This window comes from Mobula birostris, chromosome 15 (genome assembly GCF_030028105.1).
Source record: "Mobula birostris isolate sMobBir1 chromosome 15, sMobBir1.hap1, whole genome shotgun sequence".
Lineage (NCBI taxonomy): Eukaryota > Metazoa > Chordata > Chondrichthyes > Myliobatiformes > Myliobatidae > Mobula > Mobula birostris.
Window position 1 is genome coordinate 44,790,248 of NC_092384.1, and position 72,089 is coordinate 44,862,336.

Consider the following 72,089-nt stretch of genomic DNA (forward strand, 5'->3'; position numbering starts at 1 on the left):
CCACTTTCTCCAGACTTAAGGGGTAGCCATGGGCACCTGCGTGGGCCCCAGCTATGCCTGCTTTGTAGGCTATGCAGAACAGTCTATGTTTGAAGCCTTCTCTGGTAATACTCCCCAACTCTTCCTCCTCTACATTGACAACTGCATTGGTGCTGCTTCATGCACCCATGCTGAGCTCATCAATTTCATCAACTTTGTCTCCAGCTTCCACCCTGCCCTTAAATTCACCTGGTCCATTTCTGACACCTCCCTCTCCTTTCTCGATCTCTCTGTCTCCATCTCTGGAGACAAACTGTCACTGACATCTTTTATAAACCTACCGAACCCCACAGATATCTTGACTATATCTCTGCCATCCTATCTCCTGTAAAAATGATATTCCCTTTTTTCAGTTTCTTCGCCTCTGTCTCGTCTGTTCCCAGATTGCAGTTTTCCTTTCCAGGACCTTTCCCCTTTTGTCCTTACCTACCACCCCACGAGCCTCCACATCCAACACATTATTCTCCACAACTTCTGCCATCTCCCAAGTGATTCTATCACTAAGCATATGTTTACCTCCCACCACCTCCACATACTGCAGGGATCACTCCCTCAGTGATACCCTTGTCCACTTGTCCTTTTCCCACTGATCTCCCTCCGAGCATTTATCTGTGCCTAAATGCTATGCCTACCCTATCACCTCCTCCTATTCATGGTCCAGTCAGGCCTCCCAGGTGAGGAAACAGTTCACCTGTGAATCTGCTGGGGTTGTCTATTGTGTCTGCTGCTCCTGATGCGACCTCCTCTACATTGGTGAGACCCATTTTAAATTGGTGGATTGCTTTTTCGAGCAACTCCGCTCCATCCGCCAAAAGTGAAACTTCCCAGTGGCCAGATATTTTAATTCCAATTCCCACTCCCATTCCAACACGTTGGTCCATGGCCTCATCCTCTGGGTAGCCTCCAACCTGATGACATGAATATCGATTTTTCTCACAACAAGCTGGAGGAACTCAGCAGGTTGGGCAGCATCCGTGGAAACAATCAGTCAGCGTTTTAGGCAGGAACCCTTCGTCAGGACTTCACCAGTCCTGATGAAGGGTTCCGGCCCGAAACATTAACTGATCGTTTCCACAGATGCTGCTCGACCTGCTGAGTTCCTCCAGCTTGTTGTGAGTGTTGCTTTGACCCCAGCATCTGCAGAATATTTTGTTTTTAATATTGATTTCTCTGTCTGGTAAAAAAAAGCTTTCCCTCCCCCTTCCCTCCTCCTCTATTCACCACTCTGGCCTTTTACCTCTTCTCACCTGCCTATCACTTTCCATTAGGACTGCATGTGCCCTTGGTTTCATGGAATCCTGGTTAACTCCTCCTGTACAGGATGCAGCGATTCAGATTAATGGGTTCACTATACATCATCAGGATAGGACTGTCGAGTCACCCAAAAGCAGAGGTAGAGGTGTATGCCTCAAGATCAACTCCTCTAGGTGCACAAATGTATCAGTGTTGTCCCCATTCTGCTCACCAGACTTGGAATATCTCGCAATTAAGTGCCGTCCATTAAGTGGTGTACATTCCACCTCAAATCAATGTCAAACAGGCTGTAGATGATCAGAGCAATGTGATCAACATGCACGAAACAGCACACCCTGATGTCTTCGCCATCATTTTGGAGGATTTTAATCAGGGTAGCCTGAAGAATTCACTAAATAATTATACCATCAACGAATCACTTGTAGTACCAGAGGAAACAACACACTGGACCACTGTTATACCACCATCAAGAATGCCTGAAATGCTATTCCACACCCACACTTCGAAAGTCTGATCACCTGGCTGTAATTCTACACCCTGACTATAGGCAGAGACTGAAGACTACAACACTAGTAGTGAGGACCAAGAAAGTACAGACAAGGGAAGCACAGGAGTGCTTATAGAACGGCTTTGAATCGGTGGTCTGGACCGTATTCAGGGATTCATCTTTGAATCTGCATGAGTGTGCTGCAGTTGTTACTGACTTCATTAAAACCTGTGTGGATGAGTGTGTGCCTACAAAGACTTGCTGAACATTCCCAAACCAAAAGCTGTGGATGAACCAGGAGGTACGTTATCTGCTGAATGCTAGATTTGTGGCATTCAAGTCTGGCAACCCAGGTCAGTACCAGAAAACCAGGTATGACTTGTGGAGGGCTATTTCAAAAGCGAGGAGATAATTTCGAATGAGGTTGGAGGCGACATTGGGTGCACAGCAACTCTGGCAAGGTTTGCAAGACATTACTTCCTGCAAAGAAAAACCCAGTAGTAGGAATGGCAGCAATGCTCCACTACCAGATGAACTCAACGCCTTCTATGCCCACCTTGAAAGGTAGAATATAACTGCAGCTGTGAAAATCCCTGTTGCACCCAGTGACCCTGTGATCTCTGTCTCGGAGGCCAATGTTAGTCTGTCTTTAAAGAGGGTGAACCCCCATAAGGTGGAAGGCCCTGACAGAGTATCTGGTAAGGCTCTGAAAACCTGTGCCAACCAATTGACGGGAATATTCAAGGACATTTTCAACATCTCACTGCTATGGGCGGAAGCTCCCACTTGCTTCAAAAAGGCAACAATTATACTAGTGCCTGAGAAGAATAATGTGAGCTGCCTTAATGACTATTGCCTGGTAGCACTCACATCTACAGTGATGAAATGCTTTGAAAGTTTGTTCATGACTAGACTGAACTCCTGTATAACAAGGACCTGGACCCTCTGCAATTTGCCTGTCACCGCAATAGGCAGATGCAATCTAAATGCTCTTCACATGCCTTAGATCACCTGGCCATTACAAACACCTATTTCAAACACCACTGTTTGTTGACTATAGATCAGCATTTAACACTATCATTCTCACAATCCTGATAATTAAGATACAGATCCTGGGGCCCTGCACCTCCCTCTGCAACTGGATCCTCAACTTTCTAAGCAGAAGACCACTGTGCAGATTGGTGATAATATCTCATCCTCGCTAACCATCAACACTGGTGCACCTCATGAGTGTGTGCTTAGCCCTTTGCACTACTCTCTTTATAGCCATGACTGTGTTGCTAAGTAAATTTGCTGATGATACACCCATTGTTGGTAGAAGTTCAGATGGCGACGAGAGGGTATACAAGGGCAAGATATGCCACCTAGTAAAGTGGTGTCTCCCTTGCACTCAATGTCAGTAAGATGAAAGTGCTGATTGTGAACTTCAGAAAGGGTAAGATGAGGGAACATAAACCAATCCTCTTTAGAGAGAACAGAAGTGGAGTGAGCGAGCATTTGCAAGATCCTGGGTGTCAAGTTCTCTGAAGATCTAACCTGGTCCCAACATATTGATGCAGCTAGAAAGAAGACAAGACAGTGGCTATATTTCATTAGGAGTTTGAAGATATTTGATTTGTCACCTAAAACACTTGAAAACTTCTATAGAGTACCATGGAGAGCATTCTGACAGGCTGAATCTCTGGTATGATGTGGGGGGGGGGGGTGGTCTACTGTACAGGACTGAAAGAAGCCTTGGAAAGTTGTAAAATTAGTCAGTTCTGCCTTGGCTACTAGCCTTCGTAGTATCCAAGACATTTTTAAGGAGCAGTGCCACTGTTAATAAGGACTCCCATCCCCCTGGGCATGCCCTCTTCCCCTCTTTTCATTGTTATCATCAGAACAGAGGTACAGAGCCTTAAAGTCACACACTCAGTGACTCACGAACATTTTCTTCCCCACTAATATATGATTCCTAAATGGACATTGAACCCATGAACACTACCTTACTGATATATATATATATATAGACACACACACACACACACACACACACACACACACACACACACACAGAGAAGGGGTGATTGATAAGTTCGTGGCCTAAATTAGAAGGAGTCAATTTTAGAAAACCTAGCACATTTATTTTTCAACATAGTCCCCTCCTACATTTACACACTTAGACCAGCAGTCGTGGAGCATACGGATCTTGGACCTCCAGAAAGTGTCCACAGCAGGTGTGATTGATAAGTTCGTGGCCTTATACAGCTGTATATGAGTTATACGGCTCTCGTTACATGCACATGCAGTTCAACTCTTTGAGTGATTATGCAGAAAGTTTGAAGTTAATAACTCATCTCCTTCTACCTTAAGCCACGAGCCTATCAATCACACCTGCTGGGGGCACTTTCTGGAGGTCCAAGATCTGTATGCTCCACGACTTGTGGACTAAGTGTATAAATGTAGGAGGGGACTATGTTGAAAAATAAATGTGCTAGTTTTTCTAAAACTGACTCCTTCTATTGTAGGCCACGAACTTATCAATCACCCTTCGTACATACACACACTTACTGATTGATTGATTGATTTTTTTCTTTCTATATTATCATGTATTTCATTGTTCTGCTGCTACTAAGTTAACAAATTTCATAGCTCTGAGTGAGATTCTGATTCTGAAGTCTTGCCCATAAACTGCAGTAGTCTGGCGTATGTGAGCCCGTGCCACAAGGGGAACACAATTTGTTTGGCCAGGCCCTTTTCTGTTTAAGTGCTACAATTTTGTTCACACTCACATTCATTCCTAAATGCAACTCAATTACGTCTCTGTCTGCTGTTTCCATTGATACAGCAATTTCAGCTACTCTCTAAAACATGAGTTGTGCTTCAGTTGGGAGCCATTTTTGAATGTTTTGTTATAAGATTCCACAAACTAAACAATCTCACAGTGCATCATTAAACCCATCACTGAACTAGCAATACTCCGACAATCTCTTCAATTCAGCCATGTAAGCTAAAATGAACCACCCTTCCTTTTGATTCTGCTTATGAAAAGCTAAAGCATTCTGGCAAGCAAGAATGTTTCTGGTTCCATGTGCTCCTGTATTACTTTCATGATGTCAGTAAAGCTTATATTGGCTAGTTTGGTTGGAGCAGTCAGACTTCTATGCAAGCTGAATGCCTTTTTAACAGCTATTTCATTTGTGTCAAAATGCTGCTCAACTCACTTAGTATACAATATCCAGTTATCTCTTGTGCAATTGAATGCATCTATCTTTCCGATGTAGAACTAGATCTGTTTATTTTATTATTATAATTATTTGGTATTGACTGTTTATCAACCTGTGAATTTTGTCTGTTTTCTGCCTTTCTAAAAATTCGATTGTCTTTTCTTTTCTGAAGAAAACACATACAGTGCTTTTTTAAAACTAGGATGTCTCGCAGCACTTTGTTAAAAAACTTGAACATCTCTTTTCCCTTTGTGAAGAAAAAACATACTGCACACCAGCAGTTGGGTACTTGTCTCAGGTTTGTTTTAAAACTTTCAAATCACTACTGCTATGTTTTGTAACTCCAAAATATCAAACTAATCTGAAGAAAAATACAGAGCCTGGAGGAGTGTGGCTACTTCGTTTTTACTTTAATGAGGCTTGCACTTATGACATGGTGGCATAATGACTTATGTCATTCATGTACCTTTACATATCATCTGCAATGAAGTCCTTAAATGCTCAATCAAACAATATATTTACAATATTACTGAAATATTAAATCCTTAATATCAGCGATCTGTGGTGGTGGGGAGGAGAATGTAAGAGATCTGCTTTCTGGTTAGACTGTCCTTCAAATGCAAACACAGTCATAAAAGACAGAGAGGAAAGAAACATTCACATACTGCCAGAAATTCCTACATACAGGGACACCTTCGTCATCTGGAGATGATCAGAGACCAGAGAGCATCAGGACATCACCTTACATTGTGTGGAACTATTACATCTGCATTTGAATAATTGGATGCTCACAGAATTCAGTCCTCTCAACATCTTCCTGACCTGTCCTCTGCTCCTCCCCTATCCCACCCTCATTTGTAACAGAGCATATTGTAATGTTTGCACTGCAGCGGATGTGCTATTTAGTAACACGGTGCACTCTGAGTGTAGTCACAGACAGAAATTGGCTGGCTGAGCAGATTGAAGATGAAAAGATTTGTTTTCACCCAGTGGACAGTGAATCATTGGAATTCTCAGCCCATATAGATGCAGAGACTCGGCCACTGAATGTGTAAGACAGAGATTGATAGATTTTTGATATTAAGGAAATCAAGTTCTTATGCTGTTGTGAATAAATAGAATGATATGGAGTATAACAGAGAAGAATGTTAATACTTATCTCTTTATAGAAGACAATTAAAACAGCACTTTCCAAACGACCAAAAGAATACAAAACAGAAAATATTGTTGTCACAAGGAGAACAATCAAAATTTTATTCTCACTGCTTCTGGAGAATAAGAACCAAATTCTTTCCTTCCACAGGGATCACTCCCTATGTGACTCCCTTGTCCATTCGGCCCTCCCCACTGATCTCCCTCCTGGCCCTTATCCTTGCAAACAGAACAAGTGCTTCACCTGCCCCTACACTTCCTCCCTCCCTACCATTCATGTCCCCAAACAGTCCCTCCAGGTGAGGCGACACTTCATCTGTGAGTCTGTTGGGGTCATATACTGTGTTCAGTGCTCCCGGTGTGGCCTCCTGTATATTGATGAGACCCGATGTAGATTGGGAGACTGCTTCGCTGAACATCTACATCTGCCAGAACAAGCGGGATCTCCCAATGGGCAACCACTGTAATTCCACTTCCCATTCTCATTCTGATATGTCCACCCATGGCCTCCTCTACTGTCAGGATAAGGCCACACGTGGGTTGGAGGAAAAACATCTTATATTCCATTTGGGTAGCCTCCAACTGGATGGCATGAACATTGATTTCTCAAACTTCCAGTAATGCCTCCACCCCAGCCACCCCTTCACCATTTCCCATCCCCTTTCCCTCTCTCATGTTATCTCCCTGTCTGCCCATTGCTTCTCCCTGGTACTCCTCCTCCCGCCCCCCTTTCTTCTTCCATGGTCTTCTGTCTCTTTCACCAATCAACCTCCTAGCTTTTCCTTCATCCCTCCCCCTCCAAGTTTCACCTGTCGCCTGGTGTTTCTCTTTCCCGTCCCCCCATCTTTCAAATCTACTCCTCAGCATTTTTTCTCCAGTCCTGCCGACCGTACTTTTTTCCATAGAGTGAGTGGGCCAGTGAAGGAGTGGAGCTTTGAGGCTTTGACTCGAGAGGCGGAGGACAAGCTTGCTCACAGTTAGTCTTTACAATGTCTTCTGAGACAGTGATGTGCCTCTCATGTGAGATGTGGCAGTCTTGGGGGAACGCCCCCTCTCCCGCAGAGTCACATCTGCCAGAAGTGCATGCGACTGGGCGATCTGGAAGACCGTGTAAGGAATCTGGAGCAGGACCTGGATAACCTTCGACTCATAAGGGAGAATGAGGCAGTCATAGATGAGAGCTACAGGGAGGTAGTCACACCGAGGCTGTCGGAAGGAGGTCGTTGGGTGACAGTCAGAGGGGGGAAAGCGAAGGTGAGCAGACAGGTAGTGCAGAGCACCCCTGTAGCCATTCCCCTGAATAATAAGTTTACCGTCCTGGATACTGTTGGCGGGGACGACCGACCAGGTGTGAGCCACGGTGGCAGGTCCTCCGTCACTGAGTCTGACCCCGTGGTGCAGAAGGGTGGGACGGAGAAGAGGAGAGCTGTTGTCATTGGAGACTCTATAGTCAGGGGAGCAGACAGGAGATTTTGTGGACGTGAGAAGGACACCCGCATGGTTTGTTGACTCCCGGGTGCCGGGGTCTGGGATGTCTCTGACCAGGTGCACGACATCCTGGTACGAGAGGGAAAGCAACCAGAAGTTGTGATACATGTTGGGACCAATGACATAGGCAGGAAGAGGGATGAGGTCCTGAAGTGTGAGTTTGTGGAACTAGGCAGAAGGCTGAAGAACAGGACCTCAAGGGTGGCGTACTCAGGATTGCTGCCAGTGCTACGTGACAGTGATAGTAAGAATTGGAGGAAATGGCAGTTGAATGTGTGGCTGAGGAGTTGGTTCAGGGAGCAGGGTTTTAGATTTTTGGATCATTGGGATCTCTTCTGGGGAAGGTGGGACCTGTACAGATTGAATGGGTTGCACCTGAACTCGAGGGGGAGCAATATCCTTGCAGGTAGGTTTGCTAGCATGGTTCGGGACGGTTTAAACTAATTTGCGAGGGGGATGGGACCCACAGCGATAGAGCAGTGAAAGAAGTGCATGGAGTAAAGCCAGATCTAACATATAGAGAGGCTTTGAGGAAAGAGAAGCAGAATAAACGGTGTAAAGACAGTAAGGTAGAAGGGCTGAAATGTGTGTACCTCAATGCAAGAAGCATCAGGAACAAAGGTGATGAACTGAGAGCTTGGATACATACATGGAATTATGATGTAGTGGCCATTACAGAGACTTGGCTGGCACCAGGGCAGGAATGGATTCTCAATATTCCTGGATTTCAGTGCTTTAAAAGGGATAGAGAGGGCGGAAAAAGGGGAGGAGGGGTGGCATTACTGGTCAGGGATGCTATTACAGCTACAGAGAGGGTGGGTAATGTAGCAGGATCCCCTTTTGAGTCAGTATGGGTGGAAGTCAGGAACAGGAAGGGAGCAGTTACTCTGTTGGGGGTATTCTATAGGCCCCCTGGTAGCAGCAGAGATACAGAGGAGCAGATTGGGAGGCAGATTTTGGAAAGGTGCAAAAATAACAGGGTTGTTATCATGGGTGACTTTAACTTCCCTAATATTGATCGGCACCTGATTAGTTCCAAGGGTTTAGATGGGGCAGAGGTTGTTAAATGTGTCCAGGACGGATTCCTGTCACAGTATGTGGACAGGCCGACTTGGGGGAATGCCACACTAGATCTAGTAATAGGTAATGAACTGGGTCAGGTCACAGATCTCACAGTGGGTGAGCATCTGGGGGACAGTGACCACCGCTCCCTAGCCTTTAGCATTATCATGGAAAAGAGAATCAGAGAGGACAGGAAAATTTTTAATTGGGGAAGGGCAAATTATGAGGCTATAAGGCTAGAACTTGCGGGTGTGAATTGGGATGATGTTTTTGCAGGGAAATGTACTATGGACATGTGGTCGATGTTTAGAGACCTCTTGCAAGATGTTAGGGATAAATTTGTCCCAGTGAGGAAGATAAAGAATGGTGGGGTGAAGGAACCATGGGTGACAAGTGAGGTGGAAAATCTAGTCAGGTGTAAGAAGGCAGCATACGTGAGGTTTAGGAAGCAAGGATCAGATGGGTCTATTGAGAAATATAGGGAAGCAAGAAAGGAGCTTAAGAAGGGGCTGAGAAGAGCAAGAAGGGGGCATGAGAAGGCCTTGGCGAGTAGGGTAAAGGAAAACCCCAAGGCATTCTTCAATTATGTGAAGAAAAAAAGGATAACAGGAGTGATGGTAGGACCGATTACAGATAAAGGTGGGAAGATGTGCCTGGAGGCTGTGGAATTGAGCGAGGTCCTCAATAAATACTTCTCTTCGGTATTCACCAATGAGAGGGAACTTGATGACGGTGAGGACAATATGAGTGAGGTTGATGTTCTGGGGCATGTTGATATTAAGGGAGAGGAGGTGTTGGAGTTGTTGAAAATACATAAGGACGGATAAGTCCACGGGGCCTGACGGAATATTCCCCAGGCTGCTCCACGAGGCGAGGGAAGAGATTGCTGAGCCTCTGGCTAGGATCTTTATGTCCTCATTGTCCACGGGAATGGTACCGCAGGATTGGAGGGAGGCGAATGTTGTCCCCTTGTTCAAAAAAGGTAGTAGGGATAGTCCGGGTAATTATAGACCAGTGAGCCTTACGTCTGTGGTGGGAAAGCTGTTGGAAAAGATTCTTAGAGATAGGATCTCTGGACATTTAGAGAATCATGGTCTGATCATGGAGAGCCGACATGGCTTTGTGAAGGGCAGATCATGTCTAACAAGCCTGATAGAGCCCTTTGAGGAGGTGACCAGGCATATAGATGAGGGTAGTGCAGTGGATGTGACCTATATGGATTTTAGTAAGGCATTTGACAAGGTTCCACACGGCAGGCTTACTCAGAAAGTCAGAAGGCATGGGATCCAGGGAAGTTTGGCCAGGTGGATTCAGAATTGGCTTCCCTGCAGAAGGCAGAGGGTCGTGGTGGAAGGACTGCATTCGGATTGGAGGACTGTGACTAGTGGTGTCCCACAAGGTTCTGTTCTGGGACCTCCACTTTTCGTGATTTTTATTAACGACCTGGATGTGGGGGTAGAAGTAGGGGTTGGCAAGTTTGCAGACGACACAAAGGTTGGTGGTGTTGTAGATAGTGTAGAGGATTGTCAAAGATTGCAGAGAGACATTGATAGGATGCAGAAGTGGGCTGAGAAGTGGCAGATGGAGTTCAACCCGGAGAAGTGTGAGGTGGTACACTTTGAAAGGACAAACTCCAAGGCAGATTACAAAGTAAATAGCAGGATACTTGGTAGTGTGGAGGAGCAGAGGAATCTGGGGGTACATGTCCACAGATCCCTGAAAGTTGCCTCACAGGTGGATAGGGTAGTTAAGAAAGCTTATGGGGTGTTAGCTTTCATAAGTGGAGGGGTAGAGTTTAAGAGTCGCGATGTAATGATGCAGCTCTATGAAACTCTGATTAGGCCACACTTGGAGTACTGTGTCCAGTTCTGGTCGCCTCACTATAGGAAGGATGTGGAAACATTGGAAAGGGTACAGAGGAGATTTACCAGGATGCTGCCTGGTTTAGAGAGTATGGATTATGATCAGAGATTAAGGGAGCTAGGGCTTTACTCTTTGGAGAGAAGAAGGATGAGAGGAGACATGATAGAGGTATACAAGATATTAAGAGGAATAGATAGAGTGGATAGCCAGCACCTCTTCCCCAGGGCACCACTGCTCAATACAAGAGGACATGGCTTTAAGGTAAGGTGTGGGTAGTTCAAGGGGGATATTAGAGGAAAGTTTTTTACTCAGAGAGTGGTTGGTGCATGGAATGCACTGCCTGAGTCAGTGGTGAAGGCAGATACACCGGTGAAGTTTAAGAGACTACTAGACAGGTATGTGAAGGAATTTAAGGTGGGGGCTAAAATGGGAGGCAGGGTTTGAAAGTCGGCACAACATTGTGGGCTGAAGGGCCTGTACTGTGCTGTACTTTTCCATGTTCTATGATGCTGTCTGGCCTGCTGAGTTCCTCCAGCATTTTGTGTGAGTTGCTTGGGTTTCCAGCATGCGCAGATTTTCTCTTATTTGTCTTTCCTCTCTAAACAGGTTATTATGAGCAAAGATTACTCAGATCATCTGACAAGCATTGAGAGCATAAACATTTCCTTACAGCTTAAGTTAGAGCAAAGATCACCTCTGAATGGGAAATAGCTGTGTAAATTTCTCTTTAAATTTCTTCCCCTTCAGCATTCTCTACACAATATACTTCCCATGATTTAATTCACCCAGGGTGGCTACTTTCTGATTTTTTTATAACTTGCTTTCAAAAGTAAAGTAATTACAACAGGACCTCAGAGAGGATTATGCACATGCTCCTGTTTACATCAACAGTGCTGAGATTTGAGAGGGTTGAGAGCTTCAGGTTCCTCGGAGTGAATATCACCAATAGCCTGCCCTGGTCTAACCATACTGATACCACCGCCAAGAAAGCTCACCAGTGCCTCTAATTCCCCAGGAGGCTAAATAGATTTGCCATGTTCCCTTTGATCCTCACCAAATTTTATTGATACGCCACAGAGACTATCCTATTCTAGTGCATCATGGCTTGATATGGAAGTTCTAATCCTGTGATTGCAGAGAGTTGTGGCTCAGCCCAGCCTTCCCTCCATGGACTCTGTCTACATTTCTTGCTGCCTCACTAAAGCAGCCAACATAATTAAAGATCCCAGTCACTATATACATTCTGTCTTCTCTCCCTCCCATTGAAGTGAAGATACAAAAGCCTGATGGCATATACCACCAAGTTCGAGGACAGCTTCTATCCTGCTCCTGCTGTCAGAAGACTTCTGAATGCAAGATAGACTCTTGACCTCACAATCTGCCTGTCATGACCTTCCACCTTACTGTCTACCTGCACTGCACTTCCTCTGTGCTGTAACATATTAATCTGCACTCTGTTAATGTTTTACTTTGTGCCCCCTCAATGCACTGTTGCAATGCATTGATATGTAACGACAGCATGGATGACAGGTGTTTTATTTTACTTTGGTATATATGACAATAATAAACTAATTTATCAACTTACCAATTTACCGACTTCTGGACCAAAAACCCCCTTTATCTGCAAAATATATTCTCTATTTGCACAAGGTTCCAATCCTCCCTTAGGAAAATAAACACTAAAATCTGTTAGGCCAAAGTCAACATGGTTTCCTAAAGAGGAAATCTTGCCTGACAAGCCTATTGAAATTCTTTGAGGAATAAACAAGACAGGATAGACAAAGCAGAGTCAGTCGATGTTAATCACTTTGATTTTCAGAAGGCCTTTGTCAAGGTGCTGCACATGAGGCTACTAAACAAGATAAGAGCCCTCTGTATTGTAGGAAAGAAAAGATCATGGAGAGAAGATTGACGGATTGGCAGGAAGCAAAGAGTAGGAATGAAGGCGCCTATTCTGCTTGGCTACTGGTGACTAGTGATGTTCAGCAAGGGCTTTTATTGGACATAATATGTCAATGACTTGGATGACAGAATTGACGGCCTTGTGGCCAAGTTTGCAGACAATACGATGATAGACGTAGGGGCAGGTAGTGTTGAGGAAGCAGAAAGTCTGCAGGGGACTTAGACAGATTGGGAGAATGGGCAAAGAAGTGGCAGTTGGAATATTGTGTAGGGAAGTCATGCACTTTGCTAGAAGGAATAAAGGTGTAGACTATTATCTAAATGGGGAGAATATTCAAAAATTCAAGGTGCAAAGGAACTTGGGAGTCCTTGTGCTGGATTCCTTAAAGGTTAACTTGCAGGTTGAGTTGGGGGTAAAGAAAGCAAATGGAATGTTAGCATTCATTTTGACAGGATGTAAAGCTGAAGCTTTATAAGACGTTGGTCAGACACCACTTAAAGTATTATCAGTAGCTTTTCGCCCCTTATCTAGGAAAAGATGCGCTAGCATTGGAGAGGGTCCCGGAATAACTTCAAGAATGAAAAGGTTAATGTATGAAGAGCGTTTAATAGCTCTGGGCCTGTATGCACGGGAGATTAGAAGAAGAAGTGGGGATATCATTGAAACCTTCTAATATTGAAAGATCTAGACAGGGTGGATGTGGAGAGGATGTTTCCTACAGTGGGTGAGTCAAGAACCGGGGGCACAGCCTCAGAGTGGAAGGACATCTCTTTAAAACAGAGATGAGGAGAAACTTCTTCAGCCAGATGGTGGTGAATCTGTGGCATTCATTGCCATGAATGACTGTGGAGGCTAAGTCATTGAATATATTGCAAGCAGAGGTTGATAGGTTCTTGATTAGTCAGGCCGTCAAAGGTTACAGGGAGAGGAAGGAGAATAGGGTTCAGAGGGATAATAAATCAGACATGATGGGCTGGTGGCGCAGATTCAATGGGCCTAATTTTACTCTTATGTCTTATGGTCACCATCCATCTCAATTGCTGGACCATTAAATCTTTTGCAAGGTTGCTTGGCCAAAACAAGTGACATTACTTGTTGCCAACAGTCAATGTTTCGGGCCAAGACCCTTCAGCAGGACAGTCTCGGCCTGAAACACCAACTGTACTCTTTTCCATAGATGCTTCCTGGCCTGCTTAGTTCCTCCAGCATTTTGTGTGTATTGCTTGGATTACCAGCATCTGTAGATTTTCTGTTGTTTGTTAGTTGTTGCCAAGCAACTTTAGGGCCTAATCTTAAAATCAGTATCTTGTTCTTTGGCATGGGAAACCCCAGTATGGGCAAACTGCTGATTTGAGATAAGGATACAGCCAGAAGAAATGGTATTTAGTGACATCAGTAGAAGCAGAGATGACCCTTCTCACTTCCTCTCTAAAATTACCATTTGCCCTCAGTGAACCTGTTCTCGCTTCACCTCATTAATAACTTCTTGCTTCCCTGCAGGTTTCCATGTGTTATCCCAGTGCTAGTGTCCCTACAGGTCAGAACTACAGAGAATCTAAAATAGCAGGATGCGTAGGACCCCTATTTTACTGCCCACTGGACATTTTTAAATGAGGCCTTGTAGCATATTAGTTGAGGACTCTTTACCATGGTGACTGTCCTGCCCACTGATCTGTTGAGGAGCTCAAAAGTCAAAGCCTAGAGTATCCCACAACTAACTACATCTGACCTTGTGAAAATACAATACGTCAGTAACCTCTTTTGTTGGCATAACTTGCACAATCTGTTTTATGCTACAAGAGTGTATTTCAATGCTAATAAAAAAAGTTTGCCCTGATGCAGTATTGGTGTCCAAGCATACTATTGATAGAGCCAAGAGATACCCTGAACCCTTTGAATTCTGCTTCAGAACAGTTGGGTTAAGCTATGACAAAAGTCTGCATAAATGTCCCAAGATCTGAAAACATTTTCGTTGTTTGCATTGACAATGTCTGGACTTCCTTTGGGAAAAATCAGGCCTGGAATGTCCATAAGAATCTAGTCCAGCTAGTCCTCAAAGATATCACCTATTACAGGAAGCATTTCTAATCAAACACTTCTGTAGGTCAAGGACGTAATAATCTCTCTCCTATATTGTATCATGGAATTCATTTCAAATGGATTTCACCGGTTTTAAAGGGCTTGAGACATCCTTTGAGCAGAAAAATAACTCAATGTAAATAAAAGTTATTTCTTTTCAGTGGGCAGGTTAAGAAAAAACTGTTTTGGCACAAGTTATTGACTATATGTTTGAGTTTAAGACAGGTGATTTCCGTCTCAGTGGAACAAACCAAATCAAAGCCTGTGAGAATGATGTAAATGATCATTATCAAAAGCAAACTCTAACATAAGTTGAAAAAAAATTGTTGAATGATAGGAAAAACAATCTGCCTAATATTGCTGCTCGACAAGCAATTTATACTAGGAAAGGTGGTGTTAAGAATGTAAATATGTCACTAGCTCAAGCACTTAGCTATAGCAGAGTTTCAGGACCAAGATAAAGAAATTCATAGCAACAAAACAGACCCATAGACAAGTATTCAACACAAATACCAAAGGCATCACACAAATGATTAAAATCATGGCAGTCAATGTGTTTTAGTTATTTTAATTAAAAAAAAACAAATAAAACATTATAAAGGGCTGACTGAGTTCCCAATGGTACTGTAGTGTATTGCAGATTTTGTTCTGAATTAAATAGAACAACTCAGTGATGGTTTCCCTAATTATATGAGACTACTTATTTCATGCAACCCCTAACATCCTGTAGATATGATAAAACTACAGTTAGAGGCAGTACTTCATGTGAAATCTGCAGTTATCAAGAGACCCCTGTTGAATGTTCCAGTGAAAAATCCTTCAAAGCTCCCCAATCCTTCAAAATATAAAGTAAACTCATATTTTGGTCCAGAAGTGTGTTTGAACTGTTTGTTTTATTATTGCTGTCATGCTCTACCCTCTTGCCTCTTACAACCTGTTTTGAATAAAACCTACATTTTGTCCTTTGTAGAATTCAGCATGTAGAAGAATGATTTTAAACCTGACTTCCAAGTGGTCACCACCAATTTCTCAAGGGCAATAAACACTGGTCTTTCCAGTGTTGTCCATATCATGAAAACTAAATGAACTTGAATATCGGAGCCTAAGCAATGAACATCAGCTTTGGTACTTTCACCCTAAATTTGGTATGTTTTTCTGTTGGACAAGGACGCTTGGCAGAAGCACTAGAGTCCTTTTTAAATGTCCAGATTGGTCTCCAATTAAATTATTGGAGCACAACTGCTCTTCTAACCTTGGATCTATTGAGGCAGGGGTGTCTGATTGCAATCCTCAAGGAAAGAAGACAAGAAGAGGTTGAGAAAGTGAAGTAGAGCGGGACTGAGCATTAAAATCACTAAAGCCCATCAAGGAAGTAATATTCCTTCCCTTCCTTGGGTTCCCATCATAGTAGGCCATTAGACTCTTCCGAAAGAAAATAAAATCCCTCTCTGTGATTGGACTGGCAAGTGGATACTCCATTCCCATCTGCTGGTTGGCTGGTACTTCCAGCTGGCTTCAGCTGGAAAACTAGGTTCAACGGATGAGGCACGGAGTTAAACTATCCTGGAATGTGGATCACCGATGCCAAGACAGTGTCATCCAGCGAGGTCCACCTGTTGAAGTTGTAGCTTAATCACAGTAAAATTTTTGGAAGCGGTAAGTGTTTAATGAAGCTTTGTTCTATTTAACTTGGATTTGTGTGATTAAGGAGAACAACAGAATGGAATCAAATCTTTAACTTGTGCCTCTGCTAATCATACTGCAACCTTTCAAGTGATTGGGCTGAGTTACACTACATCCAGTCCGCACCTCAGGCTACCTGCCTGTGCTTACCTGGACAAAATGCGAAGGGATGATTCAACTGAGCCACTAAATCCAGGAGGTAGTGATTCTCAAATGATTCAACAAGATGCCCTACAGCCTTAGGGAGGAGGCAATATCAGAGTGAAGCCTTAACTTCTGTCAAAGCTGGTGAGGCTGTATTAGAATGCCTTTCCAAAACTATTGATTGCAGTAGCTAATATTTTAAAATATTTTAATTATTATGAAATTAATTAAAACACCATGAAATAATATCATTAAAATAAACTCAGTGAAATAGTAACTTTATTTTTATAATTACCAGGCTGTGATCCTATCAAAATAAATGGGGTCTCCAATTCACCAGCAGATCAGATGAATATACAATCATGCAGTAACACTGCAGAATCGCAGAGTGAAGTTTCAGAAGTGTCCATATTTATCACTTACCAAGCTCTGGACTCCTAACAGTTTCCAAAGCCTATGTCCTCAGTCGGAGTGGATGAATACTTGCAATTCTGCCAAAGTCAGTATGATTCAGATCAATGATAGGCAATGTCCCTAAAGGAAAACGTGGGTTGTACTCACATTAGTTTCTCTGCGTTTAGGTGAGTTTGGTTTCTACACTAACCATTGTGCAACATTAACTCAAAGAGGTGTGAAAAGTTTCTTGATCTTTGGTGGTTTTGAAAACCTGAAATGAAAAGAGCTCTTAGCTGTTTCAATTTACTTCCTCAAGGCCTGAAAAAACCAAAGGCTGTCACTAAATATTATTTATTGAAGCCAATATGATGTATCTCTTTCAGATCGCCTAGTCAGTTATTTCAGCCATTGTTATCGTGGACTTGGGCAGATAGCTGCTGGCTCATGGCACATGATTTGTAAACAAAGTCTCCTGCAGCTGAGGTGCACATAGCAAGCAAGAGAAGTACAGAAACCCTTGTGTACTTAGATATATTTATGAACAAGTGACTGTCAGCTCTCTTGAAGCCTCAACTGCTTACAGCTGTGAGTAACTGACCCGAAACATGAAGTAGGTCTCAAGTCTGATCCTTGGCCTTTCTGCTATCTGACCTTAGTTGAAGCAGTGATGCAGGCAATTAAACAATGGCCTTATCAACGCTTGGTGGGGGAAAGCAGGGTTCCTGCTGCTGAACACTGTGAACATTCAGTGGGGGGATATCAAGTGCTGTACAGTTAAATAGCTCCAATGCTTAATGCTAAGCTCACCTAATGATAGATTCTTGTTGGTGGTGTTGGAAAACACTGAGTACTATAGAAGCAGAGCTATCTGTTGTCATGAGAGAAAAGGAAATAAAATGAAGAACAAGGGAGCAAAAAACAAACTCGCAAAACAGACGTCTGGTCAATGTTTCAGGTTGAGATTCTGCTTTGCTCGCTCTTCTTCTTCCCTTTCAGCTTTCGGCAGGATCAAATAGTTCCTTTGCTCCCTACTCCAGTCATCCCTCTCCAGCTGTACCTCCCCATTCTCTGGAACTTTTCCCTTCAGCTTTAAGAGGCTGTTCATACACTCCATCCCTCACTACCGTCCGGGGATAAACTGCCCTGTGCATGATCTCAGTTGAAAATATCAACCATAGAGCACACGTCTACACTGCAGCATGACCTGCTGAGCTCCCCTCTTCACAGGGCCCAGTCTGCAGCAGCTTGTTCTGCAGTTTGCCTTTTATTCTCGATTCCAGCATCTGCAAATCGGGTGTCTCTGGAGAACAAAGGGCCATTCTTGGTTCAGTGATGTCATTTTCTCAGAGCCGAAAAGAAATTCATTTATGCAATCCCCCCACCGCAGAGACTTGGGCCCAGAATCTAAGCCTGGACTTCCACACAGAGGGATGTGCACCATTGAAGTTGCCATCAGTGGGATGAGACAGTAAATCCCATCTATCATTTCAGATGATGATAAAAGTTTCCATAGCATTATTCAAAGATGACTGGCATTGTGTATGTAATATTCTATGGGAACAATTATTATGGCTTCAAGGATATCACCCCTTATGGATTGTATCATGTGACTAATTGGGTTTCAATCTTGTGTAGAGAAAGTTGCACAGTCAATGAGGAAGTCTCAAATAAACCAAACCCACTTAGCTTGATCTCCTTGTGCCTCTTATGGATAAATCTGTGAATTTTGCAATGGAATTCCTTTGAGATTAAAAATTCACTGACTACATATACTTTGCAACTTGGCCATTTCTTCTGTTGGTCCATTCAATACATAGTATTCAACCAAAATTAGTTATGCAAAAAATCTTTCTTTTTCTCATTGCTCTCTGTGAGATCTAGTTGCGCCGGCATTGATAGTCATTTTACAATGGAACTACGGAATGTTTAAGTTCTTTCTTTAGAAGAGAAATATACAAGAAGAAGCTGTATTTAATAGCAGGAGGGTCGGTAAACGAGACCACAGAATGAAGGAGTTGAAAAACTATCAGGCAACTTCAGTAAACATCCTTTTACGGTGAGTTGTGATCAGATATCTACTTCTTGATGGGATGGTGGTGCAAATTCACACTGATGAGATAAAGCAGATGTGAAGGGTGGATTGGATACTTCCACTCAAGCGCTGGTACAGGCATAACTGGCATCTTTTTCTGTTGTTTGGTTCTATGCTTCCGTCAGCAGTTGTTAAGCTTGTGCTTGGCAGGGGTTTCTCCAGCATTCTGTGTGGGTGCTCAGGATTTCCAGCAGCTACACAACCTCCTGTGTTTATGATTGTGCACTGGTTGTCTGATCTTTCACAAGGAGATTCTGAATCTTTGGAACTCTTTACCCAGTACGTTTCTCAGATACTTAGGGGATTGAATGGGAAGTGGAGCAGAGGGTGGATCATCCAAAAACAGAACAGACTTCAGATCTGGAGGTCTCTTCCTTCTCCCATTTCGTGTATTTTTATTTCATGGGTTCTTTGCTGTGTACCAGCTAGGAAGCAAAATTCTCTTTTTTTTTCTATTTGACAATCTATTACTAATTCTACTTATTTGGGGGGAAAATTTTAAAGAAAACTTTTAAAGGAAACTTACCTATCTTTTTCTTTACAAGTAGGCATCCAATTCTCTTTTGAATGCTGCCTTTGAAGTTGCTTTCATCACCTTTTGGGATTGTACATCATGATGATTGCTATGTCTAAGTGTTTTCTCATGTTTTTTATGTCTTTTTTTGCCAATTATCTAAAATTCTTTGCACATCAGAAATGACAGTAAGCAATACAAACTGTTTCACAAAATTTAGAATTTTAGATATGTTGTCAGTAATCCTGAAGGTGATTTGGAACTTCCTTACTGAGTTAAGTATAAATGAAACTGTGCTTAGTGGATACAGTCCATAAAAACATCCGTTTCCTTAGAGTAGTCAGCTCTTTCTCTATCTCAATACATTTCACATACAGGCCTTTATAACTCACCTAAGCATGAACAAAGTAACATTTTAATGGACCAGTGCCAGTGCAATGTTTTACATGGTACTGTTCTCATTTACGCTTCTTTCCTTTCTAACACTTGCAGGAGATTCTCCCCAGTTGCGCAGGACCTTCAAACACGTTATGCTCAATGAAAATTGAATCCAAAGAAAAGCTTTTAACTTTTCTCTTAAATTATGAAGAAACTGATCACCTCTTCCACAGGATAAACAGAGAACGATTTTGTCATCTCTCTCACAGCATTTACAATGGAGTGTGTCAGAACCTATGCTGTGATCAAAGATTGTTACAGAAGTATGCACGCGCCAGTGTTTATTGTATATTGTTCTTTCAAGGTAGGAGTAACAATGACTCTCCTTCGACTTGAAGGCTACTGTTATTGGTTATAAAATTATCCTGGTTTTATGGTTTAATCTCAGCTCCCTGCAATTCCATATGAAATGATAGTTGCTGACAGTGAAATTGACTTAAGTCTTTCAAACACCATGGTGGGTGAACTGCCAAGACAACGGTCTGAGCAGGGAGTCACATCAAAATCCTGCCTGGGCTAGTACTTGGATGATCAAGTATTTCCATAGGGGTCAAGGACTGGGCAGATGGTGACCCTGTCATAATTCCAGCACAAAATATCTAATATTCAACCCACCCCTGAGTCAGGAGATAGAATATAGAGACTTGTGCAGAATGGTCTGATAAATCCAATCACAGGGAAGAGATTGAGGAGACCTTTATATGAATGAATGAGAGATCTGCTTCAAGTTTGGACAAAATTAGAGGAGAAAGCCTAAATCTCTTGGCTAGTGAAAATTATGCTCAACTTCCTCAACTCCTCCCTCTGGCAGTATCAATGCAATGTTAAAGAGAAGGGTAGCAATTTTTCAGCACCAAAGGTAATGAAATACTGGAGGTCTATTTCATTTAGTCAATTTAGTATTGTCTTCCCTAGATGATAGCAAAGAGGCTGATAGTGAAGTAAGATTATAACCAAACCTTAGATTTTTTTGCTATCAAATTGCATTCAAAATATTGCTATTTAGTAGAACATTGTGCAATTGTCAAAAGTGTATCATATATAATCAACAATAGTCATTATGGGCCTCACCCTTAATAAATGAGATAGATACAGTCTTCTCACTAAACTACTTAAAAGGCTTGACGCTATCTGAGAATTTGTTCACTTTACTGAAGACATGTACATGCAACGTAGACAATAATGGTGTCAAAATAGATTCCAAGGGCGTGATCAAACAAATGATCCACTTTCTCACATCAGTGTAACATTACTATGGACTCCCTTAGCAGTTCACTGAAAGAAGTTGTCTCAAACATCATGTTGCTCTCAAGTGAAGCAATTGTAAATATTACAAAACTCATTTTACTGATGACATCATGATTATCAGTGAATCATATTCAAGGATAAAGAAAATGTATACCCTGGTTTAGAGCAACACACATAAAAGTTGCTGGTGAACGCAGCAGGCCAGGCAGCATCTCAAGGAAGAGATATCTCTTCCTAGAGATGCTGCCTGGCCTGCTGCATTCACCAGCAACTTTTATGTGTGTTGCTTGAAATTCCAGCATCTGCAGATTTCCTCGTGTTTGCGTTTTTAAAAACCCTGGTTTAAATATTCTTTGAGCATCTTTATCACGAATACCAGAATATCCACGTGGTCAGTAAAAATGAGATATAATGTATTTTATCAGATCCTACCAGAAGCTATTTGATACTGGTTGGATGGGTCAATTAAGACCAACATGAAGGAGATTCCCCACGTTCAAGATAATACTACGGACAGTGTACTATGCTGCAGAAACTGTTGGCTGGGTCTTCCCAAAACTCACTGACAGTTATGAAGAAACTGTATTGCCCCAAGGACAGTATCACATATTCATCCTTCAAGCAAACAAGTGAATTGTGGACAACTGAAGAATTTGAAGGTTCTTAAAGAAACTGAGAACCAGGATAGTAAGTCACTGGAAATCTCATCAATCCTTTATAGAACCTTTCTGAAATATGACCTAAACCCTGTGAGATAGAAAACAACCTTTAGCTTTGCCAACCAACGTAGGTCTTGCAGTTCATGTCACCTTTGCAGCTAGATTCTCACACTGACATGATGCTTGAACGTCAAGTATGTCAGTTTGGTGAAGGAATAACAAAAAAATGGATGGTTTAAACAAAGACGTTTCCAAATATGACCGGCCGTCAAATAAGCTGGAAGGGATGGAGACCTCCCAAGAAATAACGATGTCTGATGTCACCACTAGATATAAAGATGACCATCAATTCTTTGAGAAGTCATGGTCCAAGAAATGTTAGAGAAATAAATACCTCATAGTTCAAATATTATGACTTCAAGGAAATAGAGCTAAATTTCTTGGGCCATTCGACAGAGGCAAAGGGGGAAGGACTGGAGCATAATAATAAATACTTAAAGTATCTCATAATTAACAGATGGTGGTCCTTTGCACAGCCAACCTCCATTTTCACAACAAAACTGATGCTGTCCATTACTTAACATCTTTCAGACATAAGTGGTGTATCCTATCTCACGTCCGATTCTCTTGATATTGCTAAATCTGCACTAAGCATGATGTAATAATGCATGTGATTATGATGGACAACAGATGATTTTAACAATGGAAATATAAGTACCTGAACATCAACAGCTGCATCACTTCTCCTATCATTGTGGTGCTATTCTTGGTGGGAAGTATTAAATGATTGTGAGAATTAAGATAAATCTTTCCCTAATCAGGAGTCCTGATGGAGGATCTTGGTTTGAAATTTCAACTGTTCATTCCCATCCATAGATGCTGCGTGACTTGCTGAGTTCCACCAGCATTTTGCATTTTTTACTCTGCATTTCCAGCATCTGCAGGATCTCTTGTGTTTAAGTCTTTTTTTTTGCCGCTTAGGAGCACACTTTCCAATTCCACTTTCAGCCACACCCTCGAGGTTGCCTGCTCTGAAACATGCATCTCCTCAGGGATGTGTTCGGTAACGTGAAAGTTGTCCTCACAGATGAAATGCACTGATATCCAGAAAAAAAAACACTTAGTTAGTATGAGATCCCAAGAATGTGCCTAAATCGCCTCCAGAATTTAAAACAAACAACACGGGTACCGTGAGCAAAGTCTTTCACAGAAGTTGCAACAGTACTTGCTGGTATGGTTTTCTGTGAAGGCCTCAGCACCCTGCATTATTGCTAATTTCACTAGGAACCCCTAATTAAAATTATACAATCATGTGAATATTTCTCTAGGTCATTAACATATTAAGCTCTATAATCCGCCTCTGCCAAAAAATTAGTGACATGCAGCTAAAGGACTGCAGTGAAGGTAGTTGGTGGGTTAAAGGTGGCTCTCTGGTGCATGTCAGGTTTACCACATTTAACTGTCCACCCACTCCTAAACCATGCACCCTTACTACTTAAAATTCAGTCTTGTGCCTTGGCACACATACAGATTGAAGTCTTTATTTGTCAAGGTTTATATTTGTGCATTAAGTACAGTAAATTAACCACTAATGATAACCGAGGAATAAAGCCAAGAATATTTAAAGAATAGAGGCTAAAAAAGTGCTAGAGCAGATGCAATGAGAGCCAATCTAAGTTAATCAAAGGTCTGTACACTAAATAACATTGTTTGTTTGTGAAAGCGTTTTCCAAAAGTTAGCCAGATATTGATTGCATTTTTGAACAGAAACCATCTAATGAATATAGATAAATAGAGGTATAGAGATGTACAGCACTGAAGTGGGCCCTTCAGCAGACTGTGTGCGGGCTAACCTTCCCACATTGGAACTGTACCCTTCTATACATTGCATATTCAAATGTTCATCTAAATGCTCCTTAAATGTAACAATTGTATCTGATTTCATCACCTCCTCTGTTAGTGTGTTCCAGATATCATCTACCTTACATGAAAAACTTACATGTCAGATCATCTTTAAAACTCCTTCCACTGGCCTTAAACCTATAATCTCTTGTTTTATATCCTTACCATAGGGAAATCTAAATTTACCTTATCTATGCTCATTGGCACAGTAGTGTAGCGGTTAACAGAATACTTTACAGCAGAGGGGACCTGGGTTCAATTCCTGCCACTGCCTGTAAGGAGATTGTACGCTCTCCCTGTGACCGCGTGGGTTTCTTCCGGGTCCTCCAGTTTCCTCTGACAGTCCAAAGGCATACCAGTTGGTAAATGGTCATTGTAAAAACTGTCCCGTGATTCGGTGAGGATTAAATCTGGCGATTGCTGGACAGTGTGGCTTGGAGGGCCAGAAGGATCTATTCTGTGCAGTATCTCAATAAGTAAATAAAAAAATAAATAACCATATTCTTACAAGTATGTGCTTCTATCATGTCTCCCCCAGCCTTCACTCCACAGCCCATCCAATCATTAAAGTCCTCCATTTCAGAGAAAGAAAGAATGAATTTTCTATTCAGAATCACTAATGTAACCATGTCCTTCCTGTAGTGTGGAAACCAAAACTGCACACAATACTCCAAGTGTAATCTTCTCAGTGTTTTGCAAAATTGCAACATATTCTACCAACTCTTATATTCTATGCTCCAGCCATTTGCTTTCTTTAGCCCCCAGTGGACCTGTATTTCCACTTACAGACAGCTATGAAATTGGGCCACGAGGTCTCTCTGTTCATCAGCACTCCTTGATGCCCTGCCATTTACTGTATTCAATATGTCCTTCCCCTATTTGACTTCCCAAAATGCATCACCTCACACTTGTCAAGACTGAGAAATGCAAGCATTTACTTACTCAATTCTGTTAAATATGTGGAAAGAATATTTTTTCCAAAGCACTGTCCCTAAATATTTGGCCGAAGGAATTAATTTTTTTGTTGTCAGGTTATGCTTCACGGAGAAGCTAAAGCTATGGAGACAAATCCATGCATGTACATTAGATGTCACTCTTCTTGCAACTCGTTTACTGACGTCACAAGAAAGGCCAAGGAACAATCTTGACAATAATTTTTATCTGTCATAACATTTTTTAAAATCAAGTTTCAGGCAGAAAAGATTCCAAAAACTTCCTCACTATTCTGAATCACAGTTGTACTGTCTGGGTAAAGATTAAAATAAAACACAGGAAATAATATTAAAGTAAAAGATAATTATTGAGGGTTTCTTGTGAAAATTTGTCTTGAATTAAATTTGAAAAACCTTGGAACAGATCTCTAGCAACTCCAAGAATCTCAGAAGTATCCAGCACCTCACACAATATTTGTTTTGTAGTAAGTGTAGAGATAAATATTTCTTCAGAATCAGAATCAAAATCAGATTTATTATCACTGGCATATGTCGTGAAGTTTGTTGACTTTGCAGCAGCAGTAGAATGCAATAGAGAAAAAAATAGTGAATGACAGTAAGTATATATATTTAAATAGTTAAATTACATAAGTACTGCAAAAATAGAAATAAAAAGTAGTGAAGTGGTGTTCATGGGTTCAATGTCCAGTCAGAAATCGGATAGCAGAGGGGAAGAAGCTGTTCCAGAATTGTTCTGTGTATGCCTTCATGTTTCAATATCTCCTCCCTGATGGTAACAATGAGAACAAGGCATGACCTGGGTGACGGGGATCCTTAATGATGGACACTGTCTTTTTGATGCATCTCTCCTTGAAGATGTCCTGCATACTACAGAGGCTAGTACTCATGATGGAGCTGACTAGGTTTACAACTCTCTACAGCTTACTTTGATCTTGTGCCGCAGCCACCACCCCTCCCCCCATACCAGATAATGATGCAGCCAGCCAGAATGCTTTCCACAGTATATCTGTAGAAATTTTCAAGTGTTTTTGGTGATATACCAAATCTCCTCAAACTCCTAATGAAATATAGCCACTGTGATACCTTCCATGTAGCTTCATCAATATGTTGGGTCCAAGTTAGATCATCAGAGGTGTTGACACCCAAGAACTTGAAAATACTTACTCTTTCCACTTCTGACCCTTCTGTGAGGATGGGTGTATGTTCCCTCGTTTTACCCTTTCAGAAGTCCACCATCAATTCTTTGGTCTTACTGATGTTGAGTGCAAGGTTGTTGTTGCTGCAACACCACTCAACTAGCTGGTATATCTCGCTCCTGTACACCGTCTCAACACCATCTGAAATTTCTGCCAACAATGGCTGTATCATCAGCAAATTTATAGATGCCATTTGAGCTGTGCCTGGCCACACAGTCATTGGGTAATGCAGGGATCCGCATAGTTATAGTTTTATTCTCCCTTTCAAAGCGCGTGTAAAAGACGTTGAGCTCATCTGGAATTGAAGCTTCACTGCCTTTCATGATTCTAAACTCTAAACAATTTCCGGTGTTTAATTATTCTCCTTCAACATGAGAATGAGACACACATTTTGTTCATTTCATGCTCAGCTCAGTATATCTAATACTTGGTAATATCAATGTTAAATCCTGAAGAACAGGCTGGTACAGCAGTTGCATTCCACCAGGAGGTGAGACTGCCACTGAGTAGACCTGAGGTAATTGTTCAGAGGTTGGAGCAAAGAAGGGGAGTATTACAATTCTGGAAATTTTCTCAACCTTTGTTGTTCAACCTTTGTTGGAGACTAGGATAGAGATTGCTTTAGTGGCAGAACTGAAAATGGAAATGAATATAGACCTAATATAAGGGATCAACTGAGTATTAATTCAGAAATATTGGGGGACGCTAGAAAGAGCAGATAACCCACTCTGTAATTCTTGTCTTCTCTCCTGCACTGACTGTTTATGCTGGTACTAGTTCCACCCAATATTCATAAATCAAGTTTTAGGCTCAGATACTTCAGTGGGGTTTGGAGCGAAAAACATAAGCTCACCGGACTCAGACAACTTAATGCTGAGCTATGCTTTAGTTACTACAGAGATATCCTCAGGTTTGATCTTTGCGCTATACTAATATAGTTAATCTCAACAAAGGCTATGGATAACCCAAGTAATTTCTACAGTAAGTACATGTTCAGCACAGCATTGTGGGCCGAAGGGCCTGTATTGTACTGTAGGTTTTCTATGTTTCTAGGTCTTTGTTTCTAAAGGCAGTATCCTCTCAGGGACACAGAGCAAAGTGCAGGAACAAAGTAACAAGTCTCATTTTAGCACAGTAACCTGAACACATTGATCCTCATTTCCTCCATGGCATCCATGTCTCCTGAAAGAGACTAAAATCCAGACAAATTTAGGAAGAATGCCGTGTAAAAGTTGCTCTTTGCCTGGTAAGGCAACCAAGCAAGCTCCAGTGTGGGCATGAATTGTCTCTGCAGTTGCTTTTTCCTACTTTGAGGATTTTTGTTCTTTGATTATAGTTGTGGATTAAGAAAGGGCCAACAACTCACCAAAGATCTGCTGTATAAACATTTAACACTTGCAATTAGTTACTATTCCAAAGTAAAGTCTTGCCATTTTCAAATATTCTGAGTATTAGATTTCAGTCAGAACTGAGAATCCCTCAGTAGACTTTGTCCACACATTTTCCAGGATATTGGACACATGGACACTATACCAAGTGGAACAGCCAATCATTCATGTAAGGAAATAATACTAGCTCCTGCTTGGTATTTGATTAGCTGTGGCTTAAAATTCTATTTAGTTTTAAAATGAACTCACATTGTTGTTCATGAATTAAGGAAGGCCGGAGGAGAAGATGGCGGTGCGACGCAGCGCGCGCAGCCTCTCCGGTGAAATGATATTGTATTTGTTAAATAGGAGGCCATGCACAATTCTGATTTGATGGAGACGGACGTAAGGAGCACAGAGGAACATCTGGAGAAATTTCTGAAATGCCTGGTTTGCTGCCGCTGCTACTGTGCAATCGAGAATCTCCGGAGGGAAGGCCCCAAATCCTCGACTTTGCCTGCTGCTGGCAGCCGGGGCTGGGGTCAAAGCGCTCGGCAGAGATGGTGCTCGGTGCTCGGTGTCGGAGGGCTGGTCAGAGGCTTGAAGTTTTCGGATGGACTCCGAGTCGGACTGTGGTTGGGTGCTTCCAGGATGCTGCGTCTGCAAGTTTGCGGCACTGGAAGCTCATGGCAGGAAGAGTTTTTTCTTCCTTCTACCGTCTGCGTGAGATGATGGGACTTTTGAGAGATTTTGAGACTTTTTTTTACCGTGCCCATGGTCTGCTCTTCATCAAATAATGGTATTGCTTTGCACTGTTGTAATTATATGTTATAATTATGTGGTTTTTGTCAGTTTTTCAGTGAGTTTGTCTTGTGTTTTCTATGATATCATTCTGGAGGAACATTGTATCATTTCTTAATGCATGCATTACTAAATGACAGTAAAAGAGGACTACGTGTCCTCATAATCTAATAATCTAATCTAATGAATCTTCCATGAATGTTCAATATACTTGTAAGGTCCTTCACCTACTCAATAACTTGGCAAATAAGAACCAACTACGTATTCTGCATACGTATGTTAAGAATTTCCTTCATTCAAGTGCAGCGAGTTATATTTATCAGCATTAATGACACATAGACCGGCTCCAGCAAAACTTTTAGTTGCATGGATTCATCTTTTTACCAAAATAGTACCATAGAGCATGACATTTAGTCTATGAGGAAAACTGACTGATGGCAGCCAAAACTCAGTTGTCTAAAGCATACTACATTGTAATAATGCATTAGTTTCTACATGACACGATATTTTAAGGTATTAAGAACCTGCCAACCTCAAAGCAACACTGACCACACTAATATGTACCATGCATTCAAAAGTTCTAGTACCCCGAATAATTGTCATGTGATTGGAAACATGCACGTCGTCCTCCCATTCTCCAATGGGGTACTTGCTAAAGTTCCTATCAATCAATAAAGGATCTTTCCAGTTCTTGACCCATTCCCCACTCTTCCCCAGAGGCATTGAAATTAAACTCATCTGAACATAATCAATTCAAAATCTGATTGTAAAGTTGCCTCCCTATCCCAGAGCACTCAGCTTTATTTGGTCATGTTTCTGCAATATTTGCGTTAAAATAAGTGGGAATATTATTTACCTAGACTGCACTTTTCGGTAGCTTTTACACTTTAGGGTGCATTGTCATTCATCTACATCAAAGTGCTGACTTATGATTTGATCTGTATCAACAGTAAGAAAGACAAATTTTGCATTGTGTCTTGTACATGTGACAATAATAACCTAATACAATACCAATGCTTCTATAAGTGTAAATTGTATCCATGCATGACATTCAATTGAATGAACACAGCAAAAACCAGAAAGGAACACCTGATCAACTTAATTAAAATAGGTAAGGTACACCCGCCACTCATGCTCATCATTGACAACATGGCAGATTGTTGAAATCCATATCATGTTTAGATAACCAGTACCTATAATCGGGTGGCGAGGTGGAGAAATGTCTCCACAAAACAAGGTGTAAAGCACTCCTTCTCTCTGCTAGCCTGAATTTCACCCTTGGACAAGGGGTAGCAACTGGTTAACTGCCTAATCAGGGTCACATGAAGCCATGGAAGCAGGTGGTGGATGGTCATATGAGTAGCTGGAGCATATCACCAGTCCCGGTTATACGACAACTGATGCCAAGCAGACAATGTCTGAAGAGTATTGATAACGGCTGGGGTCACCGGTGTTGTAAAAGCACTGCCCAGAAAAAGACAATGGAAAACCACTTCTGTTGAAAAATTTGCCAAGAACAATCGTGGTCAAGACCATGATCTCCCACATCATACGATATGACACGTAATGATGGTAAGTATCAATAAAGTGGACATATGCTCTGGTCTGTAAATATTGCATAGATCACAGGCAAATGAGAAGCTGCAAGATCAGAGGTACTGGAAGTAGGGGTCTACAAGGGAAGGGATCATTTCCTTGTCTGCTTGCTAGGAAGAAATCAATACCCAACATCTAGTTTGTGTTTTTAAACACCTTACTACATCTACATTGGAAGTATAAACTAAAATACCCCAGCGCTAGAGTGGGGAGTTGAGGCATTGGCTCATCAAGGCTTTGGCAAGGAGAGGTGTAGGCTGTAGGTCGATTTTATTTTTTCATTGTTTATTCTCTTTCTTCCTTATTGCAGTCAGGATGCCATGCAAAACAGTGGAATGCTCCTCTTGCAAGATGTGGGAAGGGAGAGAGACCTCCAGTGTCCCTGATGACTACAGCCTCTGCAGCTTTCAACAGGCTGCGTTAAGGAGTTGGAGCTGGAACTGGATGAACTCTGGATCATTCAGCAAGCTGAGGGTTAACAGACAGGGCATCTAGGGAGGCTGTTACACCCAAGGTGCAGGACACAGGTAACTGGTTGACCATCAGGAGAGGGAATGGGCAACCAATGCAGAGTACCCCTGTGGCCATTCCCTCAACAAGTATAATGCTATGGCTACTGTTGGAGGGAATGATCTAGAAGAAAAAAGCCACAGTGGTCATGTCTCTGGCACTGAATCTGGCTCTGGTACCTCAGAAGGAAAGGGGTGAGAAAAGACAAGTTGTAGTGATTGGTTTTTCACCAGTTAGGGGAACAGACAGGAGGTTCTGTGGACATGAATGAGATTCCTAGATAGTATGTTGCTTCCTGGGTACTACTATACAGAATTCTTAAGTGGGAGGATGAGCAACCAGAGGGTGTGGTCCACATCAGTATCAAGGACAGGGAAGGAAGGGTGAAAAAGTCTTGCAAAGTGCGTTCAGGGAGTTAGGTGTTACACTAAAGGACAGGCCCTCCAGGCTGTGTTCTCAGGATTGCTAGCCATGCCACGTGCAGGGGAGGCCAGAAATAGGGAGATCACACAATATAACACATGGCTAAGGAGATAGTGCAGGAGGGAGGACTTCAGATTTCTGGATATTGGGCCCTCTTCCAGGAGGAAGGGACTGTTTGTATCTAAACTAGAGGGGAACTAATATCCTTTCAGGAGTTTGTTCATGCTGTACAAGGTGGGGTGGGGGGGGGGGGTGTGGAAGAAGCTGTTTAAACTAGTTACAGAAGGATGGGAACCAGAGTCCCAGAACAGATAGTGGAGAAGTTGTAGAGAAAGGTGTTGTTAAGCATACATACAAAGCCAGGAGTCAAAGGTCGAGCATGGTGGGACTAATGTTCTGAGCTCCATATATTTCAATACAAGGAGCATTGTAGGAAAGGTGGATGAGCATGTGCAAATATGACATTGTTTCCATTAGTGAGACTTAGTTGCAAGAGAGGGAGGACTAGCAGCTCAGTGTTTCTGGGTTCCACTGTTTTAGATGTGATAGAGCGGGAAGGATTAAAGAGGGAGGGATGGCATTACTACTCAGGGAAAATGTCACAGCAGTGCTCAGACAAGACAGACAGGAGAGCTCATCTAGTGAGGTTTTATATCTATAACTGAGGAATAAGAAAGGTATGACCATGATAATGGGGCTATATTATGATGGACCACCCAACAGTCTGTGGGATTTAGAGGACGAAGTTTGTAGGGGGATCACAAGAAACACAAGATTGTGATAGTAACACACATCAAAGTTGCTGGTGAACGCAGCAGGCCAGGCAGTATCTCTAGGAAGAAGTACAGTGGACGTTTCAGGCCAAGACGTCGACTGTACCTCTTCCTAGAGATGCTGCCTGGCCTGCTGCGTTCACCAGCAACTTTGATGTGTGTTGCTTGAATTTCCAGCATCTGCAGAATTCCTCATGATTGTGATAGTGGTTGATTTTCACTCTCCACATATTGACTAGGAATCCCATGCTGTGAAATGGCTGGATGGGAAAGATGTTGTCAAATGAGTTCAGGAAAGTTTTTTTTAATTAGTAGATAGAAGTCCAAACTAGATAGAGTGCAATAACCAATTTTCTATTATGGAGTGAGTCAGGGCAAGTGATAGAAGTTTGTGCCGGGGAAAACTTTGCATCTAGTGGTCATAATGCCATTACTTTCAAGGCATTGTGAAAAAGGATAGGTCTGGTCTTCAGGCTGAAATTCTATATTGGAGAAAGGTCAATTTTGATGACATCAGAAATGATCTGGCAATTGTGGATTAGGACAGGTCGCTTTGTGGCAAAGATTTACTGGGTAAGTGAGAAGCCTTCAAAAATGATTTTTTGAGAATACAGTTTTTGTATGTTCCTGTCAGAATAAAAGGCAAGGATAATAAGTTTGGGAAACTTTGATTTTCAAGAGATGTTGAAGCCATAATTAAGAAAAAGAAGGAGGTGAAAAGCAGGTATAGGCAGGTAGGAACAACTGAGGTACTTGAGGAAATTCAGAAATGCAAGAGAATACTTAAGAATCAGGAGGGCTAAAAGAAGGAATAAGGTTGCTCTAGCAGACAAGGTGAAGGAGAATCCTAAAGGCTTCTACAGATATTGTATATTAAGGGCAAAAGGATGGCAAAGGACAAAATTAGTCCTCTGGAAGATCAGACTGCTAATCTATGCATGAAGCTGAAAGAGATGGGAGGAAATCTTTAAATGACTTTTGCATCTGTATTTACTTTGCAAACAGATACAGAGCCTTTAGATGTGAGGCAATGCAGCAGCGAGGTTATGGACCCTATACAGATTACAGAGGAGGAGATGTTTGCTGTCTTGAGGCAATTTAGGGTGGATAAATCTCCAGGGCCTGAGAAGGTGTTTCCTCAGACTCTCTAGGAGGCTAGTGCAGAAACTGAAGGGGTCTCAGGTGTCATGTGATGTAGATCCTCTTGGACTTACTCTTTTCATCCAGAGCCATCTTGAAGCTTTCTCTTCTGCTCGGCAAACTTTGCCATTGGCTCTCTGCCTCCTTTCACCAGTAATGACCAATGCACCGAGGTCTCTGTGAAGACATAGTCCACTATCCACTGACCCCAGCTGACCACTTGAATGGGCATGCACTTTGACTTCCATCCCTGCATCCGAAGTTGTTGACCACTTCCTCATATCTGGCAAGCTTCCTCCATGGACCACCTCCAGATACTCTTCCCAAGGCATTGTCAGCTCCAGCAAGATGATGTGTTTTGCTGCCTCTGAGACCAGGAGGATTTCTTGATGATGTACTGTAGGAACTATAGTCGTTTCTTCAGGTCAGCACTGAACTGCTAGTCGTGAGCGGGTGCCAGAATCCCTGTTGGTGTCTTTACTCTTGCTCCTGGTTGCTCACCAGCTCTCACAAAAGTGATGGCTCGATTGAAGGGTTGAGCTCGTTTGCTGTTACTGTTTCTCAAGAAGATTATTTCCATGAGGGTCTTCAACACCTGGAGATTTCTCCAGTGATATCGGCCCACTCCAAGAGCTTTCAGGCAACAGCTCAGGATGTGCTCCAAGCTTCCGCTCCTGGAACACAACATACAGTCAGGGGCATCAACCTTCCCCCAGCTATGCAGGTTGGATGGGCTGGGCAAAATGTCATACACCGCCTGGTCAAGGAACTTGATTCGGTGTGGCTCTGCTCACCAGAGACCAGTCCATGTCACTCTCCTTTGCATGGCCTGCTCAAACCTGGTCCAAGCCCCCTGCTGCTTCATGTCCACTGCTTTGGTGGATCTCTCTTCATCCACGGCTGCTCTCACTTCCTCCTGAGCTTCTCCCTCCCCTTAGTCGTGTCATACCTGGAGATTGAGAAGCTTCTCAGGTCAGCTCTTCCTTGGGTCACCACTCCCACCAGGCCATTGTGGCACAGCCCCTTCCACTCTCCATTTCCTCCCAGTCTTCGCAATGATCCCTGCCTGGGCTACCTTTGGGTCGCTGGACTCCCCATACTGCATCACCTCTTTTGCTCTTGTCACTTTGAACTCTTTCTCCAAGGATATCAAGGGCAGCCACAGCTGGGTCACCCGGGTGAGGGTGTCTGATGCAGAAAGACCAGAAATACCCAATTAACCCAGGTTCCATCACTGATGATGTGCTCAGCACATTGTGAGATTTATTAACCTCAATATTACGCCCAATTCCACATGCTCTAATTTCCCTTAACCACTTCCTGTGTAGTATCTTACCAAAGGCCTTATGGAAGTCCAAATATGATGCATCCACTGGTTTCCCCTTGTCAAATTTGTTAGTTGCAATGCAAAAATTTCTGTTAGGTACCTTAACTCTGATTTCCCTTTCATATATCCGTGTCAACTCTGTCAAATCTTATTATTTATTACTTTCTAAGTGCAGTATTATTACTTCCATCATAATAGATCCCTGTATTTTCCATACCACTAATGTCAAGCTAGATTGTCTCTAGTTCCAACATTCTCTCTCCATCCTTTCTTAAATAATGGGGTTTCACTTGCTACCTTGAAATTGGTGGGAATTTTGGAAGATTTTGTGGCGAATGTACGTCTTCATTCACCAACTAAACTGAATTGTTATGATCATTGGACACACTTTCAAGGACTCTACAGCTCATGTTCTCATTTTTATTTACTTTCTTAATAATTTGTTATTATCATTACTCGTTTCTTCTTGTATTTATGCAATACGTTAGTCTTTGTGAGTAGTTTTTATTGACTGTATTATACAATACCTCATTGTTCTACTGTCAATGCCCGCAAGAAAATGAATCCCATGTTCGTATTTGGTGACATATACATACTTTCAAAATGAAATTAACTTTGAACTTTGAGATGAAAGCCATTAGATCCTATATCTTCTAATACATTTCTTCCACAACATAGGAATGCAGGGCATTGGGACCTGGCTTGTTATCATGTTTTGGTGCTATTAATTACTCTTATCATCTCATTAGTAAAACTAATTAGTTTTGTCTGTTAATTGTTTCTGAACCTGTTGTTTTCCACAATATCCAAGAGATATATTTGCATATTCTTCAATGAAATTATTTGTTTAATTTTTCTGCCTTTTCTTTACTCCTCCATTATAACTTCTTTTTCTTTCTTCATTCTGTAGTGGATCTACTTTAAATTCACTAATCTCTTTCTTTCTACGTAACAACAGAGGTTTTTACATTGTCTTTTTATCTTCCTTGTTAGGTTCTCTCACATTCTACTCTATGCTTTCTTGACTTTGTAGTACTCTGATTATTTTTTGAAAATCATAAGTGTAGAGCATCACAGACCAGAGGAGATAATAACAGACAACTCCTGGGAAGAAAATAACTTAATGTATGGTAAACATTGTCCTGAATATTTATTAGTGCAGGAAAAGATAGATCAAGAAGGAAGGAAGATCTTCAAACTTAAGTAGAGAACATTCTAACGACTTACCCCAAGACTTAGGCAGAGCTAATGAAGGGTGGAGTTGGAGGGAAGATGGTGGATAATAGGCAGTGTTCCTGCGGTAACTGTTATAAAAATCTTTTTGAGGAATCTAACTGAAGAAATGATGGTTCAATGAAGCACAATTACAGGTGATAGCCATGTAAGATCTATTATTCTTCACAACTCTTAAGATGCTTCTTGTGCCAGTCCCAAAGGCATCAGCCAACTTTTCTAATGTGGGAATTGGAAGTTTGTACTGCAATAAATAACTGCTGGAAATTCATGAGAATTTATGAGTGATATGGAAGGAGACCAATGTGCCCTTTGTCTTAGTCCTGGGGGAGTATAATTTGCATGTGAAACAGCAGGCAAAAAGGTAATTGCTCATAGGTTACAAATCCAATATGCAAGAGATACAATCCTAAAAGCACTTATCTTCCGCTAAATCCTAGGACATTTGCAATGTATGTTATAGCTTGACCACGTCACAGATACATTGCATCAATGCAGTTAAAGTGTAAATTATTCATTCTACTTGGGCACTGAAAACAAACTACCAGTGTTTTTAAAAACAATCGGAGGTCCTTTTATTGAAATAAATATATCAAGCCACATTGTAAATCCAGCAGAGTCTGCATTCAATAGATACTTGAATTGGTGCTGGAAGCAACACCCAGATGTGCATTGTACAATTTTGGATCCTTTGGTGCATGTTTTGGCCTAGCGTTTCACAGCAGACATGCAGAGGAAAGCATACTGCTAGCAGCAGGATTAGGCCACTCAGCCCCTCAACTCTACTCTATCATTCAACAAGTTAATGGGTGACTTTAATGTAACTGCAACCCCGTATTCTTGTCTCACCAGAGTAACCTTTCACCTCCCTCCTTATCAAGTATCTCACCACCTCTGCCTTATATTAGCTATCACCACCTTTCAGGAAGTTCTAAAAACTCATGGCCCAGTGAAAGAATCAAATCTCGCTTAATTTTTGCTGTAAGTAAGATAATCCCTTATGTTAAATTGTGAACTGCCTCCCCCACCAAATTCTAGATCCTCACACAAGAACAAAAATACTTTCTCTGCATCCACCCAGTCCTCGTGATCTTATGTTTTAATCAAATTCCCTATCTGTTCAGCCTTTGCTTTAGTCTTCCTAAGATACAGGGAATTCTGAAAAATTAAAAATAACACATCAGTGATCTCACTGGTCATAATTTTAAGAGCCTAAGATTAAGTCCATCAAGAGCCAGAGGTTTGTCTGTCCACAGCTCAAACAATTCGCACAGTACCATTGAGCTGGTGATTGTAATCTTCCTGGGTCCTTCAATCTTCACTTGCAATTTCAGAATACAGCAACTTCTGGGATGTTAGTTGTATCTTCCGTAGTAAAATACCTGTTTATTTCATCTGCTGTCTCCTTATTTCTGTTATTAGTTTCCAGTCTCACTTTCCATGAGATCAATACTCACTTTGTTTTGTCTTTTTTCAAATACCTATAGAAGATTTTAATATCCATTGCTGTATCTCTGTCCGGTGTCTTAACTCTATATTTTCCTTTCTTATTAATCTTATTAATTAGGGACAAAAAAACCTGGGATCAAACTTTCTACAAATATGTAAATTATTCAGTAAATCCTTGATTTAAAGTTTTGAAGAAAATAATGTTCTGTTTCTAGATAGAGTTATTTTATTTAAAGACAATTTTCTTAAATTAGCCATCTGTATCAGACTAGCAAAGCATCTGCTCATACTGAGATGATGGTTAATTATGTTTACTTGACTGAAGGCTGGATCAAAAAAAAGCAGAAAATAATGGAGAAGCTCAGCTGGTCAGGCAGCATCTGTAGAGAAAGAAACAACCGGTGATTCAGGTCAGTGACATTTTATGAGAATTGTAAACAGCTGGTGAAAATTACAGTTGTGAGTAGAGTTTCAACGACATTGTTAAGGATTGAAATATTTTTGGAATAGCCAGTGGAAAGCCAAACATTGGATGGGATGGTTCAGTGGATGGAAATCAATGGATGCAGATGAACATTAGTCTTTATGCATCATGAATTCTGTCTGCTTTGTTTTCCTATCTGTTCTCACACAGACAAAATGAGAAACACAGTTTGAAGCAAACGGTAAGGCAGGAAACAGCACAGAATCAAACTCAATCAGCAAAAGAATCCCCTCGACTCACAGAAATCATGATAGCAAGTCCTTTGCAGGAAAGACAAACACATCTAATTAGCAGTTATTCTGTATGGTCAGTAGATCATTTTAAAAATAATTTTCGAATTGCCTTCCTTATTTTCCATATCACTATAAAAGTTAAATGCAAACATCGTGCCTGGCATTGGTTAAAATAAGAATCTAATGTCACTGCTATATTTTTTTACCTGCTACAACTAAATGCACAAAGCCATAAGCGTATGTGTAAACTCTAACATTACTGAATATAAGCTCTTTATTGTATAGTAAATCAACACATTGAAAGATAGAATGTTCAGTTCTTCCATCCAATGCGTATAGTCATTGAAATTTCAGAAGTGGGATAAAATATGCAGCTACTACTGGTGCAGCATTTGCTATCTTGAGAGCTTTCTGCCTCTTTGCAACCTATCCAAACCTTAAATTATTCAAACAGATAAAAAGCTGAGTCTGAATGTTTTATGGAAGTGTAATAATATGAAAAATTGTTACATTTCCATAACAATTGTTCAAAGGAATTTGGCTGAATTGAATGTGATTTTTTTTGTACATTGATGGCTGTGGCTCCAAAACCATTTATGTGCCTTTTCATTTATTCAATGTCTAAGATTATCAGACCTAATTCTGGGTACCTATATGCCTTACAGTTGGCATGTTAAGAAACCAGTGGGCACTTGGCACTTGACTTTCCAGTTTCTCATGGTAACCAAATCATGGGTCTAAAAAGAAGGATACACTATTTTTCACAAAGAATCACATAATTCACCTATTTATAGGATGTGTTATTGATGCCTCAGTTTTGGACCTGTTTTATAGGTGCATCACTTTGTACTTGATAAACAAAGTAGTTTCAGATATGTCCTCCAGGCATCTACCAGTTAGTCCAATGTAAGTGGTTAGGATATTTTTACGTTGCAGCAAATGACATTACTAGAAAGACACATGAATTGATGAGTGATATGCCAAGTGCCTGAGGTACCTTTTATTCTGGTCCTTGGGGGAACTTCAATTTGCATATGAAACAGCAGGCAGGAAGGTGTTTCCTCATAGGTCAAACATTTAATGTACTAGAAATACAATCCTCAATGCAATGCAGCCCAAGCAGTGTTCTAAAGCAGGGATGTGGCAAGTGAACAGCTACATTAATTTATCTGAGTTTTGATTTTCCTCAAAAATTAAAATATTCTGATCACCTTCTGCAAGGGCTTAATCATGGCATTTAAGAACAAATTAGATACACTTGAAAGAGGAAAAATATTAAGAGGTACAAAACAGAATGGAAAAATAGATCCATAACTCTCTGAAATGGAGCTAGTTATTCCACGAGCCAAATCCTTTTCTTTTGTATTGATTTTTTTTTCTTTTGAAGATTTGCTTCCAGGTTAAAGAAAAAAAGATTTAGTTAGATACACCTATTACAAAGTGGGATAACATGCAACTTATTTCCTTTAATCTTACTCAGCCTGACTTGAACTGCCATTTGAAGGTCTCTATCCCAATAAACACTCACATTGTTAATTGCCAGCTGTATTAGCACAATTGGTAAATGTTTTACAGCTGTTTCCTATGATTCTAGTGTTGACTGTAATGTTTCAACCAGAGTTTTGGCAGAACCTAATCTTTAACATGATTCTTCCTATCGATGACCCTAAAATATAGATGCAGCAACATTAAATTCAACCATGACGTGTTTCTGGTATATTGTCATTAAACATGTTCACAATGAAACCGGCTGCTTGGTTTGAGGACTAAAGTTAAGAACTAAAGAGCTAAAATAAATTTTAAGTTGAGCATACTTTAAGGCACATTCATTTACAGTATGGTTGAACTTTGCTGCTGAGGCAATGAAATGGTTGCATCCATTTTATTTTCCTCTTATCATTAACCTCTCTAAATTCTATATTCAATGTCCAATAAAATGTCCAATTAACCTATTAATTTGCCCCTAATTCTTTCATGAATAAAGAGATAACCAATTACACTGGGCAACAAAGATTTTGCCCTTGAATACTTCTTGGTTTATCTTATGGATTTTGGGCTGCTAATCATGAAAATCACTATGAAATTTCCCTATAGCACATCATTTTTAAAAATTGCCTATGTTTGTTTCTTCAATTCATAATTCAAGTCAATTGAAGTGTTGCCCACAATGTAAGCTGAGAAGTTCTCTATCTTGCTAGGCAGGATAGATCTGCATGGCAGGACAGGTTTTAGAAAGGGCTATAAAAGCACTATGGACACATTGTTCTATGCATTGCATTTACATGTACATCAGTTTGTGATTACATTGATGGGCATGCTCTACGCACATGGCATATTGTGTGTACTCATTATAATAAAGCAATTGTGTCTTCAGGAGTGTTGTGACAGTAAAATGTCTCACCAATGTTGCATAAGCCACAATAATTTTTGTTTTTGTAACTATACGCATAAGCTTCAAAGACGGAGCAGTAAATCCTCTCGTTAAGAAAGCCTATGAGCTCTATTTTGGGTGTAAAATTGGCGACAAAGACAAAGCCTGAGCTCCTCACATTTGTTGCACAACAAGCACTATCGATCTTAGAGCTTGGCTTAGAGGTACTTGGAAGTCAATGACATTCACTGTCCCGATGATATGGTGAGAGCAGAAGGATCGTGTGATAGACTGCTACTTCTGGCTGACCACTGTGTTTGGTATCTCTGCTAAAAACAAGAAATCCATTGAATTCCCCCAATTGCCCTCCACCCATGAGACCTGTGCCACATAACAATAGTCTTCTGGTGCCGGTTGGAGACTTGGGCTTGCCAAAGGCAAAAACAGAATTACCAGGTTCAAGGCTACTGGTTGAATTTAGTTTAGTTTTAGTTCTATGCTTCTCTCTGTTTTTGCTCATTCATTGTTGTTGCTGACTGGTGGGCTGGGTATTCCGTCAGTTTTTGTGCGAGGGAGAGGTTGGGGGGTTTGAGGTTTTTGAGTTTTTGCTTATTTTTCTTTTCCTGTGGGGGGGGGGATTGATGTCTTTCTTTCAACTACTATGTTTTTTTGTATTTTATGGCTATCTGCAGAAGACAAATCTCAGAGTTGTATTCTGCATACATACTTTGAAAATTAAAATGAACCTTTGAACCTTTTTACAAGGATGGAATCTGTTGTCATCAGTTCCAAACATTTCTGTGAAGGATTTTGATATTTGAGATAAATATTTCCCAGAATAACTGATGCCAAGATTAAGGAAATCATTTTTGTTGGTCCACAAATCAAACAGGTCAACAATGACAGGCAATTCAAAGAACTTCTAGTGAGACTGGAAAAAGTTTCATGGAAGACATTCAAGGATATTGTTGAAAATGTTCTTGACAACTACAGAGCACCAAACTACATGCAGCTAGTTGACATCATGCTTCAAAGATATAAAACTATGAAGTGCAACATGAAACCAAAGATTCATTTTCTTCATACCCATTTAGATTTCTTCCCCGCCAATCTTGACACTGTCACTGACAAGCATAGTGAAAGGTTTCACCAGGACATTGCGCTCAGGGTGAAATGATATTGGGGCAACTGGAATCCATCAGTGCTGGCTGATTATTGTTGGACACTTAAGCGAGAAGCCTCAGACACTGAGTACAAACAAAAATCATCAACCAGATCGTTTTGGCATAGTTAAATTATTGCAAACATCAGCACCATTATGCAATTTAATGTATTATATTCAATAAAAGTTAGTTTCTTGTTTCTCCAAATCCCTAAGTGATACAAGTGCCTGAAGTTATAGCTGTGTTCAGCTTCAAGTGGTCTAACATAACCAAAAAAATTTCTGAGGGATCAACTGTCTGTCTAGGTATCATAACCGAAATGGACTTTGGTGACAATTGCTTTCCATATAGATCTATCCTTCGTTTTTTGGATGATTTCCATTTCCTCGATGTGTAGCTACCTGGCTATGTGTTTGATGTACATAAGCCGCAGTTTGCTCCCCTCAATCTTTCCAGAGAGTATGAGTTTTCTAGTTCATCTTTCTGCATGATGTGTCCTAGGAATCTGAGTTGTCTTTCTCTTATTGTTGGTACGAGTGATCGAACTGCTTGGGCTCTTCTGAGAACTCCTTCATTTGATGTGTGTGTGGTCCATGATATTTTTAACATTCTCCTGTAGAACCATAATTTAGCTGCTTCTAATCTCTTTTCAATTGTTGGAGAAATGGTCCAGCACTCACTTCCATAAGTCGGGATAGAATAAATGTAGCACTGCAGTATTCTGTTTTTAGTGTACGTGCTCATCTTTCTGTCTGTTAATATGGTCTTCATTTTTTGGAAAACTTCTTTCGCCATTGCTATTCTGTATTTGATATCTGTGTCACACCTGCCATCACTGGTTAGTAGGCTGCCAAGATATTTGAATTTGTTGACTTGTTTGATGTTTGTATTTCCGATCTAGATCACACATTGTGGGATGTTTGTCTTTCTGGAGGTGACCATGCTTTCTGTCTCCTTGGTGTTGATTGAGAGGCCTCTGCAATTACTTTCTGTTGCCACTGTAGTGAGTAGTTCTTGAAGTTTTGTTTCTGAGTCAGCTATTAGTACGATATCATCAGCATATCTGATGTTATTTATATTATGGCCTCCAATTGTGAATCCTTTAATGTCCTTGAGGGAACAACATGTTAAAAAATGTTGTCTAGTGTTACTACAGATTTTTTTGTGGATGAGTTCGGGATTACTTACATATTTCATGGGTTACTCATTTCCCAGACCTTGTGACAATTGTTGGGCTTCCTTAACTTAAAATGTAACAAGAAGTAAGTAAGGTCCACGTTTCAACAAATAGTCTTATCTCCTATGCCTGGAACTTCTGATAATAATTCACCAGGGGTACAGCATAGTAGAGAAAGTGAACACAAAGTTGGGTGGTCTGTCAGGGTGTAAGTTGGGAAGGGACATGGTGTGAAGGAGTACGAGAAGGAAGAGAGCTCTCAGCAGCAAATCTTACCCATCAGTGTGTTAAGGAAACAATGATCCAACTTATAAACAAGAGAAAAACTGCAGATGCTATAAATCAAAGTAATACACACAAAATGCTGGAGGAACTCAGCAGGCCAGGCAGCATCTATGGAAAAGAGTAAACAGTTAACGTTTCAGGCCGAGACCCTTCACCAGGACTGGAAAAAAAGAGATAAGAATTTAGAGTATGAAGGTGGGGAGAGGGCAGGAAGAAGTACAAGGTAGTCGGAGATAGGTGAAACCGGGAGACGGGGAGTGGTGAAGTAAAGAGCTGGGAAGTCGATTGGTGAAAGAAGTAAAGGGCTGGATAAGGAAGAATCTAATAGGAGAGGACAGAGGGCCATGGAGAAAGCTCCAGTGTCTTAAAGGACTACTTCAATGATGCTGTGACCTTGAATGGTGGCCTCACCCAGTTCTGGGCCCAGAAGGTCCTATTTAGGATGACACAATTCCTCCATGAGGTGCAGCAGACCGGGCTGACTGTTGGGCTGGTGAAGCTGCAGAAATCCCAAGAGAAGACAGCCAATTCATCATTCTTGCAGACTCTGTAACCTTTCTGCTGCAGCCCTTCATAATCCCAGTAAGGTGTTTAGAGGGCAAATCGCTGGACTGCTCAGACCTTGCAGGAGGACAGTCAAAGTTTATATGTGCTCTAACTGCTCTACTCAAATGTTAGGTGGCTTCTGCCTGTGCTGCAGGAGCAGCTGAAACATTGATCATAAATGCTGCATGATGGTTAGATATGCAAGTGACAAGAACGGAGCTCCATTATTCATAATGAGAAGTGACTGTGGGATGACAGAGAATGAAATTCAAGCATAAAAGTGGGGCTGAGGTTGCTATTGTCTGCAGTATGCTCTCATCCTGCTAAGGGGCATACCTTAGGTAGGACTGTTCCAACACAGGCCAGCACTTTCTCCTTCAAAGGAGTGAAGCATTATGGCTGTATGTGTCCTCTGCAAGTCTGTTGCTGCTGCCGCTGCTGGCCTTGTACTACTTTGTCCCGGATGAGGGAGAGAACTGTGACAGCATTAGAGCTGGCTGTCTGTGCAAGCTGTGGGGTGTGGGCAAGAAGTCTGAATGAGTGGGAAGAATGTAAGAGTGATGGAACATGTAACTGTTAGCTCTGGGTCCCGACCACTTGGGCTAAATCCAACACACATCAAAGTTGCTGGTGAACGCAGCAGGCCAGGCAGCATCTCTAGGAAGATGTACAGTTGACGTTTCAGGCCGAGACCCTTCGTCAGCTCCTGACGAAGTGTCTCGGCCTAAAACGTCGACTGTACCTCTTCCTAGAGATGCTGCCTTTCCTGCTGCGTTCACCAGCAACTTTGATGTGTGTTGCTTGAATTTCCAGCATCTGCAGAATTCCTCTTGTTTGGGCCAAATCCAAATACAGGTTGAGCAATACTTCCAGCAGTGTAAAGCTGACAAAGGAATGCATCTGCTGATATGTTCAATGGCATTGTCCACTCACTTATAACATTGATGCAAGTCGCTGCCTCATCCTGGTGCCAGGGTGGTGGACAGAGGATCCACTGGGTGGTGTTGCTCCTTCCTCTCCAACTCGTTTCCCAAGATCTCCTTTCCTGCACCTGAGAAACCTGGTGCTCCCTGTGTACAGCCTGAACACCCTGCAAGTTGTTTCGTCCCCCGGAATGACTTCATCACTAATTGCAGCTTCCCTTCAAGAGGTGCCAAATAACTCTAATCAACACCTGCCATGTAGAACTGGCACCAGGCCCTCAGGTGATGCACTGGGGCAATAAATGTTGTATTAGTGTTGTCCTGTCACTGAGATCATTATGATGAGTAACATGGGGTGTCTGTCAAATGAGAGCAGATTAATTATGTATTGTAATTCCAGTGCATATTTTCTGGGGCTTTTGAACCCGTTTATGTTTAAAATTTAGTATCCTGTTAATATTATAATTTCCTCTTTGTTGAATTTCTACCACCTAAAATTCTGAATGCCTTTGAGGTATTTTATTTACATCTGGTTCTTTTCAGGATTAATTATGGAATAGTGGAACAGAAGAGTCATATGCACATCCTGCTAGCATTAACAAATTCTGAGTTGTGTCACAGATAGTCAAAAGGCTGCTCCGCGTACTTGACAGGTGAAATTTAACTTGTGAACAGCAATGAAGCAAGATCGGCAGACAAAAGAGTAAAAGGGGAATATTGAAAGAAAGAACACGGGGAGAAAACACTTGATGCCGTGTTCAAGGTTTTAAAATTGAACTCTTGACTTTGGAGGATCCCCGTTTGGTTTGACCCCTAACACTAAATTCTTGAGACTCATCCATCTTAGCCACTTTATACTGTTTATTCTGGTTGTATTTCAGGCTGGTAGTGTACCCTTGCAGATTTATTTCTAAGGTTAACAACCTTGGAACTGACAAAAAGATAGAAACCAATCCAACAGTGTGATAACAGTAGTTCGCTACCATGTTACAAACATGAGAAGAGTTGCTGTCTATATATCTTTTTGAACCGCTGCAGTCCTTCAGATGAAAGTACCCCACAGTGCCGTTGGGTGGGGAGTCTTAGGATTTAGACACAGTGACAATGAAGGATTAGTGATATGTTCCGATTGAATTGTCTGAAGATTAGATCTATGACTCTGGAGACCTTGGTAGAGAACTGAGGGATCATCCACTTTGTACTTTTGATTGAAGATGGTTATAGTACTTCAGCCTTTTACACTGTTGAGCTGGGCTCTACACTCATTGAGGTTGGGGTTTTTCATGGAATTTCTTTTCCTCAAAAATTGTTTATTTACCCAATGTCATGCAGTACTGGACATAGCAAAATCAGAGAGCTTTAATGTAATCTGTTTGTTGTGGATTTGTGATGCTCTGCCCAAAACAGGCTGTCTCTGCTATTTAGCAGCACGTGGTTCTTCCATATAATAGATTCACCCATTCAACACTTTGTTGTTAGGTACACCCTGGTGCTGCCCCTGGCACTGCTCTCTTACACTCCTCACTGATACAGGGTTGGTTCTCAGGATTGGTAGTGCAGTTGTAATTATGCTGGTAATATCAAAGTCACATGAACTGTGCTTTCTCTGGTTAGCACTTGGGAGGGATATCAGATAAACTGCCTCTACCCCGTATGAGGTTCTGAGCCTTTATCCATTTCCTTGTGCATGGCAGTAGGGAAAATAACAGCAGGGACTTCAAAACAGCCATAATGGTAAATATCACAATGGAATCATACTGGATAGACATATGGACATAGAATCCAGAGCTCTAGGGCCTACGTAAGATAGAACAATCCTGGTGAATATTGTAAGAGCATGTACATGTTGGGTGAACTAGAAACTTCAATAAAGGAAACTGTGACAAGTCCAACTTGTAGAGCACAGTTCAGAAGATTAGAATGTAGTGAAGATAAAATAGAACACAAAGACAATAGAAGGCCATTATTACACGGGATATATCTGAAAATAAGGCAACTATGATTAATTGCAGAGACTTTCAATGCCTGTTCAGAGTGACTGGAGACATTTTTCTATGACAACAATATTATGGTAGTCATGTGTAAAGGTGAGCCGACATAAAACAATACTGTTTGTGAATGAAAAGTAGAAGTAAATTTGTGTGTACCTGCCCAACATTAGTTAAGTTGCTCACAAAGCTGTTCTGTTGAGCAGAATTAATGAAATGGCACAGGGTTACTTTTCATCCAGCACCATCAGAAAACTTGAGAATAATAACTTCTGCAATCACTGTCAAAAGTCAGAAGATAGTATTAATGTACTTACAATAGACAAAGAGGACATGAATTCTTTGCAAAGGTGAGCATTTTCAATATCCGTTGACTGGGCATGTACAGTCATTGCTATCATGGAGCTGGCATCAAAATACAAAATGCACAAGAGTATTTAGAGTGTTTCACTCAGTGTATGGTGTTTAAGAGCATGCAGTATCTTGGGTTAAAGTACTGGCTTCTTTATTGAACCAGAGACAGGTGGGTGCGAAATTCTGTCATCTTGGGATAGTTTGTTGTGTTACCTGCAGGAACATGGGATGCATAGTGTCAGTCTGCAAAAGCAGGCAAGGTAAATGATTGCAGATAGTGAAGGTTCGTAGACATCCAGGCAGGAAAGCAGTAAATCTAATGAGAAACCACAAGGAGCTAATCTAAGCATTCTTGAAGTGAATGATAGCCATAAGGAAAGCACAAAAGAAATTTTCATCATCTACTGCTTTGTTCAAGGTTGCCACAGAGACAAAATTTTTGTAACTTATAGTAATATTTATGTCTTGCACTGTACTGCGACCACAAAACAACAAATTTCATGGCATGCGTCAGTGACAATGAACCTGATTCTGATTCTGATCTGTAGATACTCATGATATCGGTAAATGACCAGTTGAGGAAATACCATGGACTGCTGATATCAGCAGACTGGAATAAGCAATGCCCATGTCCAATGAAAATGATGGTCTTTGTGGCAGAGCATGATTAAAACCACCCTCACTATATTCTAACACCTGTACATGGGTGAGCAGGGATGAACACCTTTAATGAATTTGAACCATCCCGCATATATATGTAGCTCAGCGTAGATCAGGTGAGACAGTGCTAACTAACAGTGAAACAATATCAGACCACCATATGGTGAGAGTACATCCCCAAAGAGTAATTCACGTCATCTCTACTTCTATGATTAAGATAATATATTGATTATCATACAAACAGAAGGAGAAAGCCAAGGAATGCTCATTTCACCATGAGGTTCAAACGTAGAATGGAGGTGATGCACATTGACATTAGAGTTTGAATCCAGTGGCTTCAAATAAGATGGACCTTTTCAAACCTCCAAGCATCACAGGCAAAGCTCAACCCTTCATTGAGTACACTTATATTGAACGCCACCACAAGAAAGAAGCGTCTATCATCAAAGACCTCACCATCCCAGCCAGGGCCTCTTCTCACTACTACTAACGGGGAGGAAGTATGGAAGCTTTAGGTCCCACACCAGCAGGTTCAAGAACATTTACTACCCTACAACCATCAGCCTGCCGAACCATGTGCATAACTTCAATCACTATTACTCTGAACTAATTCTACAACCTACAGATTCACCTTCAAGGACTCTTTAACAACTATTGTTCTCAGTATTATTTTTCTGTTTGCATAGTTAGTCTTCGTTTGCACATTGGTTATTTGTCAGTCTCTGTCTGTTCATGTATGGTTTTTCAATAAGACTCAGGAGCAGAATTAGGCCATCCGGTACATCGAGTCTACTCTACTATTCCATCATGGCTGCTTTATTATCTTTCTCAACCCATTCTCCTGCCTTCTCTCAGTAATACTTTATACGTATACTTTATACTTTATTGTCGCCAAACAATTGATACTAGAACGTACAATCATCACAGCGATATTTGATTCTGCGCTTTCCGCTCCCTGGAGTACAAATCAATAGTGAGTATTAAAAATTTAAATTATAAATCATAAATAGAAATCAGAAAAATGGAAAGTAAGGTAGTGCAAAAAAACCAAGAGGCAGGTCCGGATATTTGGAGGCTACGGCCCAGATCCGGGTCAGGATCTGTTCAGCAGTCTTATCACAGTTGGAAAGAAGCTGTTCCCAAATCTGGCTGTACGAGTCTTCAAGCTCCTGAGCCTTCTCCTGGAGGGAAGAGGGACGAAAAGTGGGTTGACTGGGTGGGTCGTGTCCTTGATTATCCTGGCAGCACTGCTCTGACAGCGTGTGGTGTAAAGTGAGTCCGAGGACGGAAGATTGGTTTGTGTGATGTGCAGCGCCATGTTCACGATCTTCTGCAGCTTCTTTCAGTCTTGGATACAACAACTTCCATACCAGGTTGTGATGCACTCTAGAAGAATGCTTTCTACGGTGCATCTATAAAAATTAGTGAGGGTTTTAGGGGACAGGCCAAATTTCTTTAGTTTTCTCAGGAAGTAAAGGCGCTGGTGGGCCTTCTTGGCAGTGAACTCTGCTTGGTTGGACCAAGTCAGGTCATTTGTGATATTGACACCGAGGAACTTAAAGCTTTTGACCTGCCCCACTTGCGCACCACCAATGTAAATTGGGTTGTGCGGTCCACTACTCCTTCTGAAGTCAACAACCAATTCCTTTGTCTTGCTGACGTTGAGGGATAGGTTATTGTCTTAGCACCATGCCACCAGGTTCTTAATTTCCTCTCTGTACTCAAACTCATCATTACCCAAGATATGGCCTACAATTGTTGTGTCATCAGCAAACTTATATATTGAGTTCGATGGAAACTTGGCTACACAATCATGGGTGTACAGTGAGTACAGCAGGGGGCTGAGTACACAGCCTTGTGTGGCACTGGTGCTCAGAGTGATTGTAGAGGAGACCTTGTCCCCTATTTTTATAGCCTGGGTCCTGTCTGTGAGGAAGTTGAAGAACCAGCTGCAGATCTGAGTGCTAAGGCCCAGGTTCCAGAGCTTAGGAATCAGTTTATTTGGAATGATGGTATTAAAGGCAGAGCTATAGTCAATGAAAAGGAGCCTTGATGACCTGACTAATATAGAACCTAACAACCGCAGCCTTAAATATACTTAATAAATTGGGCTCCGCAGCCATCTGTGGCAATGAATTCCACAGATTCACTACCCTCTGGCTAAAGAAATTCCTCCTCATCTCTGTTTTAAATGGCCATCCTTCCATTCTGAGGCTGTGCCCTCTGGTCCTAGATTCACCCATTCTAGGAAACATTCTCTCCACATCCCCTCTATCTAGGCCGTTCAATATCCTACAGGTTTCAATGAGATCACTTCCGTTCTTATAAACTCGAGCAAGTGCAGGCTCATATATTAACCCTTTCATTCCTGGAACCATTCTCAGGAATCTCCTTTGAAACTTCTCCAATGCCAGCACATCTTTTCTAAGATAAGGGGCTCACTATAAGCCAAATACAGCCTTACGAATACTTTATAAAGCCTCACATCAGCATGACATCCTTGCTCCTATATTCCATTTGTGATGAAAGAGGGTTACAAAAGTACACATAGACTAAGATGTTAACTGTCCTGTGCTAGCACCAATGGGATCAACAGTTGATCTGCCACCTGTCTTCAGGAGAGAGAGATAAGTAAGACAATGGTGCAGCATTTGGAAATATTAACGAAGAGACGAGAGAGTTTAACGGAAGGAGACACCGGCCTGAGTATTGTCAAGACCGGCTCCTTTTGAACCCTGAACTGTTTGAAGTGTGATGGACAGGCGATACCCCAGCAGGGGGATAAAAAGGGACAGGTTCGCTAAGGCAATCGACACACGACACCACGAGGTAACGAGACCCTGGAAGCGGTGTGCCCCCACAAGTCGGTGGGAGTTTTGGAGGTCTGACGCAGGACCAGACATAGACGCACAGAGTGGAAAGATACGGTCGGCGGGAACCTGGTGTGTGTCCACCCTTGCCTGGGTGCCGGGCTCACCGCTGAAGAACGATTGTGTCTGGAACGGAGGGGTCACAGTCGGTGACCTCAGAAGACATTACCAAGGACTCGCCTGAAAGCTAACTGCGAGGAATATCAAAGGTCTGTGTGGAATCCGTTTTGAATATTCATTCGCTTTCGCTCTCTCTCCTTTTCCCCGCCCAACGGCACAACAGTGATTACTGCGAACTAAACTGAACTCAATTGAACTGAACTTTGCGTCACTTGAAACTGGTCATTTACCCCTAGACTGCGATAGAGCTTGATTGATCCTATTATCCTAGTTCTGTGTACATGTGTGTTTTATCGTGGCTGAACTGTTGCATTTATTATCCTTGTGATTAGAGTACTGTGTTGCTTATTTCTTTAATAAAACTTTCTTAGTTCCAGTAATCCAGACTCCAACCAAGTGGTCCATTTCTGCTGGTTTGGCAACCCAGTTACGGGGTACGTAACACATTCCTCTCAAAATGAATGCTAACATTGTATTTGCCTTTCTTGCCATCCACTTAACCTGCAAGTTAACCTTTAGGCAGAACTGCACAAGGACTCCCAAGTCACTTTGCACTTCTGATTTTTGAGTTTTATCCCAATTAGAAAATAGTCTGCACCTTTACTCCTTTACCCAAATGAATGACTGTATATTTCCCAACACTATATTCCATTTGCCACTTCTTTGTCCATTCTCACAATCTGTTTATGTCCTTCTGCAGACTTCCTGCTTCCTCAGAACTACCTGCCCTTCCGCCTATCTTTTTATCATCCACAAACTTGGCCACAAAACCATCAGTTCTGTTATCCAAGTCATTGACATATAACACGGAAAGAAGCAGTCCTAACATTATTAGTCACCGGTAGCCAACCAAAAACGGCCCTCCTGCCTGTCAGCCAATCTTCTATCCATACTAATACCTTTCCTGTAGTACTATTGTCTCTTATCTTGTTGAACAGCCTTATGTATGGCACCTTGTCAAAGGTGCTCTGCAAATCCAAGTTAACAACGTTCACTGCCTCTCCTTTGTCTATCCTCCCCGTTAAAAGAATGCCAACAGATTTGTCAGGCAAGCTTTCCCTTTAAGGAAGCCATACTGATTTTGGCCTATTTTATCATGTCCCTCCAAGTACCTTGAAAGCTCATCCTTAATAGTGGACTCCAACATCTTCCCCATTATGTTTTGTAACTCAAAAACATAAAAACGAATTGAATGCAATAACACAGAACCAAGAGAAACTGTGTACATTTTGTTTTCACTTTAAGTGAGGCATATGCATGTGATATAGTGGCATCATGATGTATGAGATTTATGCACTCTTACATAAAATAAGATATGATAAAACTTTATTTATCCTGAAGGAAATTATTGTTGCAAGGTTGTTCAGTCAGAAACACATACTTTAAGATACAAAATGGAAGCATTGAGGTATGAAAAAATACAAAATGTGCATTAAAATTTAGTAGTGCAAAATACAGATGTGCGATGAAACCATATACTTATATACTTAAGGAGGAGGAGTTGTAAAGTCTTATAGCCACAGGGAGAAATGATCTCCTGTGGCGTTCAGAGGTGAACCTCAGTGGAATCAGTCTATTACTAAAGCTGTTCCTCTGATTGTCCTGCATGTCATGGAGGCGGTGAGAGGGATTGTCCACATTGCTCTGTAGCTTCTGCAGCATCCTCCTCTTAGACACAACTCCAGGGAATCAAGTTCTACCCCTGGAACGGAACCAGCCCTCCTGACGAGCTTATCGATCTTCTCGGTGTCAGCTGCTCTCACTCTGCTGCCCCAGCAGCCTAGAGCATAAAATAGAATGCTGACCACCATTGGGTCATAGAACATCTGCAGCATAGTACTGCAGACATTGACTGACTGGAGACTCCTCAGGAAGTACAGTTGGCTCTGTTCCTTGTACAAAGCCTCTGTATATTTAGTCCAGTCCAGATTATTGTCCAGGTGAGTTGCCAGGTATTTGTAGTTCTGGACGACTTCTACATCTGTTCCCTTGATGGAGATGGGAATGAAGGTTGTTTTCACCTTCCTGAAGTCCACCACCAACTCCCTTGTCTTAGTGATGTTGAGCTGCAGGTGATTCAAAGTTGTCCACCACCCTTCTGTACTCGGCCTCTTCAGCCCGGCTGATACAGCCCACAACTGCCGAATCATCTGAAAACTTCTGCAAGTGGCAGGAATCCCAGTTGTACCTGAAGTCTGAGGTGTAGACGGTGAACAGGAAGAGGGACAGGACAGTCCCCTGAGGTGTTCCGATCGTTTGCCTCCCTTGTTAAAGAGTGGAGTGACATTTGCAGTTTTCTAGTCCTCCAGAACTATTCCACAATCTGATGGTTCTGAAGGATCATTACTAATACCTCCACAATCTCTTCAGCTACCTCTTTCAGAACTTTGGGATGTAGTCCATCCGGTTCTTATCTACCTTCAGAACTTTCAGCTTCTCAAGCCTTTTCTGTAGTAATAACAACTACACTGACTTCTGCCCCCTGACACTCTCAAATTTCTGGCACACTGTTAGTGTCTTCCACAGTGAAGACTGATGCCAATTACTTATTAAGTTCGTTCGACGTTTCTTTGTCCCCCATTAAAACCTCTCCAACATAATTTTGCAGCACTTTTGTACGAATAGACAAAGAAAGAGGGGAAAAAAAGCTTCACCAGAAACTGAATTAGAACCTTTTGTGTTTGCCCAAGCCTGTTTTCACAGAAGCCTCCCAATCTAACACTGGCCCACTCCGACAATGGCCTTTGAGAAGAGGTCCAGAGTTAGTGGTATGATGTGGCAACTCTGAAAGACCTCTAGTCTCCCTGATAACTCCAGCTGCATAGTCCTTCCTTCTTTTTATTGGCTGAAATAAATTTCACTCTCAACAAGACTTGTTCTTTTCAAATGGCTCCCGCCTTGCAACGATCTCTCTCTCTCTCACTCGCTACTTCAAATTATGACTCGCTCCCGAGGAGACTTGTTCCTTACAAATTGCTCTCGCCTTGCAATGATGTCTCATTCTCACTCTCTACTTCAAGTTATGACTCACCCCCGATGAGAATTGTTCTTCTCATAAAATTCTGCTGTATTTCTCCTTTTCCCTGTAACTGCCTGCAGGAACGTAAACCTCAGGGTACTTTATGGTAACAGATCTGCAGCTTGGTACTTTGTACTTTGAACTCTGGCTGAGCAGGAGGGTGGCTGTACCTGCCGTCGTCTTGCCTGCTACATTATCATCAGCACATGCCTTGCAGTTCCTCAGCTGCAGCTGCTCAATTTCTCCCCCTTTAGTATTCCTCACGTAAATAATTAGGAAAAAAACTAAATCGATGTAAAATGAATAATTTTATTTAAAATGCATGAACACTTTAAAAACTATTTGGAAAGTAAAAAATATAAAGCATTTCCCCATACTTGATGGCTAACTTCTAACGACTACATTTGTTGCATGTCTACCTTATTGCTGCTGCAGCTCCAGTATTGCTGCAGGTGCTGTATCTTCGACAAGGTAGGTATCAAATATCAACACTAGGGTAGCCATTTCTTAAACTAATCTGTAGTGTCTGGCAGCACAATGTATCAGCGCCTGATATACTCAATCTTTAAAGGTCCTTTTATACACACACATGCTCCAGTTCTTAGCTGTCCCTAATCTTTTAGTTGTTATTATTACTTAGTCAATCTGGAGACATTGAATTGCTCAATGTAACTGTGAGAAATAGTGGAATGGGCTGTCCTCATTTGGTAGGAGAACTGTAGAAGGGAGATTGAGCTGTGAAAATACAGGCTGCAATGCATTTTAATCTCTAATACAGCACAGCGCTGCTGCCCCACAGCTTGAATTTAATCTTGACCTCCAATGCTGTCCATGTGGAGTTTGCAAGTTCTTTCTGAAATCATGGGCGTTTCCCTGGGTTTTCCAGTTTCCTCCTAATTCCCAAAGTAAATTCTTCCCTGATGGAGGTGGCTATTAATGGCATCGGAGTATCAGGAAAAAGAAGAGGTTGTGGGGGAATGGTTTTGATGTGATTTCTCTTGACGACAAGCATAGAGGTCTATGTGCCAAATTGACAGCCTTATGACATGTGTTGAGAAAACATGAGAAATAAAAAGTATTAATTGAGCCATGTTGATAAACTAATTTGAAATTTCATAGCAAGAAACAAAGAAAACATGCAAACTCATAGCACCTTTGATTCACTACAGAGACCACAGCTTCAGTTATTTTTGGTGGGATACAGACAGTGTGGTCACAAATAGAGAGAAGCACAGGCGACATGAAATATTGCTACTTTTGCAAAACCCATGCAGGAATTTAAAGGGGGAAATTTAAAAAAAATATTATTACTGCCATTTATAATTCTGGGCAAAGCCCAATATGGCAGATTATCAGACACACATCAGTTCCACCCTCTGTTATGACCTCAACAGGGGAACACAAATTCCACTAATGCAGAATAGTTGTTTTATTCTGGCACTTCATCAACTCAATAATGATAGTAATGAAGGAAAATACAGCGTATAATTTTGCAGCTTTGTATCACTTCCAGCAGGAAACAAACTAGTGAAGGAATTAGAATAACACAATCCTAACAAAATTTCTATCTCTGCTATCCAACCTTGTGTTTCCTCTAAAAGTAAACAGGTGGAAATTCTGCCATGGCAGCAGTTCTGGAGGTTTCTTAAGGCTTGCAAAGAAGATTTGTTGGACAGACAGCAAACTGTTGCTGACAGTAGTGCTGAGACAAGAGAGACTCAAGACGGATGAAATGGTGTTGTGAGATGGTGAAAGGGATTGCGTGGGACAAAAGATTAAGTATACTTTAAAAAGAAAACATGCAGACAAGTGTAGAGATGTGTGTGCGTGGGGTGAATGCATTGTGGGAGTATTAGTGAGTGTCAGTGTTTTGATGGAACTCACAAAGATTTGAACAATGTGTAATGTTGTAAAGAATATAGTATCAAACAAGGGTTATGTGATGGCTTTAGGGACCTGAACTATGCTGTAAAATATATTTTAATGAAAAACGTTGTTTGGACAGTCCTTTTTTGCTTTGCTATGTAAACCATACGTAATATCCTTGTGTAGCTTTCCTTATAGCATAGCTAATGTAATTTGTTGCAACTTGTGTCTTACAGAGATCAAAAAAACAATCTGATGACCTTTTAAGTAAAGAAAAAAAAAGTGAAGACGTTGGAGGAGCAAGTATGGATAAGCAGATCCATTTCCAACATTTTGAAGTTGATCATTGTTAAAAAAAAACATCTCATTGCAACATGAACACACACATTTCCTCTACGCCGTTTGGGTCAAAGCATAATTACACTTCCTGTCCTGGCTTCTGACTGACATCTTCTTCTGTTGTCTTTAACTTCGGCTGCTACTAGTTCATGCAGGTTTTTTTTAAATAATCATTCTTAAAAGGCACTATGCAAATTTACGAAGAGCTAACAATTAACCTTTTACATTCAATTCTTTTTAAAAAGTGTTTTCAAATGCTAAGCATAGCACTCCAGGCACACGGATGGTCAAAGAACTGTAATACTCTTGTTTTATAAGTGTGTAGAATTTTGCATTCCTCCAAGAGAGCAACAATCTTGTTGTAGGGTTTGGAGGCTTGCGTGCCTCAGTGACCCAGAGAGCTATGTTGGCTGGAGTCAGGGCCCTTGTGCGTTGGCTCCTTGTAGGGCCACCCAAGCCAAACAGGTCAAATGGTAACACACATAAAAAGTTGCTGGTGAACGCCGCAGGCCAGGCAGCATCTCTAGGAAGAGGTACAGTTGACATTGGCCACACTCAGGTTGGAGGAACAACACCTTATATTCCATCTGGGTAGCCTCCAACTTGATGGCATGAACATTGACTTCTCTAACTTGCGTTAATGCCCCTCCTCCCCCTCGTACCGCATCCATTATTTATTTTTTCATTTATTTTTTTATATATATATATATATTCTTTTTCTCTCTCTCATTTTTCTCCCTCTGTCCCTCTCACTATACTCCTTGCCCATCTTCTGGGCTTCCCCACTCCCCGTCCTGTCTTCTCCTATCATTTTGGATCTCCCCCTCTCCCTCCCACTTTCAAATCGCGTACTAGCTCTTCTTTCAGTTAGTCCTGATGAAGGGTCTCGGCCTGAAACGTCGAATGTACCTCTTCCTAGAGATGCTGCCTGGCCTGCTGCATTCACCAGCAACTTTTTATGTGTGTTGCTTGAAATTCCAGCATCTGCAGATTTCCTCGTGTTTGCAGGTCAAATGGTGGAGGCCAGACTAAGAGTGGTCCTCTGGTCCTTCAGGTTTGGGAGTTCAGCTCAGGGCTAACAACCCTGACTGGTCAAAAAACAATTATTATGGAAACAACAACGAAGAATACTTCTATACAGACAGAGATGGAGGACCTTCATTGCTGCCCTAAATGCCAGCGGTGTAACGGGTAGTAAGTAAGAATTTTGCATTGTACTTCATAATAGAATACAAAGTTTCATCATCTGAGAAATATTAGCTGAGATTGCGATTGGCAAGAGTCAGATTACTAAAGTATTAAGAGCCATTGTAACAAATATGTTTGTTTATGCTTAAGTTTTAACCAGACATTTACTCTCATGTCCATGACTATAACTTGATATTCTTTTTCTCTTTAGGGAAGCATGCTTATGTTTTTTTTTAATTTTGTGAAGCTGGGAAATACTACTTCTCCAGACAAACACTTACAGTCTCAATGCTCCAGTTTAAGATGGCGCTAGTGAAACTCAGCAAATAATTATTGGCTGCAAACAAAGCCAAGGAAACAACTAAACTCTGTATTAATAACACTTTTTCTGGTAAACAATCACTGCAAACAATAGCCTGTAACTTCCCTTTGGACTTAAAGGAGATTCGACGAGGCAGAACTGAGACAAGGGTAGCCGAGTAGCAGAGGCGAGGCAGAGCCGAGGGGAGTGGAGGTGAGGCAGAGCTGAGGGGAGTGGAGGCGAGGCAGAGTTGAGGTGGAGCCTGGGCTCATCCCCTAGAGCAAGGAAAAAAAGGAGGTTCAATTGACTTAAGTTTTGGGTCGAAATGGAAAGGTAAACAGACCCGAATTGCGGCGGTGGGGTCTAGGAAGTGCTGGGCTAGATTGAAGAGGTCAGGCTGTCAGGGTCCCAAGGCGAAGGTCCGGCTGGTTTGGCTTGCTACCCTGTGACGTTTACTCAGCTCTGCGCTGGACTGTGGCTGTGGCTTCTTGTCTGTGGACAGACTCTCTTTTATGAACTTCAGTTCTGAATGCTATCTGGTTGCTTTTATTGCTTGCATGATTTATTTATTTTTCTCTGCACGTTAAGGGCTTGACAGTGTTCTTTTTGTTAATGGGTTCTTTAGGGTTTCTTCGTTTTGTGGCTGCTGGTAAGGAGACAAATCTCAAGGTTGTATAATGTATACATACTTAGAAAAAAAATGTACTTTGTAATTACTTGTTCAACTTTATTTGCTCTCAAAATAATACAAGGAAGTTGAATGATTTCAAAACTACGAACACCCAGAGAGGTACAATACACAGACAATTGCAAAGCTTCTCTGCCCATAGCAGTAAAGATTTGCCCGAAAGAGTCTACTCTGATCACAGATCGATGGATCAAGTGAGGCACGGAGGAAACTTGGGTTATGTTCTCCCACTTCCCCATGCAGCTCCACTTTCTGGTGACTGATCCTGATGACCTAATGACATACCCTGTGTTTCAGTCTCCAAAGCCTAAGTTAGCGCATCCTTAAAGAGGATGAACCCATGGAAAGCATCCGGCACAGATGGCACACCTGGCCAAGTGTGGAAGACCTGTGCAGATTCAACTCTATGGTGCATTCAAGGACATCTTCAACCACTCACCTCTGCATTCCCACCTACTTCATAACGGCATCTATACTACCATGCCAAAAAAGAACATAGTGATCTGCTTCTGTGATTACCATCTGGCAGTACATACCTGATGTAATGATATGCTTTGAAAGCTTGGTTATGGCACAAATTAACTCCAGCCTCAGAAGGAACCTGCATCCCCTTCACTTTGAACAGATGCTATTTAATTGGCTCTTCACGCTGCTGCGGACCACCTGGACAAAGATAATACATATATCAGGCTGCTATTCATTGACTACAGCTTGGCGTTCAACACAATCATCCCCTCCAAAAAGCTCCAAGACCCGGGCCTCTGTATTTCCCATTGCAACTGGATCCTTGACTTACTCATTGGCAGATGTCAAACAGGACAGATTAGTAATGATTTAACCTCCTCAATGACCTCAAAGCAGTTTAATTATCCCCTGCTCTACTCTCCTTACACCGAGTAATGTATGGCTAGGCACAGTTCCAATACCGTCGACAAGTTCACCAATGACACCGCTGTTGTCCAAATCACATGTGGACACTAAGCCACCTTACAGGAGAGAGACAGGACATCTGCTTGAGTGGTGCCACAATAACAACCTCACACTTAACACCAGGAAAACCAACGAGCTAATTATTTCCTTTAGAAACAAGGTCCATCAGCACCCCAACTTTCTCAGAAGCCTCAGGAGAATTGTCCATGTCAGCAAACACTCTGTTGAAACTATCTAAAATGGTTTTATTGGTAACTTGTCACTGCTATTTAGAGCTCCAAATTTTAGAATTTAGCAGGAGGAGGCCTTGGATAGTCAGTTGGGAAAGGATAACTTTCAGTGGGATAAGAATAGGTCTGACCCAGGTAAGTGAATCAAAACTTGGCAGGCAAGACTAGAAGGGAATAACGGGATGTCCTTAAAGTAGAAATCTTTCAATTCAGTCCTAGATAAATTCCTATGAGGGAGAAACATTGGAAAGTTAAAAAACAGAGCCCCACATATAACCAGAAGGAAGGAGAGTAAAATGGAGTGGAAAAAATGTCCATATGACAAAGATCATGAACACAAGTGAGAACCTGTTTAAGGGCGGAACGTTCAGAGCTGTAGATAGGATGTATCCAAAGTTGATTTGAAAGTGGTGAATCTGTGGAATTCTTTGCCACAGGCAGTCGTGGAGGCTAAGTCTTTATGTATATTTAAGGCAGAGGTTGATAGATTCTTGATTGGTCAGGGCATGAAGGGATACAGGATGAAGGCAGGAGATTGGGGCAGAGAGAAAAATTAGATCAGTCATGATGAAATAGCGGAGTGGACTCGAGCGCCCAAATGGCCTAATCTTGCCCCTATATCTTATCTTCTGGATTCAGAGTGGAAGTAAAAGAAGCAGAGAGAGCCCAAGAAAACACTGGCGGCAAAGATAGACTGGATTCCAAAAAATATTCTACAGGCAAATAAAAAGGAGGAAGTTGTGAAAGAGTCAATCAGAGTGCAAAGAAGAAATCTACTCTTGGAGTCAGAGACCTTGGCTGAAGTGCTAAGTTAGTAATTTACATCAAGGAAGGAGACACTGCTGGAGAATCAATAGCTGAGATTCTGCTGAGGAGAAGATGACACAAAGACTTACTATCCATACCATGGATAAATCATCTGGTGCCAGATAGGATGCATCCAAAGCTGATTTGCAGAGGCCTGGGCATAATCTGTCAAATATCTCAGGGGTGATGCCCGAGGACTAGAAAATTGTAAATGTTACACCCTTGTTCAACAAAGGATAAAGGGATAAAGCACCTTTAGCAGGTGCACGATGGGGAACAAAGCAACAAAGAGTGAAGTTGCTTGACAAAAGAACCAACAGTAATGCTAGAATATACATTTTAACCAGTGAGGCTGGGATGAAACAGCAGCGAGGGAAGGAGAATGAACTTTGGCATTTAAAAGGGAGCTGAATACACATCTGAAAGAAAAAGAATTTACAGTGCCAAGAAGGAGTGGGAATGGTTGGGCTTCTCTTACATAGAATCAGCATCGACGTGATGGGCTGATTGGCCACCTTCCTTGCTGCAGACACTCTATGATTCACTTATTTACTCAAGGGATATAAATAAAAGATCACTTCCTATTTTGTGGTTCTCTTCAGCAAATAGAAGTGGGGAGGATGCCGAATGATCCCAGATCAAGTGGGCCTGTGTGTACAGAAGATAAAGTAGTGCAGGAAATGAGAATAAAACCACTTTGCTTTTGTCCTCTTTCAATTGATTGGTTTTACATTGCAACTAAAAATGGGCACCACTCCGAATCTCTGTTAATTTGGACCCTGAGTGGGTTTTGTTAGATTTCTGGCAACTGATGTTGAATAGTCCTCAGATCACTTCTTAATGCTATTATATCCTTACTGAGTTAAAGAAGAACCATACAGATTGATAAACAAAGATGAGTAGAAGTTTCCTTTCATGTCTTGATAAAGGACAATTCATGCCTGAAAGCCAGTGGACCTCCTGACATAGTGTTATCAGTCCATCACCTCTTCTGGCCTTCCCTCTGAGCCCAGCTCTGCCCTGAATCTAATCTTGGTGAATCATGGCAGAGGCAAACTCAGGCTCTTTCTCATTATTCAGGCCCTAATCAGCTTCTAGTTCCCAATCCAAAGGACACTTAGTTACTATCAGCACCCCGAACCTCTTCACTGACAGCTTCTTATTTCACAGGCGACACTGAATTGTAGTACTTCAGGCCTGAGATACAGATCCCCCACCAGCTCATCGGTCACAAACTCATTTCTAAGTCTTTTGTCTTCTATCAGCCAACTTGACAAAATTTTATTCTAGCTTGTAGGATTGATACATGCCCTGTTCCTAAAGATGGCAGGAGCAGTGTTTGCACTTTGCCATCCCTACTACATATATCCAATGACATTTTGCTAAATGTGGTGAAGAAATATTTTCAACATTTTATGACCTTGTGATATTGGCAGCTAAGAAGAAGTGATGAATGGCTGCACTAAGTGATAACATCTTTTTTTTTCATTTTGCATTGGTCTCGGTTTCATCAGCCCGATTCATCTGATTCCTGTGGTGGTCTAATGGCTATATGTCAGCGACATTCATTTTCACTGTACACAGCAACTCCAGCGCTGTATTCATCATCCGCACCCCTCCATTTAAGTGTACTCTTTGCTAGCCATTGTTCTATATTGTTGGGACCAATATTTGATAACTGGGGCAATTGGCCTAGCTAGTTGCGTAAATGACCAGACTGGACTCAGTGTTGGGTTCAGAGGCAATCCATGCATAAGACTGAAAAATCAAATAAGACTGATCCTCCTTATGGATTCATGCAGATGGCTACCGACTTCAGGAGAACTCACACCACTCACATTCCCCTTCACATTGGCAGCACGGCAGCGGAAACTGCGAGCAGTCTCAAACTCCTGGGAGTGCACATCCCATACAACCTCGCATGGTCCCACATAATTAGGGAAACTCTCCAACAGCTCTGCTTTCTGAGGAGGCTCAAGAGAGCGGGGCAATACACATCTATGCTCAGGTCATTCTATAGATGCACGGTAGTGAGCATCCTAACAAGCTGCATGGAATGGAACGGACAGAAAGGCTCGACAATGGGTAGTCAAAACTGCTCATTGCATCACCGGCACTGAGTCACCTGCCATCAAGGCCAGTTGTACAGAAAGGAGGTGGAAAAGGGCCAGTAGCATCATAAAGGATCCCACACACCTTGTTTATGGACTGTTTGTCCCACTCCCATCAGGGAGGAGGCTAAATGGCATCCACGACAGGAACACCGGACTCAAAAACAGTTACTCTCCTCAAGTGGTAAGACCAATCAACACCTCCACCCACTAACCCACACTTCCACACTCCCAACCATGACTAAGTTAACATTTCCTGTCAGTTACCTTAAGTGCTGATCCTTATACCTGTCAGCCTAGCTTCACATTATGGACATACAATCAATCTCTGTACATAAGCTATCTTACCTATTTATATTTATTTTGTTCTTTATCTTATTCTGTTTTTATTTGTGTGCTGCATCTGATCTGGAGTAACAATTATTTCGCTATCCTTTACACTTTTGTACAGGAAATAACATTAAACAATCCTGAGTCTAAAATCTTTAAGCAGTTTATAGTGCCTGTTAAGGGTCACCTTTCCATGAGTGCTAAAATGTTGCAGTCCCTAATAACTTCTGGACCATCACCACAATACTTCTGTTGTTTAATCTATACTGCTGTACTGCAGTATCCAACATTAGACCATAAAAGATAGGAGAAGAATTAGGCTTTTTGGCTCATCTAGTCTGCTCCACTATTTCATCATGGCTGATCCATTTTCCGACTTTCCCATGTAACTTTTCACACATGTCAAATCAAGAACCTATCAATCTCCGGCTTCGATGCACCCAATGACCTGGCCTCCACAGCCACCTCTGGCAACGAATTCCACAGATTCACCACCCACTGGCTAAAAACATTCCTCCTCATCTCCATTCTAAATGAATATTCCACTATTCTGAGGTTGTGCTCTCTGGTCCTGGACTCGCCCACTATAGAAAACATAGTCTCCACATCCACCCTGCCTAGGTTAGAGAGATTTCAATGCAATACCCCTTGTACTTCTAAATTTCAGCAAGTACAGGCCCAGAGAAATCAAACGCTCCTTGTGCGATAACCTTTTCATTCCCGGAATTATTCTTGTTAACCTCCTCTGAACCGTCCCCAATGTCAGCGCATCCTTTCTTAGATAAGGGGCCTAAAACTGCTCACAGTACTGTACTCCAAATGAGGCCTCACTTGTGCCTTATACAACCTCAGCAGTTATATATTCTAGTCCTCTTGAAATGAATGTAAACATTGTATTTGTCTTCTTCACCACTGACTCAACCTGTAAGTTACCCTTCAGGGAATCCTACACAAGGACCCCCAAGTTCCTTAGATTTTTGAATTTTCTCACCATTTAGAAGATAATCTACACTTTCTTTCCTCCTATCAAAGTGCACGACCCGACATTGTATTCCATCTGCCACTTCTTTGCACATTCTCCTAATCTGTCTAAGTTCTTCTGCACCCTCCCAGCTTCCTCAACACTATTTACCCCTCCACTTACCTTCATATCATCCACAAACTTGGCCACAAAGCCAACAATTCCACCTTCCAAATCATCGACTTATAACATAAAAAGAACCCGACCCAACACCGATCTCTGCAGAACACCACCTATCACTGCAATATGAGGCTGCTTTAACAAGGTAAGAGCCCTTGGTATTACAGGAAAGATACTAGCTAGTGTCCCCTTCCAATCAACTTTGACCCCTCCTCTCTCATGCCTCTATAATTCCCCTTACTCCACTGTAATACTGATACTTCTAACTTTACCATCTTCTTTTCAACCTGTAAGATGAAGTCTATCATATTATGATCATTTTCTCAGTGTTCATAAGTTCTTTCATCCATGGAATGATTCACTGATGGCTTTCCAAAAAATACTGGGGTTAAATACAGGAATGTAAATTAAGAAGAATCTTCGTGCATTGTTAATAGTGGTTTAGTTTCAATATTTAAAAAAAATATAAAATACATGCAGGAGGTGATGGGTGGTAGCATTTCTTTGTAACTTATGGGTAACCCACAGTTATCATTGAGCATAGACCTCTTTGTCCCTGTACATGTTTGCCTTTCCATGCCACACACTCAAGGCCCATTCTTGGGCCTAAATATCACTGCGTTCAAATGTGGCCCAAGTGCAGAGCAAGAGACACTGAAGCAGTCAATAGTTCACAGACTTTAATGTGAACAGAGTTAAAGGGAAAAGAAAACAATAAACACTAGGCCAAACAGGGCCGTTAACTAAAACTCTCAACTGGAAAATGAAGCCAAGACTGCAGCTGAAAAGAATAAAATGAATACCGCTAGTCTTCAGAATCAATTGACTTGACAGTCCAATTTCTCAGGCAAGGCTGAATGCAAACAGGCAGTGGAACGTTGCTGTGCTTTGCTCAAGTCTCAACAAATACTACAACGAAACGAATGGAGTTAAATACCATCACAATGAAATAATAATTAGCTGATACTTGAATATTCATGAGCACAATTGCCGTATCTGCTGTGCTGCCAAATCTGTGATTGTGACACTAAAGACATAAACAAAGCTCCAGTGAAGAACTGCTTTGCTGGAGGATAAACACAATGTTAACTAACATCCTATCTGCCTGTTCAGGTGCAGGTAATAGATACTATTCAAATTTGGAGGAGGGGTAGCAGGGATGATATTTATATATTCAACCAACACCTCCAAAAAGCAGATTAATTAGTCATCCCTGATGAAGGGCCTTGGCCCGAAATGTTGACTGTTTACTCCTTTTCATAGACGCTGCCTGGCTCTCTGAGTTCCTTCGGCATTTTGTGTGTTGGTTGGATTTCCAGCATCTTCAGATTTTCTCATGTTTGTTAATTAGTCATTCATGGCATTTGTTAACTGGAGGTGTCTATTAGGAGTAAATTATTGTGTTTGTCTATATAGCACCACTGAGAACGCTTGAGAAAGTAGTTCACAGTTTTAGAAGTACTTTGGAATGTCCTTTTATTTGGGGAATCCTTTCTTATACTAGAACAAAGCACTTTGCTGTTTATTACTTCAAACTCCTAATTCTCCCATAAAATTTACACTTCTGACTTTTCAGCATTAAACTGAGGAAAAGTGGATAGAATTTTAATTTCAATAGTCAAATAACTCTAATGACTATAGTCAAGAATATGAGTTAGATTTGGGAGCGTTCGCGTCAATTCCTGGTTAACCTCATCTATTCAGAAATTGGAATGTTTTTTCACTCCGAATTTGATATCATTTCCTTTTGTATCTTGTGCAGAAGATAATGCCATCCCATGTGCAGATCCATTCATTAGCTTCCAACAAAAACTGGAACAAAAGGTTGTGAATTAAGATCATGGCAATTAACTCACAGTTCAGCAGCAACTACATCAGGCTGGAAGTCGGGACCAATGCGTAATTTAAAGCATGCCCCAGGATGTAATATTTATGTGTTAACAATCATCCCTTGTAAAATTTATTTCTGCAAAATTTGATGCCAACAGCCCTGGTACAGATCAAAGCTACTCTGAACCAATAACAACAGGTCAGAGTTCCCTCGATCTATGAGCCACTGACTGCAGGAGATGGGTCCAGCCATGACCTGTGAACAACCTACACCATGATGAGGGTGGTCTTCCTCCTGGGAAATGCAGCAATAGATGCTTGCTCCCTCTCTGAGTCTATAGACAAGCAAGTAGTATTACCATACAAGTTGAGCTTTAATGCTTTATAAAGAGACTAACCATGATCGCTATTTCTTAATGTGAGATATCCTAATTTCACTATTTTTTAGGTAATGGCCAGGTCAGCATTAGTGCTACATACATGTGCATTAAATATACAGAAACCCAATTTTTAAATGTATTCATGAAAAATAAAGATATACTATCTATGCCGTCTTACAATTTTATCAGTTATCTTGGAGAACCAAAAACAACATTATCTATTATAGTTCCCGAGGATGGTAAGAATGCATTTTTCACATTATTTTCAAAGTATTATCTGAAGTTGCGAAGTGCACACAGCAACCCCCCCCCCCTCCAGTACATTGAGTTTGTAGTGCAAAATAGAGCAATGACGATTAAGACTCATTCCCATGGGATTTTATTTTGCAAGATAGATACTCCCTGTAGAAGGATTTTTCACTTTAAATCTTAGTCATGAGCATGTGCAAAATAAAAGCTTTATCACCAAACATAATTTATCTTTCTGAATCATTGGATAAGGAAAAGATATTTGAAAGTTTAGAATCGGGGCTGCAATTTATAATCTGACCAAACCAGACTCTACACTGGTTTAATCTTGACACCACTATAAAAAATGACACTTTTATTGTCTGCAATACGTATTCATCAATTTTGTACATATTTATGTACTGAAAAAAAATCACATTTTTAAAACTGTTCTCCGCTCACTGAAATAAACGTCAGTTTTACTAGAGAATGTAAAATCTAACATTTGCATCTGGGCACCAGTCAGAAGGAAATGTGAAGCAATGGGATTATGAAGCATGGCTGGCTATGTTCCAGGGCAGAACTGGCCATCTCAGAGCAAGTCCCTTAATGCCAGGTGATACTCATGTTCTGCACATGTCCAGTTCAGACCCCTTGCAGTCAAGATAAATGTGTGGTAGCTTGTAAAGCTGACTCTTGGACATAGAGACCAATGCCATAAGAGCTGATCTTCTTTCTACCTCTACCTACCACAACTTGATGTGTAACGCATATCTTTTGAAATGGAATGTAATATCTACCGATCCGTCAGAAGATTAAACAAAATATCTAACTAAAACATTTATAACAATAAAAATGAATATTTTTTTCTCCCATGGCATCCTTTGTGCAGTATAAAAATGAAAATTTTTTTGCAATACCTTTCTTCTGTTACCCGCATCACTAATTTTCATGAAATTGTGCACTTTGCTGCCTTATTGGATGCTGGGTCCGTACCCTTTGGGAGGCGGGCATTTGATAGATTAGAATCTGACAGGGTCGATGCAGGAATGATGTTCTCCTCGTGAGGGAATCTAGAACTAGGAGGCATAGTTTTGAAATAAGGGATAACCTATTTAAGGTAGAGTTGACGTGGACTTTCTTATAAAAGAGTGTTGTGATATTTTACAAATTTCTACCCAGAGAGCAGTGTAGGCTGTCACTGGGTCTATCCCAGACTGAGGTTGCTAGGTTTTTGGACTATAGAGGGGGGAGGGTGTTATTGCAAACAGGACTTAATGAGATTTTATTGATTGAAGGACAACCAACTCCTTCTCCTATGTCTTATTTTGTGATATTTACACAATGTGAAAAATTGGAGAATCAAGGCACGGTAGTGTAGTGGCTAGCATAATGCTATGACAATGCCAGTACCTGAATCCAATTCTGCCACAGTCTGCGAGAAGTTTTATGTTCTCCCCATGAAAGCATGCATCTCCTTTGGGTCCTCCGGTTTCCTCCCAGATTCCAAAGATATATCGATAAATAGGTTAGTAGGTTCAAAGTTCAAAGTAAAAAGAGAGAGTGAAAATGAAATAAATTAGTCACTTGGGTGCAGTTGGGCAGCACAGGCGCATTGGACTGGAAGAGCCTGTTACTGTGCAGTATCTCTAAATTAGAAAGAAATACTTATACCCTGTGCTTCCATTTACTTCTGCTATCTAATGACATTATAAGAACCGTTCTCAATTACTTACTTAAGATAAGCATCTCAGCAAATGAAGGGAGTAGCTACACACTGAAAGATGGAAGGATCACCATTGTTTGTGTGGAAAGAATTCATGTGGGATAGCAGAACAGGCTGATGCCTGATTCAGGAGGTGAACATCAGCCTGTTACTAAAACCATCATCCAAGCTGCATTGGAGCAATGCCCCTGTGTGCGTCAAATAAGAGCACTAACAGGCTGAGTTACTCTGGGAGTTAAACAGTTTGGTTAACCTTAACCACCTGCATAAATAATAATTGTAGGTCAGAAGGGTTTCCCATCATATAGGATGCAAATAGCAATATTCCTGACACACACCACACAACATTCCTTAGGATGAAGTTTGGCCGTGCTGCCCACAGCATGAGCTCTATTATGAAAACTGAGCTCACATAATGAAGCTTCACAGAATACATGGGACACACATTCCAGAGTAGGTTCAAGGTCTTTACCTCCAATGCTGCTGCTGCTGACGGCCAAAAGGAGTGGTTCCACATTGTATGTTTTTGATGGATCTGGAAAATGTCTTGGAGAGCACTGCTGGAGGCATGCCGGCTTGCAGACTGGGGCTTGCTGGATGGCAGGAGGCACTTCCCAAGCTTAGCCTATTCAGGAAACAGCAGCAGCAGCCCCAACTAAATCCCAGAGTTGCCTGTGCTGATGACGGTGCAGGAACTTCCAATCCAGCAGCTTCACTCTGAAGGTTGCTGCTCTTCTAGGCAGTCATGGGCGGCTGTTTCTTCTTTCTGAAGCTGATTGGAAATGCTACCTTGAAGATGGGTCCCAATGCATCTATTTCTTGTCTGGTCGCTCATTTCAACAGATTATATTTGAAGTTACAGCAAGAATTTTCTGAAGAGGGTGAAGATTTAGGAAGGAAATGCAATTGATTAGAGACTTTGCTCAGTGTATGCTCACTAACACAAGAAACAGACATAGATAGGACAGGCCTGTACGTCTTTGGCTTCAGAATTCTGTGTGTTGTAATTTTCAGTCCCATTGTATTTTCTTCACTTCCTCTACATTTTCATCATATGTACTGCTTTACAAGCTGCTGATTATTTCTCCCTAAGACTTGGTGTTCTTTTCTTTACAAAAGTCAATGCTTTGTTCAGTGGAATTTCACTTGCCACAGAATGTTCAAATGGTGACAGATGGGGGAATCAGATGACAATTTAACACCCAGAGGATGACGGATTTGTATTACGTCTGTTTTTTCACATCTCAGGCATTGTTCTTGCATCCATCCTCACTCTGACATCAACATTTGCTGACAATCCCATCAATCATTTCATCTAACACCTGCCACCTCCACCGCTACTTCACCGAGCTTTGTCATCATGTTGAAACTTCATTCTCATGTGAATGGTCCTTCCCGTGAGCACGAAAGTCATTACCACATTCCGTACAGCAGCTGGCCCATGGGTGTGAACAGGGAGGCTGCTGCCAGATCAGAGGAATGATCACCAATCATCTGGAACGTCACAAGGACAGGCTTCTGGAGTGAATGCACAATAGGCTGAGGGAAGCCAGGGACAGTGGAAGCCTAATCATCCCTGTGGGACCTGACAATTACTCCAACACAGACTGATCCCAAAAGGAATGCGGAGAAAATCATAAAGGATTTGCTATATTTGGTCCTGACTAGGTTGATCTGATGCAGACAATGCCACCTGAGCCTCTCATTAAAACCGCATTTGACACTGGATGATATTATCAGAGCCAAATCAGCACATTTAGAGAAGGAGCAAAAAAACAGAAAATGCAGAAAATGACTCTGCAGGCCAGGCAGCATCTGTAAGAAGAGAAACCGCCAGCATTTCAGATCAGCAATCCTTTGTCAGAGCTGATGTTTAAAGAAGGTCTCATTTGGTTTCTGATAGTTTTCCCTCTCAGATCGTGAAAAAGCCACATTCAAATGGAAGCATAGCGAAGGGTGATATATTGGTTATGGACTCTTGTGGGTGAAAGCTGAAGACCAGGACAACTCTATCCCTGTACTGACAAAGGTCCATAAGCTGATGTGGAGGCTCATAGGTGAAAGGTGACAACCAGAGCAACTTTATCACTGTTTTGACATGCTGGATATGGAGGCTTATAGGATGAAATATGAGAACTAGGTCTATGGGATCAGTGTGAGATGCTGTTGGAGGTGAGCCTATGGATGATCTTAAATGCCCATCTTTCCCCACAGGGATAAGTGCTCAGCTCAGTTGAGCCTTTGGATAGAGTTGTATTGGTAAGTGTATTGAGGGTTATGATGGATTGCAAAGAGTGTTGCGGTATAGCTCAGCCAAAATCTTAAATAAGGTTAAGGAAGGAGGAGGAAGAGCTCCAAGTGGCCAAGTTGTTTTCCCGGCATTCCTGCTTAACATTACTAGAAGAAAGAAACTGCAACAGTTTGGCCACACTATGAGGAGCGTCAGCATTTTAAATTAGCTGCCTCAGCAACCAATTCAGAGAAAGTCTGAGCAGGGAGCCTGATTAGAAAGTTGCCATGGTAATCCAAATGGCATGATAAAGGTGTGGCCACCCTAGTACTTAGCATCCAAGGTGAGACTGCGGAGTTGTTTGGGAGCTATTCTTCCCTTCTACAATCCCTGAACAGCTGCAAGTGTTCTCAACATGCTCCTTGTCCAGTGCTGATCTGAACATTGTTTTAGGAGCCTTGCTTTGACACCCAACAGCTTAAAATTGCAGCCCACTGGACGATGGTGGGATGTAGTCCTCACTCTATTTTAACGGCTAACTTACCAACTTTTGCAAGACCATGGAAGTTAGAAATTCCCATTTTTTTTAATGTTCAAGTGAAATGAACAACAGAGCACTTACTTACCCTTGATTACAGCAGACTTTTGTATGCACAGAACTAAATGACATTCCGCATTAAACTCAGAGGAATGCATGCATCATGTCACGTTTGTATGTTTAATATCACACATGACTTGATGTGGTGCACCAAAGGTATATTGCAGATGGATTTCAATGTACTGTTTATCCAGACATAAAGAATGATCTTTTTATAGTCAATCTAGTCTCACATCAGTTAATCAAAAAGCAGGATAATTAGTAAGTACCAATGGGTATGTTACCATGCATATGTTAGATATTATGGCATCTTGTATAGTTTGTAATATTTTATATTATTATACAAAAGGCTAGTCAAGAGATAAATTGCAAGAATGAGCTGTAATAGGAAATAACTTATCCTTTGCCCCTGTGTACGGCAGTGAAAGAATGCAGATGGTTTCTCTAAATATTAGTTCAAAAGTACTTGAGAATTTTAAGTTTTCTTTATCAGTAATGAAATAAAGTCTGATAATTTCTGTTTGGTGTAGATATACTGTGGTCACATTTCTGTTAAGTAACCCGGTGAAGTTATGTAAACACTTGCATCATAGATTCCATTAATGTGTTCATGAAAAACGTTTACAGGAATCCTCTGCATATTTAACCTTTAAAATCCATGATACAAAATCCATTTTATAAAATTGAACAAAATATGTAATAGAGTTAAATTGAGGCCTGTAAAATTACAACATTTCAGTGCTAATTTATGTCAAACATCATTTAAATAAGTCATTTATTCTTATTTGCAATCTGTAAAGTATAAGGAAACTAAAATAGCTGGGAATTGCAAATCTAGCCTCCACAGATGCTGCTTAACGTGCTGACTATGTTCAGGATTTCTGTTTGTTGCAACAGATATACTACGATTAGAGATGAGAGGGTAGAATATCTCATGTTTGCTTACAGATTGTTGGACGTAAACCGCTTCTTGAAATGATTTCCATAATCCTACTTGTTTTACGATAAACCAATACCTTTGTAGTGTGGCATCTAAAAGATATGATTTGAATGATTTCAGACTGAACAGGAAAACTATCTTAGATAAGTAAGAAGTGAAACTCTTCAAAAGCAACCAAACAGCTTTAAATTGGTCTGCAAATCAACTGGTTATTGACAACTAAATTCAACTTGATCTACCTTTGTATAGAGCTTCTGATTTAAAATAGTCACTTGGGTTAACCTATATTAAACATCACTGAAAAGAAAATTTCAGACATAATAGCATTTGCTTAGGTATTCTGAACTATATATCTGTAAACAGGAATGAGAAGATACACAACAGCCAGTAAAGCATGCTTAGCCTTCACTTGGCCACGTGCCATGGCTATAAAGTTGACGCCATTTAGAATATACATGGCTGTGTTGAGTGAGCACTCTCTTTTCCCAAAGTTAAGTAGTTTTGACAAGTAACTCATCTTCAGCCATTCCACACAGCTTTTTTGTCATTTGCATTCTCATTATAATAATGTGATTTTACAATGTGGAAAGTGGAAGTACTCACAGCCTTGTAAAACCATTGCATTCTACTCAGGGTGACAATTCAACACAACTTGACAGCCGACGGAATGCAAGATCCATGATTGGCATTTTAACCAACTATAAGTGAATTGTGAATACCAACTTCACATCACAAATCATAGCAATAAAGCAATTGAACTTCCTCTTTTAAGTTGATTTGATATATGCTGGGTGGTACTGTAAAAGACGTTTACATCTGATAGAAATTTAACCAGGATTTTGCTTCAGCAGGGTAGAATGAATTTGGGTTGCTTTAAAAACAGGAGGCTGTACCTGTGAACAATTATTTTCTTTTGGGGGTAAATTACAAATACAAATGGAGCAAAGCAACCACCAACCATGAAAATAAATGAGACAGTAAAAGTATCATTATTGGCTGTTAAAGACAGGCTTCTTCCCTTTGTCTATTTTATAGACAGGAAAAACATGCTTCCTTATAGAGACACTGCATTCTTTCAACAACCGTGCAATTCTTATATAATAGGATGAAGAAATAACTGTGAGATTTATTAAAGCCAAAGTTAATCTAGTAATAGCAATTCTAATAGTGTATCAAAATTACATTAAAAGATGTAAAGAAATAAAAAAAGAGTAACAAATGCATTTTGAATTTGTTGTACTGACAATGTTCCACCCCCCCCCCACAATAAATAGCATAACATAAAATTCAGTCTTTAACATGGTCACTTAAAATGGATTTCACTAACGGTCAGAACCTTGTAAAGATTTAATTTACGTATTTTCTTATTGTGTTAACAGAACTAAGGACCTGATTATGCTTTTAAAAATCTGTATTTTCACTCCAGCACCAACCATTTCATGACAAGACCCTGATTTTTCAGATCTGATAAGGGTTTCGATGCGAAACGTTGATGATTCCTTTCCCTTTGCAGATGCCGCTTGACCCATTGAGCTCCTCCAGCAGACTGTTAGTTGCTCCTGATGTTTCAAAGCTTGTTATTTTTGATCATGTTTGGGAAAGATTGGCATATTTACAGTACACATGCAAAAATTTCACACTAGCAACTACCATACA